At 42.1% G+C, this 72,089-nt stretch overlaps 3 protein-coding genes across 3 annotated transcripts in view; 2 read left to right on the forward strand and 1 right to left on the reverse strand.

Moving 5' to 3' along the window:
- Window positions 1-3,377: 3,377 nt before the first annotated feature.
- On the reverse strand, window positions 3,378-19,779 carry atp6ap1la (ATPase H+ transporting accessory protein 1 like a). Its single transcript, XM_078210157.1, has 10 exons — window positions 19,679-19,779; window positions 17,006-17,141; window positions 16,097-16,159; window positions 14,967-15,160; window positions 13,436-13,476; window positions 11,043-11,125; window positions 9,971-10,212; window positions 8,496-8,546; window positions 6,890-7,133; window positions 3,378-3,602 (listed from the first exon to the last, which is right to left on the reverse strand). The coding sequence occupies exons 1-10, from the start codon at window positions 19,777-19,779 to the stop codon at window positions 3,378-3,380; spliced, it is 1,380 nt and encodes a 459-aa protein (XP_078066283.1).
- Window positions 19,780-19,966: 187 nt separating this feature from the next.
- rps23 (ribosomal protein S23) lies at window positions 19,967-28,033 on the forward strand. The gene is made up of 4 exons (XM_078209593.1): window positions 19,967-20,214; window positions 21,311-21,470; window positions 21,802-21,922; window positions 27,839-28,033. The coding sequence occupies exons 1-4, from the start codon at window positions 20,211-20,213 to the stop codon at window positions 27,983-27,985; spliced, it is 432 nt and encodes a 143-aa protein (XP_078065719.1). The 5' UTR covers window positions 19,967-20,210; the 3' UTR covers window positions 27,986-28,033.
- Window positions 28,034-44,165: 16,132 nt separating this feature from the next.
- The window catches only part of dnah12 (dynein, axonemal, heavy chain 12), a 184,003-nt gene continuing 156,079 nt past the window's right edge, over window positions 44,166-72,089 (forward strand). Inside the window, exons 1-8 of the mRNA XM_078203274.1 lie at window positions 44,166-44,290; window positions 52,176-52,251; window positions 55,417-55,575; window positions 57,216-57,411; window positions 62,213-62,401; window positions 63,070-63,232; window positions 64,289-64,380; window positions 69,960-70,138. Of these exons, the coding sequence (XP_078059400.1) occupies window positions 44,275-44,290; window positions 52,176-52,251; window positions 55,417-55,575; window positions 57,216-57,411; window positions 62,213-62,401; window positions 63,070-63,232; window positions 64,289-64,380; window positions 69,960-70,138 (1,070 nt within the window). The 5' untranslated portion in view covers window positions 44,166-44,274. The remainder of the gene's footprint in view (window positions 44,291-52,175; window positions 52,252-55,416; window positions 55,576-57,215; window positions 57,412-62,212; window positions 62,402-63,069; window positions 63,233-64,288; window positions 64,381-69,959; window positions 70,139-72,089) is intronic.

Raw genomic sequence — 72,089 nt, forward strand, 5'->3', positions numbered from 1 at the left:
CACCCTAGCTATGACTGTGACACTACATTCTGCATTCTCTCGTTTCCTTCTCTATGAATGGTATGTTTTGTCTGTATAGCGTGCAAGAAACAAGACTGTTCACTGTATGCTAATACATGTGACGATAATAAATCAAATCAAAAAGGTAGAAAAGATACTGATCAAGATGCTTGCATTTTTGTTCATAGCAACAAAAGGGACTACAAAGGGTTAAACTGTTTTTGGTTCTGTTAAAAAAAATACAGTGTGAAACAGAAAGAAGGAAACATATTTAGGGAGATGGTACAAGAAAGTTTGATAGTCTGTTCATTCAGCCATGTCTTCCTGCAACCATTTCAATCTCCGATATTTTCTGTGGGCTTTCGATTTATTTATTTTCTGCAAAGCAGTGAACACACTCTCACATAGGCAACGCAGCAGCTATGCAGTAATGTTGCAGTGGTTACTTTCCCATAAGTTATCACAAACGAGGAAACTGCGAACGGCAAACATACTTTATAATGGGTGTGAATTAGATAGTTTCCAGCCATCGCAAAATTACTTGGCTGTTGTACATCCGAGCTTTGCTCTTCAAGATATGAAAATCTCTCCAACTCTTTTCCTATCTCTCCTGAGCAGTGACAACCCTCAAAATCACACCCCAAACAGAAAAGAAGTTCTTGAATGCAGTCATCATAAACAAAAACTCCCATTACCACAGCAGGCAATCAGAGTCTTAACTTTACCCAGCATATAATTGTTCTGCAAGTGCCAGCATGATGCTTAACAGCTTGGCTTTGAGCTTATTCACTCTTCACAAAGAAGCTTGATGCACCTTTAACCTTGCACCCAAACATATATATATTTCTGTTTCAACAAATTAAAACCTGCAAAGCATTAATCTATGAAGAAGCTCACCAGTTGACTGGCAACCCACCTCCCCCAATCTATACTGTGTTTTCAAATTCAATCGGAAGTCAAACATTCACTCTCGTGCTCTTACCTTCATTTGTAATCCCTTGAAGATTATAAGCACATACTTTAAAATGAAACTCAATAGAAATCTTTCCTATTTCGGGACCAATACCTTGAATGGATGAAGATTTGGGCCACGGTGGGCGATTGGGTGTACAAACACTTTTGTATGGGGAAACCAATTTGCGGTTGTCATAGAGGTTTACAGCATGGAAACAGGCTCTTTGGCCCAACTTGTCCATGCTGCCCTTTTTTTTGTAAAACCCCTAAGCTAATCCCAATTGCCCGCATTTGGCCCATATCCCTCTATACCCATCGTACCCATGTAACTATCTAAATGCTTTTTAAAAAATAAAATTGTACCCACCTCTACTACTACCTCTGGCAGCTTGTCCCAGACACTCACCACCTTCTGTGAAAAAATTGCCCCTCTGGACACTTTTGTATCTCTCGCCTCTCACCTTAAACCTATGCCCTCAAGTTTTAGACTCCCCCACCTTTGTAAATGCTGGAAATTTACGATATCATATTTAAAAGCTCTAGCCTGTCAGTTTAACTGATTAATGATTCCCCAACAAGGGTAACCTTGTCGACCCAGGCAAATTCTTGACAGCTCAAGAAGTATTGGCTTTTAAAGTCATAATTCTGGGTTAAGGGTTCAATTAATTGGTTAATTAATTACTTAAATTCCTGACCCAACATCTTTAGAGTGATTTCCTGTTTGCCTTGGAGCATGCCCTGGTACAAAAAGGCCTTGGGAGTTTAAGGTAAAACAAAATATTCTTCCCATCAAAATAATTCTGTTAGATCTGCATTTGCTGTTTTAATTTATTGAAGTTTGTGTGATAAGATGAGGTTCCAACATTTTATTTTTATTATTTCCATTCTGCATTTACTTATGATGTGACCACATTCAAACATTTCTAGAGATGAAGTAGCAAATAGGAACAACATAAAACTGGAAAATTTGGTTTTTAATACTTCCAATATCAAAATGAATGATGTAAAACCACAAACATTGCAAAATTCTTTCTGGACCCTTTAGAGATTTACAATTTGAAGTAGTTCAACAAAGCACACTCCAGAAATGTTACTTTTCTTCTCTAACTTTCTTTTTTTTTATTGAAAAGAGCTATAGGTAATTTTACAAAACAGTTACAGAACAAATCAAGTAACCGTAAAGGTGTATTGCATTTTATTTTTACACAAACTTATTTTTAAGAAAATACATAGTTAAGAAGTTAAGCTTTCTATTAAAAATGTTCCTCATTTGAACAATCATCATGGTTGCAAGGATTCAGACATGGAGTTCTGGGAAAGATGGGTACAAATGTGGAAGGCAACAACACATTCAGTGACTTTGGAAGGGAAAGGGAGGCTGGAGATGGTGTGATAATTTGCAGGATCCGAGAGGGATGGTGGTAACAGATTTGATGGAGGGATGGAACCTGTGGAGAGTCAACTGTTTAAAAAGTCCCAGCTAACATGGGAGCCAGGAAGGGGGTTGTGTGTGTGATTTTGTTCTTGGGTTCTAATTGTACAGTTGGCAGGACCACTAAAGATGATGAGTGATTATTAATAGTACTTGGACTAGGTTTCCTGAAAGTTGATGCCTACTGTGAGAACTGAATATTTCTTTGCAGATGGTGATTGAAAATGTTTTATCAAGCAGGCTCACTTGAAGCTTCTATATTTTGTTTTTTAAAAATGGCTCGTTTCTATGAGTAGTGCAAAGCAATGGGGCTCAATGCAGAGTTTATTCCTCATTTGTGCTAAGTTAGCTTTCTTTGTCTTAGTGCTTGGGTTACAGAGGAAGGAAATACTCAGGTTTTCTGCCTCTGACTACTAAGGAGTGAATTGGTAGAAAAAACATACACAGCCTGTTCTGCTCAGATCCCTCTAGAACTACATCTTCCTCCAGACATAAACAAGGTATTTCCAATTGGGAGACCTTTTGGTGCCTGTGGTGGTGCTCGAGTAAGATGCCACAACTGCTGACACAAGGCTCATCATGAACGTCTTAACAGGAAAAATAATTTAAAATGGCTAAAATATACTGATCTCAACATATGCTGCCTTTCTCATGAGCTTTTGAATACTACCAGCAATCTAGCACCCACTTCAAAAGGATATTCTTTACATTAGGTACCCTACATGCCAGAACTATAGGAAGTGATGTACTGGACCAACCTGCTGCCAGCGTAATATTAAATAAAGTTCCTGCTTGTTTAAGATGGATGCTCCTATTAGCAATGGATTAACCCACTAGAAAATGTGTCATGGCTCAAACCTGGCACATTTTGATGAGCTGGAAAGTGCAGTTATTCTCATCCAGCTGCTGAAACATTGCCCGATTTTTCATGTAATATGGTGGGGAAAATGCAGGCTAAAGAACTTGCGATTTTGGGCAGTCTTGGTGGTAATTACTCTGCATAATGATGCTCTTCCATCTTAGGACTGTAAACAATGCCTTTGGATTCATTGTACTCTTCCATCCTTTTTAAGTGGATCAGCATATGCCCTGCATAAGCAAGAACTAGCACAAGTATGAGAGAAGTTACAAGGCCCATCAAGACAGCTGGTGTGAAGAATGAGACACAGTCTCTGGCAGAGGCAAACTGTCCGGCTTTAATATTAAAGCCTTGAATCTGCAGAGATACCAAAAAGCAAAAATTATCTTTCTGCCACTATATTCACTATAAAACCTTGAATCTATTTTAAGCTATTATTTTATTAATCAAATGTAATTAGTACTAAGAATAAAATAAGCTATTTATATCAAATGTAATTAATACTAGTAGTAAGAATAAAATATAAAACTGTATACAAAGCTTTCTCCTCAATGTAATGTATAGCATAATACTACAGTCCTAGTGTATTGAAGGCCCCAATTCATCTATGTGTCCAGACACACCAAATACATCTATATACAAACATATCCCAGAGCAGTAAGACAAAGTTCTGAAAAAGACCTAGATTTGAAAGCAAATTGTTTATTGGCATTTGTACACAGGCTTGTACACTGCAACGCATGTGCCTTCATGTCATTCATGCATATCTCACTAGGTGGAGTAAAATGGCTGCATTGACAGAACTATAAAGATGTGCATCATTGAATCAACTTTAAGATAAAGGCAAAGTACTGTGGATGCTGGAATCTGAAACAAAAACAGAAAATGCTGGAAAATCTCAGCAGGTCTGACCCTTCATCAGGACTCGAAACATTAGCTCTACTCTCTCTCCACAGATGCTGTCAGACCTGCTGAGACTTTCCAGCATTTTCTGTATTTGTTACTGAACTAACTCTGCTGACTGAGCAGAATACAACTTGAATGGATGGGGAAAATATATTTGTTACCTTTTAGCTATGTTCTTTTGGACCTGGACAGCTCAATCAGTAGCAGTGCTGCCGAGCCACTCTTGATGGGCATTGAAGTCCCCCCCTCACCCAGATCACATTGTGTACCTAGTCACTCTCATTGCTTCTTCCTATTGGTGTTCAACATGTAAGAGTAATGATTCATCAGGTGATGATGGGGGGGGAGGTGGTGGGGGGGGGGGGGGGGGGAGATGGTACATGGTAATCAACAGGAGCTTTCCTTGTCCATGTTTTGACTTGATGCTATGAGACTTCATGGGGTCCAGAGTTGATAACGAAGACTCCCAAGGCAACTCCCTCTCAATTGTATATCACTGTGCTGCTGCTGCTGCCTCTGATGGTTCTGTCCTGCTGGTGGGACAGGACAGAACCCATGGATGATGATGCTGATGTCTGGGACAGTGTGTTAGGCTATTGCTTGACTAGTCGGTTGGTTAGCTCTCCCGAATTTGACACAAGCCACCAGATGTTAGTAAGGACATCCTGGGGATTACCATTGACCAGATACTGAACTGGACTAGCCATATAAATACTGTGGCTACAACAGCAGGTCAGAGGCTAGAAATCTTGTGGTGAGCGACTCGCCACCTAACTCCCCAAAACCTGTCCACCATCTACAAGGCGCAAGTTAGGAGTGTGATGGAAAACTCTCCCCTTGTCTGGGTGAGTGCAGCTCCAACAACACTCAAGAAGTTCAACACCATCCAAGACAAACAAGTCCACTTGATTGGCATCCTCTCCACTATCACTTCCTCCATCACTGATGCAGTGGCAACAGTGTACACCATCTACAAGATGCAATACAGGAACTCACCAAGGCTCCTCAAGCACCTTCCAAACCCACGAGCACTACCATTTAGAACACTGCCACCTGGAAGTTCCCCTCTAAGCCACACGTCATCCTGACTTGGAAATATATCGCCGTTCCTTCACAGTTGCTGAGTCAAAACCCTGGAACTCCCTCCCTAACGGCACTGAGTGTACCCACACTACACGGACTGCTGCAATTCTAGAATGTAGCTCACACCACCTTCAAGTACAATTAAGAATGACAATGAACGCTGATCTAGGCAGCAATGTCCACATCCCATGAATGAATTTTTAAAAATGGACTCCACAAGATCTACCATTTGCTGTGCCAAGATCAATGCTAGGTGGTCAATCCAGTTTCATTACTTTTCGACTTCATGGTGGTTTTATACATCTGAGTGGCTTCCTAGGCCATTCAGAGGACATTTAAGGGTCAACACTTTTTGTTGCGAATCTGCAGTCACATGTAGGCCAGACCTTAGTGAACCAGATGGGTTTTTAATGACAACAATGGTTTTATAGTCACCATTACTGAGACTACCATTAATTCCACATTTATTAATTGAATTTGAATTCCACTAGCTACCATGAGGGGATTTGAAACTGCATTCCCAGAGTAATAGCCCAAGGCTCTGGATTACTACTCCAGTGACTTACCACTACACTATCCGCAAAGGCATTCTAAGGCCATTCACGAGTCTTTCTGCCTTGGGCTTAATTGGGTGGAAGCAGTAAGGTGATGGGTTCCTCACCCTACCACCCAAATAAATTCTTCCCCACCTAAAAAATGGTGCCAGAGGATGAGGTGGGGGGGCATTAAAGTCCAACTGTTACAGGCATTGAATTGGACTTAAGCAGTGGACTGACTGATAGTGTTTTGGAACAAATATAACGATGCATTTCCATGGAATAGCCCAAGTTTGAACTTCTCTTTTATAGCCATATGCCCCACAGCTAAGGCCCTAATTCAGAGTATGATGGGAATAATGGTCAAAATGATATGCTCGCTTCAAGACATGCCTCACAGGAATATAGAAGTAAGCAGTTCTGACCACAGTTGTCAGCCGGAATTCTACCGCCCTGCCCGCCACGGAATCGGAACAGGCAAGGGGCAGACAATGGAAATATCTGTTGACCTTGGGCAGAGATTTCCGGTCTCGCTGAAGCGAGGCCATAAAATTCCACCGTGAAGTCAGGCCAATGATAGAATAAGCAACTAACAAAAGAGATCATCGCAAGATGAGGTCACGTTTTAACAAATGGCGGATAGTGATTGCCACATCTACGACCAACAGTCAGCAGCTTGCGGTGGACTCGAGCTATTTTTCAGGCCTAAGAAGTGTATAAAAGGACTGGTGCTTCAATGGATCATCAGCAATAGTGGCAGATTAACCTTCGCAAAGACCACCCCCAAGCTACAAGCAAGAGGACAAGCCTTACATCAAAGTGGCCTTGCCAGCTACCTCAGAAAGGGTAATACCCGTTTCTCTGGGGTGATTGAGTTATATATTAGCGTGAGCACATACAGAGTATGATTATATTAGTTGTCCATGTTTTTGAGATTCTGTTTAAACTGTATCCACAAATCAAATAATAAAGTTGAAATTGGGACAGAATTTCACGTGTGTCTCTGGCTCTTTGTCCAGTTACCTTTACTGGCCATGAAAAAGGGTTTCAATGGTCAACAGTTGGTGGAATGATCATCAATATTTCAAGCTAGTTTTGCTTAATTGACATGAACTATACCTGAAACTCCACAAAGGTGATATGCCAGAATCTTGTAGTGTCCTCTTTGGATCTGGGCACCAGTAACGCTTCGTGTTTCTGCAGGCTGCTGATGTACTGACAGTGGTACGAATTTGTAACTGGAGCATAGATTTTGGATGCATTGAACGTGGCTTGTAAAGAATCGTTGTGGAAGACCTGCACAAAATCCAGGCTAAACCAGTTCTGAGTAGAGGTTCTGTGGTAATTATTTGACATTTCAAGCCTACAATTAGGCAACAAAAGAATTAACATTTAAGGCAGGCCTGCAAAACATTTCAAATATTAAAATTTTTATATACAATTCAAAATCATCATTAATAGCATTAAGTAGCCATAGTGGGACAAATAAGAGCTATGTTGATTTATACCAATGTTGCTTTGATGCAAGTTGTCAATCATGATTAGATAATCAATACTTTGGAATAATAAAAAAGAACACCTATATAAGGCAGTAAACTGATCAAGGAATTCAGTTGAGGTCAAAAATGATACAAACCCTAATAACAACTGAAGGGTAAGTGCTGTTAACTTAATTAGGTGTTTTATTTAGTGTTTCTTTTTGACAGTGTACATTGTGCTGATGCATGATATGAATGGATATCTATATGGCAATATTAAAATTATACTGTGGTTCTGAGGGCTCAGAAGCCAGGCTCACTGGCGTGTTTAGACACATAAATGCACCACTGAAATATGGGAGGTGCTCTCTCACTTGCATTCTGACAAAAATGCACATAGATCCAAGATTCAAATGCATCCCCACCTCACATTCAAGCTAAAAGGCTGACTAGCATTATTAGTAAACATAGATATAGATCATGAAATGTCCAGGATGATGTATTGCATTGAAACACTAAGAGTTACCTTCCCAAAAATTAATAATCTGAAGTGGCACATTGGTTAGCACTGCTACCTCACAGCGCCAGGGACTCGGGTTCGATTCCCGGCTTGGGTCACTGTCTGTGTGGAGTCTGCACGTTCTCCCAGTGTCTGCGTGGGCTTCCTTCGGGTGCTCCGGTTTCCTCCCACAGTCCAAAAAATGTGCTAGTCAGGTGAATTGCTAAATTCTCCCTCAGTGTACCCAAACAGACGGCGGAGTGTGACGATGAGGGGATTTTCACAGTAACTTCATTGCAGTGTTAATGTAAGCCTACTAGTGACTAACAAATAAACTTTACTTAAAGTTTAAAATTAAAAACATTTCTTCCATCTCACTTAGCATATTCTAACCAGTTAATCAGCCTGTCATCCTAGTCTCTTTGCTTTAATTAAGACATTGTTGAGATGTAATCTGGATTAAAGGTTGTTCAAGAGCATGATTAGATGTTCTTCGAAACTGATTGTTTATACCTTTGATCTCACACAAATGCATCTTTCCTTTATTCCCTCTAAATTTGTGTGTGTCTGCAATGGATCTTTACGATATATGTCAAAAAAATCTATCGTTTAATATGTTATTTGAAACAGATGGAATGCAAGAGAAGAGCAATATACTAGATTATGGAACAGATTGCAAATCAGCAGAAGCTTGTTTGGACTCAGGAGGAATGTTAAGAATACTAAGCTCCTAAGTAATAATCCTTACCTAATGACAAGTTGCTTTAGATTTCCAACATCACCATAGTTCAAGGAAAGCCTGAATGTGATAAAATAGAAGTATAATTTTAAAAAGTCCTGTATTCCATATTGTATGGATGGAAACAAGGCTTACATTTTAAAAGGGCAAATTCAGACAATATTCATTACTGTACAGTTTGTATATTCTTAAAATGCATTTAAATGCATATCAGAGTAGGGAATGATACTGGTAGACAAAGCAACATTTTCCATGATTTGTATTTGTTATCAAGATCAATCAATCTTCAGGTAAAGGCAAATTACTGTGGATGCTGGAATCTGAAACAAAACAGAAAATGCTGGAAAATCTCAGCGGGTCTGACAGCATCTGTAGAGAGAGAATAGAGCCAACTTCAGGTATGCCTTTTGTTTTCTGTCTCCCCACTCTCGGCCCTTTTCCACATCCCATGTATTCCATACATTCCAATCTCTACAGGTGTGCAATGGATCAGTTCCTGATGTTGCATCTTCCTATACCATCACATCATCTTGTCTGACTGCCTCAAACTGTTCATCAACCTTTCAAGACAACGGCTTTCTAATTTTGTTCAATCTCCCACATAAAGCACTCAAAATACACCCTCATCAGCTTCATCATATTTCTGTGTTCAAAGAACTTGCCCTTTTTGTAACTTTTTCCGCAATCACTAGCTTTTGTAGCAAAAGTTATTTGCTGCTCCAAAGCTACAGCACCAAGTATCAAAGCCAACATTTAGCTCGCATTCATTAGTTATTTTCCCATTTCAAAATCAAATGTCTTGCTGAACTTTATTTTTGATTTGCTGTTGTGATATCTTGCATTATTCTGTGATAAATACAATCAGATATATACAAATGTTATGATATTAAAAAACAGAATTCCATCTGCTAAAATGTAAAAAGACTATTTGCACAGGAATCAATCTTTTACTGCAGAACATAGATGCCATTGGAAACCCAGGCTTCTTAAATGTGAGGCCACCTCAAATTTAAATACAAATACCAATCTATGATCAAATGACACTGTTTGAACCTTAAAGTCAAAGAAACAAATAATACAGACTTGTTTAAAATTACTTTTCCATTCTCCCCATTCACATTCTCCAAATCACATCTTAGTGGTCTCACTGACTAATTAAAATTTAACGCTGAACTATAACCCATTTTGTGCTGTGGATTTGTAACCCACTGAGAACAGAATTAAAACTAGCAAAACTAATTTCAAAGTCAATGAAAAGGAAATCATTTTATTTCCTTTGCCTTATTATCACTTGTATGATTCTCAGATATCATAGGTAGATAGTGTTCATCACACTACTTACTCCCTTCATAAAAATGAACTAATCAAATGTCTTTACGGCCAATTATTCCTAATCTATTTCCAACAAATTTCATTTTTAAAAACATTCTAATGATGATGTAAAGTGTCCAAAGGTAAAGGGTCGTGAGTTTATTATGACTTACGTTGCTTTATCCGCTGTACATGTTGAATCCCTGGTATTAACTTTGGCAGTGCTCCCAAAAGTTCTGTTTGTCAAATCTATCTCAAACTGGTCTCCAAATCGGAGTGTCACCCTCTTGGCAATGAAGAGAATGCAGGGTACTTCACCATCTGTAACATTTATGGGAGGATACTGGTTCCAGCTTGGTACTTGCAGAAGCTGTCTACCTGTATTCATGACTTCATGGATAGTATGTCTAACCACCTGTAAAATCAAAGGTATCAGAATTGAATTGCTAGTAATAAATGTTAAGACAATTATTCAGTGAACCTTATTCATTGTTTCAACAGAAGAACTCAGACTAAAGGGTCTGCTGATATTGCAGTGAAAACAGAATACTGATACAAATATATGTACTACATTGAAAGATGAAAAATTGCTTGAATTATATTATTTTAGCTTTACTTTGGTCTCTCACTCTAGCAAAGCAAATGCTATTCAAGATCTGACAATACGGATATTAAATTCTTCATGTTTTTCAAGAGGTAATTGGTCCATCAGTAACATGACAGACATTGCTTGTTGCATAAAATTACAAAACAGACACCAATTGTTCAGCTGATAGACTATCCTCCACTTGAGCATGTACCACCCCTACCCCTTCCCAGATCTTTTTACTCCCTTTCTTTGAACCACTTATCTCACCTGATCATAAACGTTGATGTGGTTCTTGATCAAATCACGAACTCTGCTTATGAAATGCACTGCCTCACAAAACGTGCCGCGTTAAGACATCTGCCCTGCTGTCTGTCACATTTAATCTTGTGGTTATGTCCCTGCATTCTAGATGCCCTCAACCATTGGAGACTGTCTAGGGTGGCACTGGACTTCAGGAATTCCCATGGGTTCCCATGCTCTCATCTTAGTACTTTCCCAAAACTGTATGGCTAAATTAGTAAGTTTAGTACCTGGAGCATAATGGGCATGAACAAACACTATAACTATCCATGGCACAGCACAATGTTTAACACCACACGATTCTAAATAACTAGGATAATGCAAAAAAATGTTGCAGTGGCTTTAATATCTAGTACCTGTGAACTCCCGCTGGCTGTGTAAATAGCTGTGTAAGGAATGTTGTTTGCTTTTAAGGCATTGACAACCAGCTTAATGACATCTGTTGAAAAATAAAGTACTCTTTAGTAAATTCCAAATTCTGTGGCTCAACAGCAAGATACACGTGCTCTTTTTAATACAACATTTCATTCATAATTAGGTAAGCAAATGCTCTTACAATATACACCTCTCTCTACTTTAACGGAGCAACTTGTGATACAAAATGTACGAAAAAGATAAGCTGGTCTCCATCGCACCTGTCCTATACAGCCACAGTATAATTTCTGCATCAACACCTCCCTCGCTGCAGAGAGATCCAAATATCTATTTGCATTATTGTTTAGTTAGCTCAACTAACATTGACTGCAATAGAAACTGGTATTAGGAATCAAATGATTATCATTTTTGTTTGGACAATGATATAATTCCAGATATCATCTAAGGTTATTTATGAAGTTTGTTGCTGCACTTGGACATGTAAATGGGATCTCTTCCCCGATTAATCAACAACTTTATCCAACGAGGAACTCAGTTTTACAAACTGGGAAGGTCAATACTGATGCTCATTTAGGTACCGGTGCCTCAGCCTGTACCTCAGGCACAGTCGGGCGCTACTATTGGACTCTGCTCTTTGGCACAAAAAAAGAGAGGAAAATCAGCATCCTCACCACACCTTAGCTGAAAGTGGGGATGCTGAATAAGGTCAGGTTGAATTCCTCCCATGCCCTGCCACCTCAGTGGAATAGTCCAGCCACACTTACTTCCATGCCACCAAAGCAAACCCATCAATAATGAAACTGAACCCATTAAGGAGTTAATTGGGCCTGAACTTCCTCGGAGTGACAATCAGTGTTAGATTGCTACTCAGTGTCCAATTTCTTACCTGAATTCTCTTGCCTGACGTTTCAATTCAGGCCTGGCGAAATCCAAGCTGGGGCCTAGTGTCAAAGTGCAGATGAGTCGAAGGGAAGGAGGCTGTGCCTTTTTTTTAAAAAAACAGCACTAGCTGCCGTAAACCAAGTAAGTTTAAAGGTCCATTGGGAATTTCTGAATAGGATCCCCAGCTCATGGAATTATACAATCCCTACAATGCAGAAGAGGCCATTCAGCGCATCAGGTCTGCACCATCTCTCTGACAGAATATCTTATTCAGGCCCTATCCCTGTAACTCCACACATTTACCCTGCTAATTCATCTAATGCGAAACTAAGGGGCAATTTAACGTGGCCAATCCACCTAACCTGCACATTTTTTGGACTGTGGGAGAAAACCGGAGCACCCGGAGGAAACCCACGCAGACATGGGGAGAACGTGCAAACTCCACACAGACAGTCACCCAAGGCTGGAATTGAACCCGGGTCCGTGGTGCTGTGAGGCAGCAGCGCTAACCACTGTGCCACCTTTGGGGTATCGCCCCAATATGACACTGGGGAGTTCAGAAGTTACGGCCCAAATACGTTTGGAAAGAAGTGGGGACTAGATTATCGGTGGAAAAACTTAAGCAAAGAAATTAAACCAAGGCTTTTTGAGTAAGCTGTCTATTATTCGATGGTTTAAATATTTTTGAAATATCAGTTCTAAACTTTGGTTTTTGATGTTTGCTGTTGCCTAGGAACACATTGTAGTGTTCACTGTTTCCCCCCCCACAGAATTAAACTGATTCTATTTAAAATAGAAGCATATACTGCCAGTGTAGCAATAATTATATCTTAGTTTTAAACACTTTTTAGATCACTTCAAACCAAGACAGAATTCTGCAATTAGGCTACCTAGGTGCAGTATTCCTCATTAATATAGATACATTTCATTTAAACTTTTGAAAGTCTACAATTGTAATAGCATTAACATAGAGTCATAGAGGTTTACAGCATGGAAACAGGCCCTTCGGCCCAATTTGTCTATGCTGCCCTTTTTTTTAAACCATTAAGCTAGTTCCAATTGCCCGCGTTTGGCCCATATCCCTCTATATCTATCTTACCCATGTAACTGTCTACGCTTTTTAAAGACAAAATTGTACCTGCCACTACTACCACCTCTGGCAGCTTGTTCCAGACACTCATCACCCTCTGTGAAAAAATTGCCCCTCTGGACCCTTTTAGGGGGTATCTCTCCCCTCAAACCTATGCCCTATAGTTTTAGACTCCCTTATCTTTGGGAAAAGATGTTGACTATCTAGCTGATCTTTGCCCCTCATTATTTTATAGACCTCTATAAGGTCACCCCTAAGTCTCCTACGCTCCAGGGAAAAGTCCCAGTCCATCCAGCCTCTCCTTATAACTCAAACCATCAAGTCCCGGTAGCAGCCTAGTAAATATTTTCTTCACTCTTTCTAGTTTAATAATATCCTGTGTAAAACATCCTGAAAGCTTACCATCATCAGCGAGGACTTTGGTATCTAGGGTCACTGCAGGTCTGTGAAAGGAAAATATAGATCTCAGTTGAGTATAAACCAGCTATGCCCCCTTAACCCTTACACTCTTGAATTTGTGTTCTGATTAAATACAGGCAGTCCTTGAGTTACGACGAACAGCAGTGACAACATTTAAAAATGGACAGCCTGTTTCAAATTTACAACATTGGTTTTAATTTTACAATGCCATGCCAGCTAATTCATGTTTTTATAAATATGATTTAGAAATCTGATGTGTTTTGAATGAGCCCGGGGAAGTTGTGAATCCTGCCTAAACATCAGACCCCTGCACCCTTAACTTGCTACAGAGGTCATTACAGAACACAGTCGCTACGGTTTGCTGGCAGTGCATTGCCTGGCTGAGCTAGAACCAGAAACCGGAAAATTGTTTTTGTAAATGGGAAAATGAGGCCACAATTTGCCAATAAAACTCTTGCTGACTGATCTCCCATTGATTAAAGCAAAATACTACGGATGCTGGAGTCTGAAACAAAAACAGAAAATGCTGGAAAATCTCAGCAGGTCTGACAGCATCTGTGGAGAGAGAATAGAGCCCACGTTTCAAGTCTGGATGACTCTTCGTCAGACCCTTTTTTTGGCATCATCAGAACAGATGTGGCGGAGGTGAAGAAAGTGAGAGAATGGGATGGAGTCCTTACAGGATGTGGGGTGTGAAGAGCTGTAGTCAAGGTAGTTGTGGGAGTTGGTGGGCTTGTAATGGATACTGGTGGACAGTTATCACCAAAAATGGAGACCGAGGTCAAGGAAGGGAAGAGAAGTGTCAGAGATAGACCATGTGAAGGTGATAGAGGGGTGGATCTTTACAATGGGAACTTTTGTGCCTGCGGTCGGAAGCCTTTTGCTCAACTAGCTGTAAGGAACGGTCACTGCGGCCTGCTGGCAGAGGCCTCACTGCTGAGTTTGGCTGCTCCAATAATTTCCTCATGGGGGCGAGAACTTGGTTGAATTTAGATCATTACTGAGATTGTGAAGTTCTCACATTTTATTTTTCGATCTGTGTAAAATCAACCTATCTGTACTGGGGTGGTTGAAAGTGTAGACAATTTTCTCTTCATAACCTAGGAATGTGGAGGTCAAATCGGCTTGATCTTGCAACCGCTGCAAAAAAAATACATATATATAAAAACATCAGTATGACCTGTGGCAAGCTTGACTGTGGTTCTCTTGTGGTCAAAGATCTTGTTAAGTCTATATTTATTGTCTCGATTAATCCCTTGATCAAGGTATAAGAGGGCTTCACTCTCCTGCAACTACGCCCCAGCTTTAGTCCTTCATCTTCAAGAACAATGAGAAGAAAACTGCTGGTCGACAAGAATTCAGATTTACTTGGAAACTATACACTCATTATAATTCCACAACATGCTCATGTGACTTCAGTGAAAAGAAATTTGGGCACTAGTTTCCTTTTAGTCCAACTGAAGATGGGCAGTATGTTAACAACTGTTATAGTACATGTGCAAGTTAATTTTACCTTTGTGTTGATGGTAATTTCACTATTAGTAGAGATGATTTTGTACTACTCAGTTCTGAATTCCAAAAAGATAAGTAATCCACATGTTTTGGGTTTTCCCCAAGCTTCTCTTGCAGATATCTAGGCAGCTGATTTGTCCAACGCTGGTTTACAGCCGGTAAGACAATAGAAGATGGGGAAGAATCCAGAGCACTCTACAGGCAAAGAAAGGATAAAAATTGTTTACAAAATAATATCTCCTTTTCATTTACAATCTTTCTTAAAACACTGAGGAAGCAAGGAATTCATAGGGCTATTTTACTCTACTACTAATAATGATTCTGTCATTGTCATTGTCACAGGGTAAAACTGACAGCAACTTATACCACCTGGAAAAGTGCAGTTACAGGCAGAAATCAGTGATCCATCCTGGTACCTTGCCAGTTGTATGGCTTAGCTATTCCAGCAATCGGAGAAGTTACTTCTTACACCCTGCTCCTCCAAAGATTACGCTGTTGCAATCTGCCGCTGGAATTTGGACAAAGATGCAATGGTCTGAACTTAGGGTAATTATCCACTATTATTCCACTAAAGGCAGATGAAAACAAGGTCTTTTGACAAAGCAGGAAGAGTCTTTGGAAACCTATGCAAGCCATTCTTTCACTTTTCACAGCAAAATTATGCCTGTTATGTTTTTGTTTAAATTTCAATCTAACAAAAATATTATAAACGTTACAAAGAAGCCTATAGAAATCATAATCTTTGGAACTTAAACAGTATTTGACTGTGCAACAGTGTAGGTGAGGTAAGGAGGAGAAAACAAACAACTTAAAATACAGGCCTCCTCATCTATGGTGGAACAGTATTCAGTATTGTGAATGCAAAGCCTGAATATAAAAATATGTACTTTCCTGTCTATTATTTTATCATTACTATGAATGAACTCATCATTTTTCTTGATTTGTTTCTTTCTTTGAAGACCACTAATATTTTTATTAATTTTACAAGCTACCAGTTAAGTTCTGAATATTGTTCATAACCCAAACTATTGAAATTCAATTATTAAGTTTTTGTATAAGATTTAATTTGCTTATAATAATTAAAATATATAATTTTGAAATGCACAGTCATGAAGTAAACTTTCATCATACCTGAATATTTGAAAATGTGTGGACCAGCCTGCCATCGAGAGTGACAATATCATGGATGTTCAGCTGAAAGTACAATCAAAACGTTCATCAGTATTAATTTAACTCAATATAGTTTTCCCTAAAATACAATGTGATTAAATCAGTGCTCACAACTGTTTGGTGCAGTACACACGTAAGGGTAAATTAGCTTCAAGTATGGCTAATAAGACTAACAAGAGGTGGGTCTCGTGGACAAGTTGAGCTCACAGAGGCAGGCTGAGAGAAAATAGAGAAAGATGTGAGCTCAGAGCTAGGGCAAGGAGGAACACAAAGTTTGACCAGGTTGGCTACTGGAAGGGAAGGATACAGATCAGATTGTGTCAATCTTAGTGACAAAGAACTCCATGGAGCTTCTCACACTTGATGGAGGTGTAGGTGGAGGGGATTAAGAAGAGGATTTTCAATAGAGAAAGTAAGCCAGGGATTGAATTGAGTTGGATGATCAGCCATGATCATAATGACTGGCAGAGCATGCTTGAAGGGCCGAGTAGCCCACTCCTGCTCCTACTTTTCAATGTCTAGCTTTTGCATTCCAGGATGATCCTGGAACAGGGAGGAGATTTTAGCAGAATCTGTTAGTGAATTTTCTCATTTCAGGTTTGTACTCTTGATAGCTGTTTTAAACCATTTACATTTTAGTAAATGTTGCAGCAATTTTGTAGGAAAATTATGTCAGTATTACCTACAGAAAACATATATAAAGGATTATTGTGGGATACAGTCTTTCCCAGATTCTGGACTGGCCAGATAAATCACAAACTTTACCCATCTTACATATTCCAAGTGTAGCAATGTTGCCTGCCAGCTTTTTAGAAACAGATTTTAAAACCTTTAACTATAGGTTCACTGAAATAATTTTGCCTCAATTACCTTGTCTTGCCAGAAAAGTACTACTTTCTTCGGACCCCTGGTGAGTACAGGACTGAGATACCTGGACAGCTCCAGCATTTCTTTGTGTGATCCAATGTGCTCTTGATGTGGAACATACACCGTCTTCCACAGTGCCCTGTTTTAAATTGATTGAAGTCATATTTGTATTAAAAATTTTAATGAAAAAATTTGAATGGGATGACTATTCAAAATTGTGTTCAATTTAGAAACTTAGCTGTTTGTTTCAGGATGGCACAGTGGTTAGCATTGCTGCCTTACAGTGCTAGGGACTTGGGTTCAATCCCTGGCCTGGGTCACTGTGTGTGGAGTTTGCACCTTCTCCCCGTATCTGCATGGGTTTCCTCCAGTTTCCTCCCACCGTCCGAAAGACGTGCTGGTTAGGTGCATCGGCTATGCTAAATTCTCCCTGGACAGGCGCTGGGGTGTGGCGACTGGGGGATTTTCACAGTGACTTCATTGCAGTGTTAATGTAAGCCTACTTGTGACGCTCAAACTCAAAACTATTTGCACTGGGCGATTGAATACATTTGAGTGGGAGCAAAACTGCTAGGCAAGTAAGAGGTTAAATAGATTGTGATATTTAACTGGAAGGTCTTTGTGACATCAAATGGAGCTTTTTAAAAACTATTTACCGGTTAGCAAAACATTCAGTGCTTAAAATATTGAGCTGCAGGCAGCATTTTATCTGCGTGCAGAATAGAATTAAGTTGGGAAAGATAAAACATTAAAAGCTTGTTAATCATATATTCCGTCCATTGGATGTTTAATTTTTGGAGAATAGGGCAACTGCAAATTCCTTCAAACTTCAGTCAGTGTTACTTTAACTATCGCATGCAAATGGATTGGTTAGGCTAGAAATACCCGAGGAGCAGCAATCCCAGTTTGCACTCTCCTCAACTCTGGAATCGAGAGGCCAATTGTTCCCACAAACAGAAGGCTGGTTTACCTTGTTACAAAACGTATGGAACGATATGATATGATGCGCTTGGGGGGGGCGGGGGAGAGACACTGCGTTTACTACAAGATGTGGGATGTCAAGTATTACACAGCAAAGAAAGCTACGGATTAATTATTTTTGAATAACTATATCTTCAGGTGTAACTGCTGAAGGTGCCCAAACTTTACAAGACGTTTGCTTCTTAAAACAGCGCACTATCCGCAAGATATTTATCAGCATGTTGCCTGATGATAGTTTGAAGGAGAATGCCATCAGGTCATTGGGTCAGGAAAAAATATTTCTGAAACCAAGGAACTGATTAAGCCGCACAAATATAGCATCACAGTTCAAGCATGTTTTTAAAACTTATTCCCAGTATATTTTGAGTTTGAACATTTGTCTTTAAACAAATTGCACTGCATCCAACTATTGTAAAGTTACATAACTTGATTGGAGCTGGAGCATTTTACTCCGTAATTTTAAAAAAAAGAACCTGGTTTAAGACATTGTATTTATAAACTGGTGTATAATAATTAGAGACTGCAAATGCTAGTTTTGTGGGATTGTCTGAGATTAATTCTTCCTCCCAGTATTCAATTGGGTTCTCTTATCAAGCAGGACCGTTACCTGACCTTAACTGTACTGGCAACAAATAGCAAAAACTGGGAACATCGAGCTGTCTAACATTGTCCGGCCACTGATTGATTGGAGGATCTAGATTGTCTAATACAAGATTAAAAGGAATCACATGGCCACATTGGCCTACATGATCGGTAAAGTCCCATCTGTGCAGTGCAGCTAGGTATCCAGATTAACCTCACAGTTAGGAAACGCAGTGTACCGCCTGATTTAATATACAATCGGACACCTACTTCGCCTTTCACCAGCAAAAAAAATCAATTAAATCATACATCGAGTTAAAATCTGGCACAACCAAGAAAAAACTGCAGATGTTAGAAATCTGAAATTAGAACATAAAACGCTGGAGGTACAAAGAGGTTCCAACATCTGAAAAAAATGCAAATCCGCATTTATGGATAGATTAAATTACTGGGGCATTTCAATCGTTTTCGGTTTTATTTAAAAACTGCTTCAACTGGAACTGAAGAGATGCAAAAGCAAGTTAGCGACTTAAAATGAGTATGTCACAAAACGAGGTTGATATAAAACGGAAAACAAAATAAATCATTTGAACTTCATTCTGCTAATGGAGTTGAGGTGATGTATGTAACTCATTTATAGCCGCCTTTCGGAAAGACTTCCAGTGCAACAATAACTTGATAATCTGAACAGTTAGTTCTGAAGGAACTCCGTGTTGAACAATCCAATCAACGAAAGGTCCCTGATCAAACTATTACTAGAATAGCATAAACATAAAAGCAAATGCTGCGGATGCTGGAATCTGAAACAAAAACGGAAAAAGGCTGGAAAATCTCAGCAGTCTGACAGCATCTGTGGAGAGAGAATAGAGCAACGTTTCGAGCCTGGATGACCCTGGTCAGGGCAGAATAGCTCGCCCGTTTTATGTTTATTGTCAGTTAAATTTAGAGTAAATAAGTACCGTGTTCAATACTCTTTCCTTGTGCAGTGCAGCTCAGAGGTAAACTACTTATTCTTTATTCACAAAGTAGAGGTATAAACATGGTGATAAAATAGTTGCAATGCATTTTATTAAAACGTTCTATTTAAGTTAAACAATTTAAACCTTCACTCACTTTGCCGAGGACCACATTATAACAGGCACGGTCTGATCAGCCGTATGGGAGAGTCTAATGAGGATGGAAATTGTTAAGCACTGTATCAGATAGGCTTCCATTGAATGGATGGGAGCGGCGGCTGGAATAGAACCTTCGCACTCGCCGCGTTCCAAATCAGAACATCCACTTCCAGCCCGCGGGTGACAGCTGGAGAGGGATCAGCGTGTGATTGACAGCCGGCCTCGCCAATCGATGTCGGACTTTCTCCAAAGCAGCCAATCACAACCGGCGGAAGGCGGGCTCTGCAGGAAGGCACGTTTTAAAGGGTGAAAGAGGCCGAATTTCGGCGATTAGTATTTATTTTCCGAGTGAGGGGATTATTCTCTGTCGGGGCTGGGGGCGGGGGAGGGGTTCGATTTTTATTTTCGGTTGGTGTTTTACGGCAGGCGGTGAGGGAGTCGCCTGTTGGGGAGGGGGTCCTTTGGCACGGTAAGAGGAGCGGCGCAGGCGGGTGGGCGGTCTTTTTGCTGCCGAGGCCGAGTGTGTGACCATGGGTGAGTGAGGCCCGGGAGAGGAGAGGAGCAGCCCGGCTGTGCTCGCACCTAACACCTTCCAAACCGCCACACGCACTCTGCACAGTTCGCCCCCTCCACCCGTGCGTCGGCCGTTCAATCGCCTTTATGTTTCATTAATCCCGCAGCCAGCCGCGCGCGAGCTGCCACGCCACGGCGCCCCCAACTCGAGGCTTTAGGCCCAGGGCCTGGTTCGGGCGCTCACTTTTGCTTCCGACGTGTTCAAAGCCAGACCCATTTAAAAAAATCTCTCCAGCTGAGAATATCTCTTTTCTCAATTGTAGACCCCAAAAATAAGCCACTGAGAATTTAAAAAACCTTAACTGGGTGGGATCCTTTCTTGGAAAAAAAACATCTGAGGAGCCACTGATTTTTTTTTGCAATGTGGATGTTTCTAAATTTGAGTTTCAGTTCGGAGCTGGTGATTTTCTTTCCTCACTCTGGACGAAAGGACCCTATCGTCTTGTCCTTTTCGGCTGTGTTTCGAACTAAGACGAAGAACAGCCATTTCGTTCGGAGTCCCAACACCATTTTCCTTTTGCCGAATTATCATTTTTGTCATTAGGCAAAAATGGTTGCATATTGGGAGCTGCATAATTTCTATTGGCACGAATATTGTCAAATTTGCGCTTCAAATGAATTTCGATACTGGCACTTGTATGCGCAGTGCTAATTTTGGCACTTTTACATAGAATACATAGAAACCCTACAGTGCAGAAGGAGGCCATTCGGCCCATCGAGTCTGCACCGACCACAATCCCACCCAGGCTCTACCCCCACATATTTACCCGCTAATCCCTCTAACCTACGCATCTCAGGACACTAAGGGGCAATTTTAGCATAGCCAATCAACCTAACCCGCACATCTTTGGATATGTGGGTTATGGGAATAGGGCCCAGGTGAGACTGTTGTCAGTGTGGATTTGATGGGCTGAATGGCCTTGTGCACTGTAGGGTTTCTATTATGCTGGATGATATCTTGGTCATCAGCAAAACCCTTGGGCTGAGTTTCCTCAGTTTTTTGTCGAGTAATTCTCCATGCTGTAAGAAATTAAGATATTTTGCCATTTGCTTTTAGGTAAATGCCGTGGTCTTCGTACAGCCAGAAAGTTGCGAAACCTTCGGCGTGATCAGAAATGGCACGATAAGCAATACAAGAAGGCCCACTTGGGGACTGCCCTAAAGGCCAACCCATTTGGTGGTGCCTCCCATGCCAAAGGAATAGTCTTGGAAAAAGTGTAAGTAACTGAGGAGCTTGCTGACTTCAATTTTTAACAGAGACTGTTGGAATGGCCTCAGGTGTCTGGCTGTGTTATTCACTCTCAGGCAAGTTTTTAGCCACTGTTTGGTATGTTCTTTCGATGGCATGGTTGATAACTGGATACATGAGCAATTGTGACTGGAATTAACTGCTGTGGCATTTCTACTCCTTGGACAACATCAATGTTGTCTTTAAGTTTGTAAAAGAGATTCCAGGGTGTATCATCAGTTTGCGAGGGGAGAAATTAAGTGCACCAGTTAGAAGAGTTCAGGAATATATGTTGATCTACTCAATCTTTTTTGATACAGTGGTGTTGAGGCTAAGCAGCCCAATTCTGCCATCAGAAAGTGTGTTCGAGTCCAGCTTATTAAGAATGGCAAGAAAATCACAGCTTTTGTTCCAAATGATGGTTGCTTGAATTTCATTGAGGTAAGCAATCACATTTTTAGCAGTCCTTTGCTGCATTGTTCCTGAAGATGTGAATGTAAATTATGCTGTTGTATACTACTCGTATTGATAGTAGAATTAGATCAACCTTTTTTAATTCACTGTGGTTAGCACTGCTGTCGCAGCGCCAGGGACCTGAGTTCAATTCCCAGCTTGGGTCGCTGTCTGCATGTTCTCCTTGTGTCTGTTGTGGGTTTCCTCCAGGTGCTCTGGTTTCCTCCGACAGTCTGAAAGATGTGCTGGTTAGGTGCATTGGCTATGCTAAATTCTCCCTTAGTGTGTCCGAACAGGTGTCGGAGTGCGGCAACTAGGGGATTTTCACAACTTCATGGCAGTGTTAATGTAAGTCTACTGTGATACCAACAAATAAACATTTTAGCTGAGAATGCAATGGCATAAAATGGGCCTTTCGTTTGTTCTGTCTAATTGATCCATTTTTAAACTGATAAGGACAAGGAACTGAAACATCTAGGAGTACAAGCTAAATAATGGTATCTTCATTGGACGTTTGAAAGTTCGCCATGTTTTCCTTTTGTATATTTAAACATACTTTTAGGTTTTCCCTTGTATATTATTTCACAGATTTTCCCCACATTATTTATTAATTACCAAAAGGGCAACCTTTGTAGAACCTGAAACTGGGGATAAGGGAGAGATCCTGAGTGGCTAGCATTATACCCAGCATCAAGGAAGATTGTTGCCAGTGATGAATTGCTGCGATTGGGGCAGCATCTTGGGCTCCACCATCTTCAATTGCTTCAGTTTCTTTCAATCATAGGACGCAGTGGGGTTGTTTGCTGGCAATTGCAGTATTCAATTCCCCGTTTGCAATTCATAATGAAGCAATCCATGCTTGTATGCAACATGACCTAGACAACATCCAAACTTGCACTGATTACTGGCAAGTAACATTTGCAATTCCAAATGTGCTACGCAACTATTTCCAACCAATCAACACCCTTTGACATTGGATGATAATATCACCTTTGAAGGGTCATCATTATCCAGAACCTGACTAAAATGGCCATAAGTGCTGTGGCTACCAGAGTGTAATAGAGGCTAGGTGTTTTGTGGCCGGTAGCTCATCTAGCCTGAGAGACTTGGGCCTTGAGAGATCTTCAACGCACAGGTGCGAAGGGATACCTTTGCACCTACATTGTGAATCTCAACACTCAGAACAAAGTAGTGCACTTAATTAACAGATCATCATGTGTGTTATATGTGCAACATGTACCATCTACAGGATTTATTGCAGCACGTGTGACAGCAGCTCCCAGACCTCTAACCTCCACTGCCTTAAAGCACAAGAGCAGCAGTTGCACGTGAACACCATCACCTCCAAGTTCCCCTGCCAAGTCATGTACCATCCTGAATTGGACATTCCTTCTATTCTTTCAAAATGTTTGGATCAATATCCTGGAATGTCCTATTCAAAAGCATTGTGGGAGCATCTGGATTGCTTTGGCTCCAGAAGGCTTTACCACCAGCTTCTCGGTGACAAATTGACAAATAAATAGCATTAATTCCAATGATGCTGCATCCCGTAGAATGATTTTAAAAAGGGTGTATTGCCTTCTGATAGTCAAGAGAATGGTATTCTCCCCTCAGCCTCTTCCCAAAATCCAGATCAGATAAATGACCAGAGGAGTGGTGTACAGAGAAATGCTGAAATAAAAACAAGTTTGGAAAAGCTCTGCAGGACAGGCAGCATCTGTGGAGAGAGAAACTATGTCTCTGGAACTAAGGAAACTTAACTCTTTCTGCAGATGCTGCTAGACCTGAGTTTTTCCAGAATTCTCTATTTTTATTTCAGATTTCCAGCATTCACAGTACTTTGTTTAATAAAAATGCTTTTCGTAACAACATTTTCATTTGTAATTTGACTGGATGATGGTGCTTCAAGGGCTGGATTTCACCTTCGGTGGTGAAGCAATGGCTTTCACCACTGACTTTGCAGAAATGACTGCAAAGATGTAGCACTCTGAGATGGATTTCCTCTTTCCCATTTGTGGGTTTGAATTTGGCACCAAGTCAAGAGGCTCTCCTCCAGGAATTAAACAGGATAAGCACTCTATCACATTGAAGTATCTTCACAACAAACCAGGATGTGAAGAAGCACTGAATTCCTTTAATTAAAAAAATTTATGGGTAGCAAAATAAATGTTTGACTTATTGGAATTGGGTTGAAACTAAAAGATGAAACTTAATCATTTTAAATGTGGAATTTTGTATCATGACTTTCAGGGCCAGAGGTGGTTCAGCAATAATTGTGAATGTAAGAGTACCAATTTCAAAATCCAGTTATATGGTACCCTGTTTCAACAAAATGTAACTTTCTCACAGCAAGACTAGTGGTGTTAAGTGGACATTCTTGTCAGCTTGGGTTATTTCTAATGCGTGTTCTGGTGGGATCTCTAAGCACATCCCTTGGAGAAGTGTAGCCTCATTGACAGCAACTTCTGGGTTTTTACATTTAGCTGCACATGTGTAGACTCAAATTATGACAGACCCTTTTGCTGTCATTACTTTACAATCTGGCCATGGAGAAACATAGAAAACTACAGCACAAAACAGGCCCTTCGGCCCCACAAGTTGTGCCGAACATATCCCTACCTTTTAGGCCTACCTATAACCCTCCATCCTATTAAGTCCCATGTACTCATCCAGGAGTCTCTTAAAAGACCCTATTGAGTTTGCCTCCTCCACCACCACTGACGGCAGCCGATTCCACTCGCCCACCACCCTCTGTGAAAAACTTCCCCCTAACATTCCCCTTGTACCTACCTTTAAACCTGTGTCCTCTCGTAGCAGCCATTTCCACCCTGGGAAAAAGCCTCAGAGTCCACCCGATCTATGCCTCTCAACATCTTATATACCTCTATTAGGTCTCCTCTCATCCTACGTCTCCAAGGAGAAAAGACCGAGCTCCCTCAGCCTATCCTCATAAGGCATGCCACTCAATCCAGGCAACATTCTTGTAAATCTCCTCTGCACCCTTTCAATCTTTTCCACATCCTTCCTGTAATGAGGCGACCAGAACTGAGTACAGTACTCCAAATGGGGTCTGACGAGGGTCTTATATAGCTGCATCATTATCCCGGACTCCTAAACTCAATCCCTCGATTGATAAAGGCCAGCACACCATACGCCTTCTTAACCACCTCCTCCACCTGCGGGGCCGATTTTAGAGTCCTGTGGACCTGGACCCCAAGGTCCTTCTGATCCTCTACAGTACTAAGAGTCTTTCCCTTTATATTGTACTCCTTCATCCCATTTGACCTGCCAAAATGGACCACTACGCATTTATCTGGGTTGAAGTCCATCTGCCACTTGTCCGCCCAGTCTTGCATCCTATCTATGTCCCTCTGTAACTTCTGACATCCCTCCAGACTATCCACAACCCCACCAACCTTCGTGTCGTCGGCAAACTTACCAACCCACCCCTCCACTTCCTCATCCAGGTCATTTATGAAAATGACAAACAGCAAGGGTCCCAGAACAGATCCCTGGGGCACACCACTGGTGACTGACCTCCATTTAGAAAAAGACCCATCTATACACACTCTCTGCCTCCTTTGGGCAAGGCAGTTCTGGATCCACAGGGCAGCAGCCCCTTGGATCCCATGCCCTCTCACTTTTTCTAGAAGCCTTGCATGGGGGACCTTATCGAACGCCTTGCCAAAATCCACATAAACCACATCTACCGCTTTCCCTTCGTCAATGTGTTTAGTCACATTTTCGAAGAACTCCACCAGGCTCGTAAGGCACGATCTGCCTTTGACAAAGCCATGCTGAGTATTCTTGAGCATACTAAACCTCTCTAAATGCTCATAAATCTTGTCCTTCAGGATCTTCTCCATCAGCTTACCAACCACTGAGGTTAGACTCACCGGTCAGTAATTTCCTGGGCTATCCCTGTTCCCCTTCTTGAAAATAGGAACCACATCCGCAATCCTCCGGCACTTCTCCCGCCTCCATCGACGACGCAAAGATCATCACCAGAGGCTCTGCAATCTCTTCCCTCGCCTCCCACAGTAACCTGGGGTACATCCCATCCGGACCCGGTGACTTATCTATCTTGATGCCATTCAAAGATTCCAGCACAACCTCTTTGTTAAAGTCCACATACTCAATCTTTTCAGTCCACCGCAAGCCCACAGTACATCCACCCAGGTCCTTCTCCTCTGAAAACCGAGGCAAAATACTCATTAAGCACCTCTGCCATTTCTACTGGTTCCGTACTGATTTTCCCGCCTTCACCTTTTATAGGCCCTATTCCTTCATGTCTCATCCTTTTACTCTTCACATATTTATAGAACGCCTTAGGGTTTTTCTTAATTCTACTTGCCAAGGCCTTCTCGTGACCCCTTCTGGCTCTCCTAATTTCCTTCTTTAGTCCCTCCCTACAAGCCGTATACTCATCTAGATCCCTATCTTCGTCAAGCTCTCTGAACCTTTTGTACGCTTTCCTTTTCTTCTCGACTAGGTCCCGCACAGCTTTCGTGCACCCCGATTCCTTTAACCTACCAACTCCTCCCTGTCTGCTCGGAACATTGTCCTGTAGAACCCTAGACCGACATTCCTTGAAAAATTGCCACCTCTCTTCAGTAGATTTCCTCGAGAATACCTCCTTCCAATTTACTCTAATTTGCTGCCTTATGTCTTCATGTGTCATGTGTCTGAATACCTGATCATTACGCTGCCTTTAAATTAGTGGAACAGGGTAAACTAGGAATGCCATATGTAAATCAGATCAGTAAAGATTTATTTTCTAAGTTACTTTATGCCCACTTCTGTATCCCTTAACAGCACTGTTGTGAGCAGAAGTGCAAATAATAAATTTCGATTGGTAGTGGCATCTTATGACCTGGGCCAGTGCAACACATTTTAAGTAAAGTGCGGCAGCCAATTTGCACACAGAAAATTAATGAATCTGTTTTCATTGGTGTTGGTTCTAAGCAGAATGGGGAACTTGGAACTACTGATGTAGAAACACAAATTTTAGTTGGCAAGCCTGTAATAATGGCAAGGAGGTAACTCATCCCTGTATAATTCCACCATCCTTTTTATCAGTTTCAGTTCAATTGGGGGAGGAGGGGGGGGTAAAGTAACTAATTGTGGAGGGGAGTGTACAGAGCTGTCTGATAACTCTGAACATTTGAGTACACTTGAGGTGTGTGCACAATTTGTCTCATAACCCTGACATACCTATAAAATTTCTGCTTGCTGCCTAATTGGATTTGTGCTCTTGAATGTTACTGATTTTAAAATTTTCTTTTTGGTTTGTCAAGTTGTCTGTCTATGCATTCTTCTATTTCCCATTTCCTTTCTTGCCTCTACTTCCACCTATTCTCTCAATCAATGGCAAAAGATTGGTGCAGTGGAGTAATTCAAAATGTTTAATTGAACTGTGATACTGTCCGTACCCACCCACTTGTTGTCCACCTTGCACATCTGCCAAGTTTGACCAGTCGATTGCTAATGTAATGTCAAGATAGGCATTACATGAAAACTACTTAGAATGAGATTCAATTCCAAAGCCAGGCGTAAATTGTTAGATTTCTTTAAATCTATAGTCCAGTGTTATAAAATTGGGACTGATGGTACTCTTATTCCACATTTGCTTGCATATGTACTTCAAAAACTGTTTTGAATGCCTCTGCAGTCACAAAAAACTCTTCATTACTCTGCACTTCACTGAGCACAATATAAAATTCTTCCCCAATCCATTTGTGAATGACACCTATATGCCAAAGTTAATGCAATAATTAGCACTAATGTCAAGAACTGTAATGTTTGGTAATTCTTCCTCTTGCTAACTGTTATAGATCAGATGATTCCTGGTTCATAAATGCTCTGAGCTATTTCACTAATGATCAAAATTTTCTCTCTTTTTAGGAAAACGATGAAGTTTTAGTCGCTGGTTTTGGTCGTAAGGGTCATGCTGTTGGTGATATTCCTGGCGTCCGTTTCAAGGTGGTGAAAGTAGCCAACGTATCTCTATTGGCCCTGTACAAAGGCAAGAAGGAGAGACCAAGATCTTAACTTTAAAATATATTGACCAAGATGGAAAATAAAACATTTTAAAATTGATATTTGACAAATCTAAAGTGTCCCTGTGTTACGAATTCTTTCTATTTGCAACAGTTTCATCATTAAGACTGAATGAAAAGAATCTTGAGAATGTATGTGTACTCCAGGTTTTGGTATTTGAGGGTTCTGTTATTTTCCTCTGGGCAAACAAATGAGAGATAGGTTTGAAATAGTCCATTAATCATTGCTTCCAGTGGGGGTGCACCTGACCTGCATTGATCCTTGTATTTCTGGTACTGCATGTTGCTGCTGCTTTCAGTTATGGTGATGGGACGAAAATGTATTTTAACAGAATAGAATTGAGTCAGTGGAATTTGGGAAACTACTGGATGGAGTCATGCCAAGCACAAAGGAAGATGAGCAAAATCTGCAGATGCTGAAACCAGAACAGAATACTGGAAAAACTCAGCAAGTCTGGCAGCAGAGGAAACCGAGTTAATGCTTTGGCACCAGAGAGGGAAAATGTGTTAGATGTTATGTAGCTGGAAGCAATTGCAAGAAAATGTTGGGGCGGCACGGTAGCACAGTGGTTGGCACTGCTGCTTCACAGCACCAGGGAACCGAGTTCGATTCCTGGCTTGAGTCATTGTGGAGTTTGCATGTTCTCCCCATGTCTGTGGGTTTCTTCCCACATTCTGAAAGACGTGGTTAAGTGCATTGACCGCAACAGGTGCTGGATTGTGGCGACTAGGGGAATTTCACAGTAACTTCATTGCAGTGTTAATGTAAGCCTTGACTAAAATAAACTTGTGTAGCAGCCTGAAGAACAAGAGACAGGTGGCCTTTGTGTTAGGAGAAGTTAATGGAGTCTCCAATCTGTAGATTCCTGCATGTAGCCAAATCCAGCTAACCACAAAGACTTGAGACACTGTTTAAAGGTGTTTGATCAGTGTGAAAGGGAGTCATTCCATACCTTTTATTACCACAGCCCATATAGAGAGGCCAAAAGTAAGGAAGAATTCATTCTAATTAGCAATTAAATCCTATTTCTGCCACTATCTTAGTGCCTTCCAAAGCCTCTCACTGATAAGGTTCTATGCATCTGGTTCTGCTTTTCCCATTATGCTTTTAGGGCAGGTGCCCTGGGCCAGAAGCTTACAAGACATTCAAAACTACATTTTAAAATTACAATATTTGTTAATTCACTACTATGATATTGTGTTTTAACAGATAATACCTTCATAATATATGTGGGAGGCACATTGTAATACCTTTGGTATAAGGCACATCATGGTTCCTATTTTAAACTAACCTACTTTGGTAAGGCCCCTTAATAAGCAGAGGTTTCAATATCCCCTGCTACTGTGTGTGTTGCATTGAGAAATTAAATATGGGATTTTTTTCAAAGGGTTTAAGGTGAAAGGTCAGTCTTGAGTCCTGAAGGCTGTGACATGCTTAATCAGAAGATGAAATACTGCTCCAACTTGCGTTGGGCTTCACTAGAGCATTGCAGCAGGCCAAGGACAGATGCGACAAAAGAGCAAGCTGCTGAGTCAAAATGGTAGGTAACCGGAAGTTGGAGTCATGCTTACAGACTGAACAAAGTGTTCTGCAAAGTTCTCGCAAAGTCTGTTTAGTCTCACCCCTGTGTAGGAGACTGCATTGGGAACAGTGAATATAGTATACCAAATTAAAGGAGGTGCAGGTGAAATGCTGCTCGATCTGTAAGGTGTATTTGTGGCAAATGCTTGAGGTAAAAGGACAGATGGTACAAATTTTGCAATTGCGAGGGAAGATGGCGTTGCGTGTGATGGAGGAAGGGATCAGGGTGTCAAGATGGGAGTGGTCCCTGCAGAATGCTGGGACTTCGGTTAAGGATAAAGCCGAACGTGTCAAGCACATTTTTGAAGGTGGCATCATCAGAACGGATGCGGCGGAGACAGAGACTGGGAAGATAGGATGGAATCCTTAACTGGAGGTAGGATGTGAAGCTGTAGTTAAGGTAGTCAGAGGTTTACAGCATGGAGCCAGGCCCTTTTGCCCAACTTGTCCATGCTGCCTTTTTACCACTAAGCTAGTCTCAATTGCCTGAGTTTGGCCCATTTCCCTCTATACCCATCTTACCCATGTAACTGTCTACATGCTTTTTAAAAGACTAAATTGTACCTGCCTCTACTACTACCTCTGGCAGCTCATTCCAGACACCACCCTTTGCGTGGAAAAAATGCCCCTCTGGACCCTTTTGTATCTCTCCCCTCTCACCTTAAAACTCATCCTCTAGTTTTAGACCCGCCTACCTTTGAGAAAAGATGTTGGCTATTTTACCTATGCCCCACATTATTTTATAGACTTCTATAAGATCACCCCTAAGCCCCCTACACTCCAGGGAAAAAAGACTCAAGTTTATCCAGCTTCTCCTTATAACTCAAATCAAGTCCCAGTAGCATCCTAGTAAATCTTTTCTAGTTTAATAATATCCTTTCTATAATAGGGTGACCAGAACTGTAAACAGTATTCTAAGTGTGGCCTTGCCAATGTCTTGTACAACTTCAACAAGAGGTTCCTACTCCTGTATTTGATGTTCTGACCAATGAAACCAAGCATGCCAAATGCCACCTTCACCCTGTCCACTTTCAAGGAGCTTTGAACCTGTACCCCATGATCTTTGTTCTGTAACTCTCCCCAACACCCTACCATTAACTGTGTGAGTCCTGCCCTGTTTCGATTGATCTAAATTAACCTCCCATCTGCCATTCATCAGCCTGCTAGCCCAATTGATCAAGATCCCGTTGCAATCTTAGATAACCTTCAATGTCCATTATGCCACCAATCTTGGTGTCATCTGCAAACTTCCTAACCATGCCTCCTAAATTTTCATCCAAATCATTAATATAAATGACAAATAACAGTGGACCCAGCACGGTGTCCCGGAGGACACTGCTAGTCACAGGCCTCCACTTTCAAACACAACCCTCTACAACCACACTCTGTCTTCTGTCATCAAGCCAATTTTGTATCCAATTGGCTACCTCACCCCGGATCCTATGAGATTTAACCTTATGCAACAACTTGCCATGCGTACCTTGTCAAAGGCCTTGCTAATGTCCATGTAGACAACATCGACTGCACTACCCTCATCTACTTTCTTGGTTACCCCTTCAAAAACTCAATCAAATTTGTGAGACATGATTTTCCACTCTCAAAGCTATGCTGACTGTCCCTAATTAGCCCTTGCCTGTCTAAATGCCTGTAGATCTTGTCTCTCAGAATACCTTCTCTACAGATGTTAGGCCCACTGGCCTGTAGTTCCCAGACTTTTCCTTGCCGCCCTTTTTAAACTAAGGCACAACAATTGCCACCCTCCAATTTATGGGAGTTGTTGGGCACTGGAAATGGAGATAGAAGTCAAGGAAAATGGTTGTTGGAGGCCAAACCTCTCCGCCCCATTTTCTTTATTAGTGTCACAAGTAGGCCTACTGCAATGAAGTTATTATGAAAATCCCCGAGTTGCCACACTCTGGTGCCTGTTTGGGTACACTGAGGGAGAATTTAGCATAGCAAATGCACCTAAGTAACACATCTTTCAGACTGTAGGAGGAAACTCATGGACAGAAATTGCAGATTCTGCACCGACAGTGACCCAAGCTGGGAATCAAATCTGGGTTCCTGGTGTTGTGAGGCAGTAGTACTAACCGCTGCCACCCTTTCACTGCAGGAGTTCCTAATGTGATCTTGTGCCAAATCATACTCATCTGCTTCATCAATGACCTTTCCTCCATCATCATAAGGGTATGTTCACTGATGATGACAGTTTTCAGCTTCACTCAATTCGCCAAATAATGAAGCCATCTATGCCCACATGCAGCATGATCTGGCTTTGGTTGAGAAGGGCAAGTAACATCTGCACCACAAAAATGTCAGACAATGACCATATCCACCAAGAGTTTACTTTCTCCTGATTACATTCAATATTGTTACCCTCACTGAATCCTCCACTATCAGTATCCTGGCAGTTACCAACAGTTGGAACTTACTGTGGCTACAAGAACAGGTCAGAGGTTGTGCCCAGTGACCTGTCAAAGCCTTTTCATCATCTGGAAGGCTTAAGTCAGGAGTCTGAGAATGGTTCCACTCACCTGGATGAGTGCAGCTTCAGAAACATTCAAGCTGAACACCATCCCAGACAAATCTGCCCACTTGATCGGTATCACCTTACACATTTGCTCCTTTCATCATCCATTTATTTTGGCTGTAGTGTGTACCATCTACAAGATGCAATGCAGTAAGTACCAAGGCTTCTTTGACAATAGCTACCAATGACATGATCTATACTGTGTAGAAGGGTAGCAAGTGAATGGGAGCACCTGAATACTCATCACAAGCTATCTGACTTGGGAATGTATTGCTATTTCTTCACCACTGCTGGATCAAACTCCTGGAACTCTCAATCCAACTGCACTGGGTGGACAATAAATGCTGGCCTTGCCCATGGCAACAAAATCCATCAATGAGTTTTCTTCTTAAATTGCAGTAAACTAAGATTGTATAATCTGGTGACAAAATATGCACGTGAATTGGTGAGGAAGGAAGAGGTCATTAAAGATGTTGGGAAAGAACTTAGAAATACAAGATAACATCAAGTCTGCCCTTGTCCTTCGGGAGGAGCCGAACTGACGTCAAAATAAGCTTGTTAATAATGGGGGTTGATATTGAGTTCAATAAAGGTGTTGGATCAAGAAATGGTTTGATTGTATTTTCCTGTATGTGTGCATAGAGTTGTGAGTTATTAATAAACAATCATTGTTCAACTCATACAAGCCTGTAAGACCTCTTCATAAGACAACATCTAACCTTACAACAATCATCTTAGCTGTGCCAGCAAGTTGTTGTTTCGCTGACTTATTTCAATTGGATGCGGAAAGACCTGCCAAAAGTTTTCCAAAGCAGGAAATGATGTACAGCTGAGCACAAAAATTGACTATTTGTAAACCACAATGTATGCAATGTGACTGGTATATAACTGTATGGAGGGATCCCAGTCACAGGTTTAGCGGAGCAGTTGGCCAGAATTCACTGACAAATGCACCGCCTTTTTATTTCCTTTCGGTACTTTAATTCTAATCCAAAAAGCTAGTACAAATTAAGTCCAATCATGGTCCCCACATGAGGGACAAACCAGATCCAAGCTGACAAGACATTGCATCCATCTTGGGTTTGATCTTATGGATGCACCATGAAAAGCATCCTTTACAGATGTATCACAGCTTGGTATGGCTCCTGCTCTGACCAAGACCACGAGAAACTACAGAGTTGTGAAAGTAGTGCAGTCCATCACGCAAATCAGCCTCCCATCCATTGATTCCGTCTACACTTCCCGCTGCCTCTGAAAAGCAGCCAGCGTAATCAAGGACCCCATGCATCCTGAACATTCTCTCTTCCACCTTCCTCCATTGGGAAAAAGATACAAAATTCAAAGGTCATGTGCCAACCGACTCAAGAACAGCTTCTTCCCTGCTGCCATCAGACCTTTGAATGGACCTCTCTTATATTATGTTGATCTTTCTCTGTACCCTAGCTCTGACTGCAACACTATATTCTGCACCTTCTCCTTTCCTTCTCCCCTATATACTCTATGAATGGTATGCTTTATCTGTGGAGGGCACAAGAAACAATACTTTTCACTGTATCCCAATACATGTAACAATAATAAATCAAATCAAACAAGATCCAAGCTGACAGGACGAGGCATTGCACCCCCTCCCAGGCTTGATCTAACGCTTCATCTTAGCCAAAAGGCCGAGATGGCTTTGAAAAATTGCATCAGGTAAAGCCTCGGTTTAACCTGAGGTTTAACCTCAGTGACTACCCTGTTCCTTTACTTTACCCTATCGTGGGAAAACCACCATCGCAGGTATCAGCACACCCCTAGTGCAATGGGCCAGTCTGGTGCCTTGCTTGATCATTGACTCTCCCCCCCCCGCCGCCGCCGCCGCCGCCGCCGCCGCCAGCCTGGTCCCCTACCTGACCGCGGACTCTCCCCGCCCCGACCTTCCCACTGCCTGACTGCAGACTCTCCTCCACCCCGCGCCCCCCGGTGAGCATTCACCGCCGGAAGTAGCTAGGCCGGGCCGGAAGCGCCGTCTCCATGGTAACCAGGTTGTTTGGGCCGGCGGAGAGAGCGGGACAGGTCCAGGATCCAGGATCACACACCCAGTCCCTCAGTGTGAGTCTCTGGGCAGCCATCCCGGTGGCGGTGGCGGTGGCGGGGGCGGGCGGGCGGGGGTCTTCAAACCTTTCGGGCAGTTAGCTCAATCCACCATAAATCTCGGTTAAAGAAGAGGCCGATTGTGGAGGAGCATGAATCGGTGCAGAGACCAAGTCAAAGTGTCTCTCTGTCTTCTCCCTCTCTCCAAAAGACAATATCCTGGTGATTTATACAGCCAAGCATTACTGTCGGACATATCTGTAATTCTGATTGCAGGATGGTGAGATAAGTCATTTCTCTGGGGCGTGCATTTGTTTAAAGTTTATGTTACTTTTATCTGCAATATGCATAAACTTTATTTATTAGTGTCACAGTAGGCTTACATTAACATTGCAGTGAAGTTACTGTGAAAATCCCCTAGTCACCACACTCCGGCGCCTGTTCGGGTATCATAGAAATCATAGAAACCCTACAGTGCAGAAGGAGGCCATTCGGCCCATCGAGTCTGCACCGACCACAATCCCACCCAGGCCCTACCCCCACATATTTACCCGCTAATCCCTCTAACCGACGCATCTCAGGGGCAATTTTTAACCTGGCCAATCAACCTAACCCGCACATCTTTGGACTGTGGGAGGAAACCGGAGCACCTGGAGGAAACCCACGCAGACACGAGGAGAATGTGCAAACTCCACACAGACAGTGACCCAAGCCAGGAATTGAGCCCGGGACCCTGGAGCTGTGAAGCAGCAGTGCTAACCACTGTGCTACCGTGCCGCCCTAGTACGCAGAGGGAGAATTTTTTTAGCACGGCCAATGCACCTAACCAGCACGTCTTTTGGACTGCGGGAGGAAACTGGAGCACCCGGAGGAAACCCACGCAGAGAACGTGCAGACTCCACACAAATAGTGACCCATGCCAGGAATCGAACCCGGGTCTCTGGCACTGTGAGGCAGCAGTGCTAACCACTGTGCCACCATGTCACCCATAGCGAAAGTAGGGAGGTGATAAATATTTACAGTGGATTGAGCTACTAACTGACAGGGGAGGGAGGGGGACTTTCAATGGTTATTTCTGAAATTGATAACAACTTGGATAATAGTACGTCAAAATCCTGTTTTGCATCACTCTGAGATTGTAGTTTCTTAATTTATTTTGATGCTCAAGATTCTCAAGCCTCTGGACATCAACAAGGCATGTCATCAGAATTGAGTCTTTAGGACTTAGACTGATGCTTAAATACTGGTTTAAATTCAAAAGAGAGTGCAAGAAGTGTAGGATACTTAGTTTTGTAGTACCAAACCTTAAAAGTGACCCTCTTCCCCCCCACCCCCAACCATCTCCCACACATAGCATCCAATCAGCTCTAAAATGGTGCACCGGGTGGCACAGCGGGGGTGGCACAGTGGTTAGCACTGCTACCTCACAGCACTAGAGAGCTGGGTTCAATTCCAGCTGTGGGTTACTGTCTGTGTGGAGTTTGCACTTGCTCCCCATGTCTGCGTGGGTTTCCTCCTGGTGCTCCAGTTTCCTCCCACAGTCCAAAGATGTGCAGGTTAGGTTGATTGGCCATGCTAAATTGACCCTAGTGTCAAAGGGATTAGCAGGGTAAATGAGGGTTACGGGAATAGGACCTGGATGGGATTGTGGTCAGTACAGACTCGATGGGCCCATTGACCTACTTCTGTACTGTAGGGATTCTAAAATGACTCCAGGGGGTTCACTTAAACCATTTTTTAAGCAGCATTTCCACCAAGAGCATTCTCAAGGCAGTAAGGCAGTTACTGTGAATAGGAACTGCTGCTGCTGACTTTCAGGTAGCTTCATGGTTTTCGGGTGGGGTTTAAAAAAAAATCAGAACTGCAAAGCTGCCTGTAGGTCGGACGCAGCAACTGCCAGTGAAACTGACCTGAAAGATCAACTTTATAAAAAAAATCACAACTGTCAGCCTGACATGTTCAATTTTGTTTTTAAAGTTGTTCCTTTGGTCTGAAGCTCTGATCTCGCAGTCTAAGCAATGACAAGATCCATTTACATCACCAAGCCCAGTTTCCTCCTTGCCCCTGGGCCCCGTGATTGGCATTGGGTGCACCCACCTCTCCCTGGCCCTGGTCCAAGATGCTGTCTTTGATGTCAAATTGAGGTCCCTTCTGTTCTCTCAGTTAGATGTAAAAGATCTTATGGCACTCTTTCAATGAAGGACAGGTCAATCAACATCACTGAAAACAGATTATCTGATCATCATGTTGCTATTTATAGGAGCTTGCTGTATACAAATTGGCTGCCACATTTCCTACATTATACACTTTATTGAACTTTGGGAGGTCCTGAAGCCATGGAAGATGTTAAATGAAGGTCTTTCACACTGTTCATTTTTAAATGCTCTTTGGGGATAATCACATTATTTAGAATTACACTTTCCTATCAATTTAGATGAAAGCCTCGAAGAAAAGTGCCTGTGCACCAGAGTCTGAGAAAATTCGAACTCGATTGCCTCCTATATTTCCAACACCTGACTCAGTGCTGAATAATGAATATTCTACAAGCAAACTCATGCATCACAGCTGGCACAAGTATCAGGAGCAGCTCCTTAGCAAGATTATGTAAGTTGAATGTTCTAATGTTGGATGAGCAATGAATAGCTTCCTCAATTTCAGCATCCACATATTAACCCTATCATGTGATGCAGTTTGGATACATTGAGGGTGAATGTTCATAGGGGAAGCAAACCTTTCTGTGAGGTCGTGACTCCATTAATATACCCCACCTGATTTTCCTTTCCAATGATCTATTACGGTTTTAAGCTCCTACCAAAGTGGAATTTCATCTTCACTGAGTTTAAACTCACAGCATTATTTAAGAAAGGATATATTTGCATTGAAGGCTTGAATGAAATTTCATTAGATTAGTCCCTGTTATGAAAGGGATGTTCTATAATGAGAGGCTGAGTAAATTGGGTCTATATTTTTTATAGTTTAGAAGAATGAAAGGTTGAATGAAATTGAAATATACAAGATTCTGAAGGGATTTGACAGAGTAGACGCTAAGAGTTTGTTTGCTCTGGGCTGGGAAATTTAGAACATGGGCCACAGACTCAGGAGAAGGAAACAATCATGTAGACTAAGATATGGAAAAATTCCTTCACTCAAAGGGTTGTGAATTTTGAAATTCTCTACTGGAGCTGGTTGTGGATGATCCATCATTGAATATATTTAAGGCTGAGATTGACATATTTTTGATCTCTTGGGAAACCAAGGGATGTAGGGGCAGGGCAGAAAAGTGAAGTTGAAGCCTAAAATCAGCCAGGATCATATTAAATGCTGGAGTCATATTGTTTTCTGCCGCTCCTGGTCTTATTTTCTTATGATTCACCAAAAGACCATTTCATCGTGATTACGGGGTTAAACTGATGGATGCACCTACAAGGTGCAAAGAAGATTCATTGTAGGCTTGATATTTAATTGTTTTTATTATTCTCAGGATTGATGATGCACGCCGGGTTTATGAAGAAACAATGCATGAACTTGAGATGCAGGATCCGCTTCCTCCTGAGCCTCAGTGGCCTTCTACAGTGAGTGTTTGTCTTTTGATAAAAGTCTTCAAAAATTGATTTTATGCTGCTGGACTTGCTTTTGAATTGACTTCAGTCGATCAGGTCAATTTCTTAATTAATTTAAACTGAATTAGGTGATGGAGTAATGTGAACAGGGGCGCCAATGGATGCAAATGGCTGGGCACAATGTGATGACCACCCCCAAGGGGTACTATTGATGAAGTCTAACCTCAGAAGCACAGCCAGCTTTGTGGTGGAGAAGGAAATTTTGAAAGAATGTAAACAATTGTAAAAACCCCAGCGTATAGTGTTTCTGGGCACTCAAAGTCATTATGCACACAGACCATTTAGGCTTAAAGTTCCACAATCTTTTGCACTATTTTAATTCTTTTTGCCCAGATTCCATGGTGCTCTGGGGAGAAAATATGCAGAAATTTCATGCCTAAATGTTCCTTTGTATAGCTGACTGAACAGTAGTTTTGCAACCTGAAAAACTGTTCTGCTTATTTTTGATTTAAATGCACAAGTGATTTCTTCACTTGCAAGGCTTGTTTGAAATCTTTTTGTTCAGTTGCACAGGCGCAGTAGTTTAAAGGGGTTTGCAGGCCACACAGTTTATGGGGAACATTGCATCACATTTGTTCAGACTGCACAATGCAAATTCAGTTCAAAGCATCATGACTCTAGGCAAAAATATCACGTCAAAACCTAAGCTTTTGCTTGCAGTTGATGATTTCTTGATAGCACTTTCATCTCTGAGTCAGAAGGTTGCGTGTTTAAATTCCAGTCCAGGCCTTGAATACAAACACTTATCATAGAATCATAGAACTTAGGCTGACATTCCAGTGTAGTACTGAGGGAGTGCTACAGTGTCACTCTCTTTTGGAAAGAGCATGAAACCAAAGCTCTGTCAAATCCCTAAGGTACATGTAAAAGATTTTGTGGCACTATCTCAAAGACGAGCAGGGATGTTTTCACCAGTGACATGGGCAATAATTATGCCTTATTCAATTTCACCAAAAAAGATCATTTGATCATTATCAGATTGCTATTTGTGGGAGCTTGATATGTGTGTAAATTGCTGCATTTCCTACATTACCACAGTGACTCCATATGAAAGTATTAAATTGGTTGTTATGTATTTTGTGGTCACGAAAGGTGCCATATAAATGCAAGACACAAAAATAATTGAATGATTACATTTGATTATGTTATTCTGAAATATGCATTTTTGAATTTAAAATTATGCGCATTAAAGTCTTATTTTGGTTATTAGCAATTTCAGCTACTAATGGGAAATAGGTCATATAAAAAGCATACAAAAACATTTTGAGAGAATTGCAGGGACAAGGTGACCAGGGAACAAAAATACAGCAGACATAAATAAATATAGATGTCTGTTATGTTGTGAAATTGTCAACAATATATATTGTTAATTCTAATTGAAAATTTCTGTTGGTACGGTAAATATTAAAGAATTATTATAGATCCCAAATTTCTCTAACTTGCAGATGAACAGCGAGGCAAAGCAGAAAAGGGTAAGTCCTGACTCTCATTGGAAAATATTGCTTCCAAAATAAAACATGGTGAAAATTAAACTAAATATTTTTCTTCCAAAGCTTATAACACAAATGTCTTGCTTAGCGTTGTTCTGTAGAAATCGCTGATGAGTAACAGGACAGCTACAAGACGCCATTCTAGCCACATAATGCTTAATGTGTGATGTTAGATACCTGTGTTCACGCGCGTATTTACTTAACACGCATTTACCATCTTTCAGTCTGAAACATTGCAGTCTTTTTCTTTCATCAACCATTGGAAATAACATATCATGAATTTATCCATCACAATACACCTCAATGCAACTTCTAAGTTTCTATTCAGCAATTGAGGTTGATACCTGCTGCCTCCAGTGTGTTGGTTCCGGCGAGAAAAATGGAGTGAATCCTGCTGACGGTCCCAATGTAAATCCTGACAGGATTTTGAGCTTCATTGACAAAAGTTCTTACAGCCATGAAAATCATGCTGCCCCCCCCGATGGCCTCCCCCGATTCAACCGCCATGGCTGAACCTAATCGCACCAATCACTGGGGAGCTCCATATAAACGACTCGCCAGCACTTGTTCCACAGCAACTGCAGACGATGGCGGCCAGGAAACCCGCACCGTGATTTTTGGAGGGAGACCTGACCAGGCATCTTGATGCAGTGCAGCAGAAGCAGATATACTCTACCCCCACATCAGGAGAATGTCACCCACCAAGATCACCACCCCCACCTGGGATGCAGTGGCAACCTGCTGTGTGCAAGTTCGCTGCAAAAGAAGATGGGACAACAGTGCCACAAAAAGATGAACAATCTTCTGCGCTCAGCAAGGGTAAGGGAGCCTCAAACAGTATTTTTCTAGAATCCCTCACACATCCCTCGCAGCTCCACCTTCATTTCTCACCCAGTCACTTTGGGCTTTGCCAACACCTGTAAGGAAGCCTTCCTCCTCTTTCCCCCAATCACCATGTTTCCCCCTACTCACTGTCATGCTCCACACTCCAACTCCCTCGCCTGCCACACCTTATCACCATCGCAAAGCCAACAGGTCATTTACACTCTCCTTATCTGTGTCATTGCACAAAATAAACTACGACAAGCGTGAGCAAGCACGCCCGGCTGGAGTAATGCCGGAGATCAGAACCCTCATTCAGTTTGGGTAGAGAGAGCCCTTGACCTGGCTGGGGAGGAGGAAGAGCGTGCCTGCACTGATGATGAAATGGGGCAACAGACAAACGTGAGAATCCTCAGATGCTGTCATTCCTCAAGTGTCAAGTGAGTAATCAATGTTCCCTCCTTTATCCCCTGTAATGCTCTAATGCCATCTCCCTTCTTTTGCAGACAGAGCACCTTGGACCATCCTTGTGCCCCCTGGACTACTGGACTCAAGCAGCTTCGAGGGAAACCTCTCGGACCCCATTGTTGAAGAGGCGACGCAGCTGTTGCCTGCACCCAGCACCAGCGCAGATACTCAGACCTTGGTGGGTTCACTAAGAGGGCAGACTTCTGGGTCACTCACTGGTGAGCACCTCACAGCTGAAGATCCACAACAAGTGGAGGCAGGGATGTCCCAGGGAACCGGCACTCGGAGGGATGTCGGAGATCCTGTTGGACTCCTGGCTGATGGCATGCCCTTGGCCCCAGTTGGCCCAGAGTTGATGGAACTGCAAAGGCATTTGCGAGCATCAGGAAGGGATGGCAGCATTCCTCTTCGACTACAAGGCCAATTGGAGGAGTCCCATCACTTTCTGTCTGAGGAGATGGTGCCGTCACTCCAGCGCACGGAGGCCAACACTATGAGGGTGGCATCCACAGGGGAGACCTTGGCACAGGACATGCACTCCATGGCAGGAGATGTCTGCACCATGGTTCATCTCATGACCTCCATGTCTGAGTGCATGAGCTCCATGGTGCAAGGCTTCAACTGCATAGTGCAGGCACTGGTGGGAATCCATGAGTGTTTGCGCCAGAGGATGGTGGGGCTTCTGGACCTCACTCAAGCTTCCCCGCTATTCCATGCCCATCGGCCACCTGACGATATCAGGATCATCTGGTGCACAACGCTGGGCCCTCCACCCAGGAGACCCTGGAGGTGTCCAGGCTATCTGAGTCCCCACTTCCTGGGGCTGACATTCCTCCAGCCCCACACACCGATGAGGGTAACACTGCAACACCTGTGCTACATGAAAGCAGACCAGAGCCCTCAAAGTCCAGGGCCCCCAGGGGACACCCACCAAGTTCATCTCAGGCAACAGGACATGGAACAGCAGACCTCCTCCACATCAGCTGCGGATCCTGGGAAGCACCAAGACATAGTGGGAGGATGAGAAAGATTAAGAAGTGATAGTCACCTGGTTGACTCAGGTGAAAGTAGGCATAAGTGTAGAGAGGTCACCACTGTATATGGTAATAAATATTAAATCACTCCGTTCACTCAAAGAGCCTCCACTCTATCATTTCATGCCCCCCTTCACCCATTCATCAGGACTAGAGCAGTTCCATTTTGCATCTCTTCATCTGAGCAGTTGAGACCAAGGGGCGCCAAAGTGCTGATTGCCTGCTCAGGCATTGCAGGCCCCGCTATCATTCCAGCTTTGATGAACTCCATGCTGCACCCGTTTATTGGCAGGGCACATGGAGCTCTCTGTTAGGCGGGAGTCAGATATATTGCTGATGATGAGAGAAGCATTGCTTTGTCCTCACTGCAAGTCACCATCATTCTCTTGCAGAGTCAGGCCAATGGCTCCAGCCCCATGCCATTGCTAGCAGTTAGCTAATGGTGGAACAACATCATTAGTTTGACCTTACACCCATTGTGAGAGACCTCACCACCTGCTACTCTCGCTAGTCCCCTAAACGAGAGATGATCAGGGCATCCCTTGTTTGTCCCCCAATTCTGGCCCTGTCCACTGCCCAGTGTTCTTCTTCCTCCTTGTCAGGCCCACCACCCTCCTCAACATCCTTTTCATCTGAAGAGATCTGGCACTTGCCTAGCTTAGCCAGGTCTATGTTGACTCTCCTCTTGTGGAGAGCGCAGCAGACCACAACAATGCAGGAGGCCCTTTGTGGCCTGTATTGTAGGGCACCCCCCCCTACAATACCCGTGTGCCCGAAAGCAGTACAGGGTCCTCAAAACTTCTTACCCTAAAGGTGCCCCTAGTTGCTAAGCAACCACTTATTCCTTCTCCAAGCTTTTGTTTACTTTTCGTGCCATAAACTCTCTCAGCACAATAGAAACACAATTCTAATTGAAACCAAAAACCCCAAATGCAAACAGAGTTAGACAGGGTAGATTCATAAAGAATGTTCCCAATGATAGGGTGTTCAGAACCAGAGCGAGGAGTCATAGTTTGAGGATAAGGGGTAAACCTTTCAGAACTGAGGTGAGGAGAAATTTCTTCACCCAGAGGGTGGTGAATGTGTGGTATTTACTACCACAGAATGTAGTTGAGGCCAAAACGTTGTCTGGTTTCAAGAAGAAATTAGATATAGCTCTTGGGGCTAAAGTGATCAAAGGATATGAGGGAAGGGGAGAGCAGGATATTGAATTCGATGATCAGCCATGATCAAAATAAATGGCAGGGCAGGCTTGAAGGGCTGAATGGCCTACTCCTGCTTCTAGTTTCTATGTTTTTATGTAATTGGATAACACTGGTCCAACTGACTTTTAAAAATATATATATTATGAGGTATTTTGTGGAATTCTGATGTGACCAGCATCCTGCAAAGACATATGCTGGGGTCTCAACTGTTCACTGTATTCATTATTGGCTTAAAAGGAAAATGAAAGGTAGAATGAGGGGTGCAAGCATAGTTAAAAAGATGTTTTGAAGGCTTTTATAGGAAGGGAAGCAATGGAAAATTGGAGATGTTGAAGCAAGAGTTACAGAAGATGAGAACAGAGTGATTTAAAAGATCCTAAGTGACATTGGAGTGAAGAAAATAGTAGGACAGTGTCAGCAGAGAGGTGGAATCTAGGTGTGGGAGGACCAATAAGCAGAGAGTTGGGGAAGCCTATCCTCCAGTTGGTAAAGACATGAATTAGGGATTCAGCAGTGGTGGTGAGGTAATGGCAGAGAGCAGCAACATTTTGAAGACCAAAGAAAGTGGCCTTGGCAACTTACTAGATGTGAGGAAGAAAGTTGAGCTCCAGATAAACCAAGAAACTTTGGTTAAACAACTTTGGATTTAGACTATGGTGGCAATTCAGGAGGTTAAAGCAGCCCAAGCTGAACTCACATAAATATCTACGGGAGCTCAAGAGTTGGTATTTGATTTTGCTGGTATTTATCAAGAGGAATCTTTAGCTTGCTCAAATGTTCATGTAAGGTGGCAAGATGGCAATACTTCTAGGGGTCTGTGGAGAGGTGGAATTGAATATCATTGTGAGTGTAAAAGCTGACATTCATATTCTGTATAAATGATGAAGCAAATGCAACACAGGAAAGCTATGGTTCACCAAACGTACTGCCTGGGCACAGGAGAGTGACAATATAGTGCTTCCATTGAGACAGATAGACTAGAATCATGAAGCAATGCATATATGATTCCTCATCCAGGCTTGTTAATACTTGTGACCTTGTCAATAATTTACTGATTTGATCTTGCTTTATTCGCTCTCCTGCCTTCTATTAATATGAATTTTGTATATCAAGCAGAAATACAAAATTTAAAAAAATGAAATTACAGCTTTGGGATTACTGTAATGAAATATGAGGGGGAATTATTTTGTAGTGTGTGACAGAAGTGTGATGAAATACTAACTACTTCAAATGATTGGTGTTTATCTGAAGTATATCTCCTAATGAGTTCTATGTAATTTCAGTTAAATTACCTGTTCATGAAGCGATGTGTGGAGAGTAGCCCTGTGGTACCAATCCAGAAGGAGTGGCTGGACTCTATTCTGACTCTGGTACCACGCTCACTGAGAGAAGGAAAGGTGAGAGAGATCATTGTTAACGAACTATTTGCTGAAGTCGTCGAGGACTTTGAAAAGAGCATGAAGAGATTTCTAGGTACGTCATTGTTAACATAAACTGAACATGAATATTCTGGAGACTATTTAATTATTAAATGGACTAGATAATAGAAAATACAACCAACTGATCACTTAAACTGTGCTGAATATCTGATCATGTGAAGAATGCCACTTGAAGGAGGAGGATCATTAGTCCTTATATAACACAACTAATATTAGTCACCATCTTCTGAAAAAAAGTATGGGGAGAAAATCTGATGATATTATTTGTTGCTGTAACCAAATTTACTGCCTTGGAAAGAGTTATCAGATAGGTGTGTTTCTTAACAAAACAATTAAGTTGAAATGGGTACACCAATTTACAAATGTTTAACTGGTTAATTTTCAATTTTAACAACTACTGAGAAAGGTTTTATTAAACAATAATGTCATATTATCTAAGTATAGAGGGAGTGGAAAACACTTGCAAAGATGAAACGATAACTGCCAGGTTATACTTATCAGGGAAGGATGTATCTTTATTCTCTTGAAAAAAGATTAAGAGGTGACCTAATCGAAGGCTTTAAAGATACATGAATGTTTTTGACAGAGTAGTCACAGAAAAAATTGTTTTCTCTTGAGGGGAGGAGAAAAATTAGAGACTGTTAGCATAAGCTGGTTGCCAAGCAATCAAATCGAGAACTCAGAAGAAGTCTTTTTATCCAAGTGCTGAGAATGTTAAATTCCCCACCAGGTGGAGTAATTGAGGCAAATGGTACAGGTTCATTTAAAGGGAAACAGGATAAGTATATTTAAGTAAGTCTTCTGAACAATGTATGCCATTATTACTGTGCAAGTCGGTCACAACTTGTAGCCAGGAAGATGTACCCTGTTTTTTGCAAATTACCAAATCACCGATTTGCATTTCTCCACCACTGGCTTTGTGAAAATAGTATCTCTGTAGAATCTTCACAAAGTTCCCACATTTACTCATGAATTGCCCAATAAACTCTCTACGGACAGTTAATTCTCGTGCTTATCAGCATATGTATCCTTTTGATTACATGTTTTTTAATGACTGCCAAAAATCCTCCCTTCTTCTCTTGCCCAGAAGGTGATCAATAATAAGTGTTGAACATTATACCTTCATGTGGTGAGTTGATTTAGGAGATTAAATAAATGTAAAATTTTAAGAAGTTTATATTTTCTTTACATTTGTCTCTTTTTCTCTTTCACTCAATTCAACCTTTCTTTCTGTGCCTGATTTGATATTGAATTCGCCTGCTCCAATTTATCCTCCTCCTCAATGATTCATCTGTTCATTTCCCAATCCTAAAATCTTTTTGGTTAATGCGATGCACTATTTGTGCTATTGTTCACCAGTGTCCCAGGTGCCCTGTTGTCTCACAGCTCTTGTATCAACTCGCACTTCTAGAAATTTTGCAACCAACAGTACACAAACAATTTTAATAATGCATGCTGCAAAATACCCTATTTTAGTAAAATCTACCTCATGGGTCCAAACTTTGCAATCAGCAATGAACAAAAGGTAACCAGCTATCCATTACACTTACACCTGCGCACAGATTTGCTATGGGATTTTGCATCAGAACTTGCAGCTAAAATGAGTCTAAAGTAACAGGGCACCCTCTACAAGGCACCTGAGACTTTTGTGAACAAGAAGAACAACTGTACATCATTAACTGCTCAGATTGGGGAATCCATACTGAGCTCCGCAGGATCTATATCAGGAAGTATAAGCTGGAATAGTTAATTCAATACCAAATCAATTGCAAAAAACAAAATAAAATCAAGGAATGGATTTGAGATTAGGCGATAAAATCTTTTATTTAACTTTTTTCAAACTTCCAACAATAATTAAAATCTGAAGGAATGAGACTTTACAATTGTAAAGCAAATTTTCAATGTCAAAGAGCTGTTTGTTAGTAATTAAGACTAACCATGTTATTAAATAATATTTAGACTTCAATCAACAAGCCTTAACTTTTTCTGGCATGTTTAGTAGGTATCTGTCTGGTAGTTACAACAATATTACTGTCGAATCACTCAGCAAGAAACTATTCTAGTGAAACTTTTGTCGGAGCAAGGCAACCTGGACAACAGTTTCCTAATTTCTACATTTAACTGTGTATGCGAGTTTGCCAAATGTTGCTGCTTGATTTACTCCTTAATAACTTTGAACACTGATAGCCCACGGAGATGCGACATAGTTTTTGTGGCCCCTTTCTCAGGCTTTTACTGACCTACTTCATTCCCAAAGTGCATACACATTTCCATATCAAGTGCTCCATTTGCCACATTTGTTAAGGAATGTTGCCATCACTCTGGACCGAGAGAAGGCAGTCAAGGTTTTCCTTTTTGACAGGCGTCTCAAGAATGCAAGGTTCCATAGACTATACACCCGCTTGGCCTTGAATGCTGTATATAAATAGCTGGTATCTTTATCAAGTGAAAAAGACGATATTCCCTGAACAACCTGCTGGCCTGCAATCATAGGCAGTATGTTTGCAATCCTGATTTTTTTCTCCAATGCCAGTCTTCTGTTCAACCTTTACTTCACTTGACCAGCAAATCACAGTCTGCTATTCGACAATAAGGGCTGTCCCTGATAATTCTCTTCAGGAACCATGCGTACCTGCAAAGCACACCTGCAATGAATGTCATGCTGTCTCAAAGAACATCATCAAGCAAACAATCAGCAAAGTAAGACAATGCTTCTGCTGTGTGGACCATCCTGGGGGAGCTTTGCAGTATACCCTTGAGCGATATTGAAATTTGTCGTTGTATTCTGCATACTCCACTATTATGCTATTAGGAGAGCCTTTACCACCACATGGGCAGCAACACGTGCAGGAGCAGAAAGAGGAGTCTGAATAATAAAAGATATGTTAAAATGATAAATTTATCCCCACAACCATAAATCTTTTAACTTGTAACTTTGATGGTATGAGACATGCAATGGCTAGGATAAGCTGGCAAAGGATACTTAAGGGATTGACAGTGCATAGGCAATGGCAAACATTTAAAGAACACATGTATGAACTTCGGCAACTGTACATCCCTGTCTGGTGTAAGAGTAAAACAGGGAAGGTGGCTCAACCCTGGCTAACAAGGGAAATCAGGGATAGTGTTAAAGTCAACGAGGACGTGTTGTGGGAAATGTACCACTGAGTCAGGCTTGAAGGTTTCAAGAATACAGTTTTATTTTAACGAAGCTTCGTGGAGACAAGGCACTAACAAGCAGCAAACCTTCTCTCAATGAGACAATAGGAGAGGTCCATCTTTATACCCTTTACACAATAGATGGACCGGACATCTAGCCATTATCACATCATTGTAATCAAGTAGGTGATCGATCGTTAACACATCGTTATAGACAGATACAGACATAAGCATGTTAACATCACATTGTTTCATAGGATGGGTACATTTTCCCTATCAATGACTTTAGTTTCGGTCTATTCATACAGTAATTTACAGTAATTGGTTTTCCTGCATTTATGTATTCCCGATCCCATCTGTAGCTAATCTCTTTACCCAACCCTATTGTCCTTATCCTAAAGAGTGCCTCAAGCCCTGGCTGGCTTCCTGCAGGATCTGATTCCTGCATATTTAACTTTAAATAGCTGTCTGTCCTTTATGTTTTCATCTCAAGTGGCTGTCTGTACTAAAAGTCAGTGCCTGTTTAATGTCTCTTTCCCAGGCGACTGTTTATGTGCCAGGCAGTCATTTTTTAAAGTGTACTCATCTGTATATTTTTCCCCACTTCAGGAGGCATATAAATTGGCCAGAAAAAGCACCAAACCTGAGGACTGGGAGAAATTTAAAATTCAGCAGAAGGGACAACGGGGTTTAATTTGGAAGGGGCAAATAGAATACAAAAATAAGCTTGCAGAAAACATAAAAACTGACTATAAAAGCTTCTATAGGTATGTGAAGAGAAAAAGACTGGTGAAGACAAATGTAGGTCCCTTACAGTTAGAATCAGGTGAATTCATAATGGGCAACAAAGAGATGGCAGACCAGCTGAACAAATACTCTGGATCTGTCTTAACTAAGGAGGACACAAATAATCTTCCAGAAATAATAGGGGACAGAGGGTCTAGCATGAAGGAGGAACTGAAGAAAATCCTTAAGAGTCAGGAAATTGTATTGGGGAAATTGCTGGGATTAAAACCCGGTAAGTCCCCAGGGCTTGATGCTCTGTATCCCAGAGTACTTAAGGAAGCGGTCCTAGAAATAGTGGACGCATTGGTGATCAGTTTCCAGCATTCTCTAGACTCTGGAAGAGTTCCAGTGGGTTGGAGGGTAGCTAATGTAACCCCACTTTTCAAAAAAGGACGGAGAGAGAAAACGGGGAATTATAGACCAGTTAGCCTGACATCAATGGTGGGGAAAATGCTGAAGTCAATTATTAAGAATGTAATGACTGAGCATTTGGAAAGCAGCGACAGAATCGGTCCAAGTCAGCTTGGATTCACTAAAGGGAAATTGTGCTTGACGAATCTTCTGCAATTTTTTGAGGATGTGACCAGTAGAGTGCAAGGCTGAACCAGTCTGGACTTTCAAAAGACCTTTGACAAGGTCCCACACAGGAGATTAATGAGCAAAATTAAAACTCATGGTATTGGGGGTAATGTATTGATGTGGATAGAGAACTGGTTGGCAGACAGGAAGCAGAGAGTGGGAATCAATGGATCCTTTTCAGAGTGGCAGGCAGTGACTAGTGGGGTACCGCAGGGTTCAGTGCTGGGACTCCAGCTGTTCACAATATACGTTAATGACTTGGACGAAAGAATTTAATGCAATATCTCCAAATTTGCAGATGACACTAAGCTGGGTGGCAGTGTGTGCTGTGAGGAGGATGCTAAAAGGCTGCAGGGTGACTTGGACAGGCTGACTGAGTGGGCAAATGCTTGGCAAATGCAATATAATGTGGATAAATGTGAGGTTATCCACTTTGGTGGCAAAAACATGAAGGAAGATTATTATCTGAATGGTGGTAGTTTAGGAAAAGGGGAAGTGCAACATGACCTGGGTGTCATGGTGGAATAGTGGCTGAAGGTTGGAATGAAGCAGGCACTGAGGAAAGCTAATGGCATGCTGGCCTTCATAGCATGAGGATTTGAGTATAGGAGTAAGAATGTCTTGGTGCAGTTATACAGGGCCTTGGGTGAGGCCACATCTTGAGTATTGTGTGTACTTTTGGTCTCCTAGTCTGAGGAAGGACATTCTTGCTATTGAGGGAGTCCAGCGAAGATTCACCAGCCTGATTCCTGGAATAGCAGGACTGACATGAAGAGAGACTGGATCGACTGGATCACTGGAAGATAGAAGAATGAGAGGGGATCTCATAGAAACATGTAAAATCCTGGTGAGACTGGATAGGCTAGATGTGGGAAGAATGTTCCTGATGTTGGTAGGTCCTGAACTAGGGATCACAGTCTAAGAATAAGGGATAAGCCATTCAGGACTGAGGTGAGGAAGAACTTCTCCATTCAGAGAGTTGCGAACCTGTGGAATTTTCTACCACAGAAAGCTGTTGGGGCCAGTTCGTTAGATGTGTTCAAGAAAGAGCTTGATGTGGCTCTTGCGACTAAAGGGATCAAGGGGTATGGAAAGAAAGCAGGAGAGGGATACTGAAAGTGCATGATCAGCCATGATCATATTGAATGGTGGTGCAGGCTCAAAGGGCCAAATGGCCTACTCCTGCACCTATTTTCTATGTTTCTATGTTTTACCCATGCCAAAAACTCATCATCGTCACTGACCATTTTATTGGTCTGAACCAGACTGTTCGCTAGCTCAGCAATCTATTTGATCCGAAACTGGGTTTCTGATCCCATAGCCTCTCTATCACCAAACTGCCCTGAATTCTCAGTCTTCTTATTCATCCTTCAACCCGTTTAGCAGCTGCGCCTTTAGCCTTGTGATGCAAACAAGTTTATGAATTAAGAGCAGGAGTAGGCCATTCGACCCATCAAGCCAGCTCAGCCACTTGATAAGATCATGGCTGATCTGATGTTGGCCTCAACTCCAGTTCCTGTCTACCTCCTATACCCTTTGACTACCTTGTCATCAAGAATTTATGCAAAATTTGGACTATCTATAGATGATCTGCACTTTTCTCAGGAAACCCGTCCACCTTTAAGATCTTCCTAAAAAGCCACCTCATTGACTGACCCAAGTCAAAGATTCAAATATCTCTCCCTTTGCCTTAGTGCTCCTTTCTTCAAAAACAAAATACAGGTTCTGGCTCTTGTTCTCTGGCTATCTCCAAGTGAGCGACAGAATTGAACTGACAACACTCATTATTTTGAGTGGCATGTTTGAACCCTTGAGTGAAACTACAGCCTTAAAACCACTTCTGACTAGGCAGCGTGGCTCCAGATGTCATGGTGTCAGTGGTTTCGGATTACAGATATTGTTCCGAAGTTGCCTATAGGTTAAAAATGTGGTGTTTGACAAATGTAAATATTGAAAAGAAATGCTGAAACCAAAAGAAGAGTTCATATAGCATTGTCTCTTTAAAAAGCATGTGTTTTTTGCTTGGATTTTTAAATTGAAGAAAATAGGCTGCAGAAGCCAATTTTGCAACCTTGTGTCAAAAGCCTAGCAGCCAGAGTTCCAGCATAGCAAAACAGGCTTTTGAATTGGACCAACGAGTTTGAAGCAAGCACCCAGAGATACAGAAACAATTGAATTCAAATTTGAGCGTTGTTGACAGCCTCAAGCCACTCAAATTGCAGGGATACTGAGAGGTAATTCTAGGTATTTAAACTTGGACAAGGGGAAATAACGGTTAGAGTAATCTTGCCACCTGTTTAGTCAGAAGGATGAAGAGGCGAGCCTCTCATATAGAATCCTGCAATTTAATGTATGTCTTCATAAAACTTACCATCTACAGTCGGAAAATAGATCAGCTCAAAAGATGTGTCAGACCTGAAAAACAAAGACCTTCAGACTTCTAACAAGTGCCTGGTTGTTTCTTTATCCTTTTGAGAATGACTGGAATTTATAAGCCTCTATTTCATTCATGAATCTTGAATTAGACAGCATTCTATTGGGGAGTTTATTCAGTTTGTTAATTGTTTTTGTAAGGTTGTCACCAGTTTAAAATCAATACCTGTTAATTGTTCATGATAGAGAGTGTCCGATTCTTCTTTAATTTATCTAAACTAATAACTTCCTACCCCCTCACACACACTTACTTACGATTACGAGGCGAGGTATATCCCTTTGGGTGGTTCCAAAATCACGCAGATGGAAACATTACCTCCGTGTTGTAACAAAATCCACACTATACAATTTTTAAAATTACTAAACGTTTGTTGAGTGACAAGCCTACTTGATTCCCAGGCAAGATCTTCGGACCATGTCCCAATCATGACCTAAATTTTTAACTTTCTTTCTCCACAGATGCTGCCAGACCTACTGAGTATTGTCAGCATTTTCTGTTTTTATTTCATTAGACTTTGTATTCACTTTGTTTTTTTAAACTAATTAGAGAATGAAGGAAACTATATTCCATAGCTAGTATACTTTAGGTAATTTTAAATAGACTATTAATGGTTGAATTGTACTATTAAAAATATAACATATGTAGCCTACCTTTCTTTTATTTCATGGTTAGTATAATTCTATGCTTTGAAATTTTAGCATTTGCAGTATTTTGCCTTATTTTAGATTTGCGTGAAGTGCTGCATGATTACCATACTCAGGCATTCAATACATATTCATATAACCTTTAGATAACTAAATGCTTAGCCTAATAAGATAATAACATCTATCTGTTTGAATCCAGCTCTGCACAGATCAATTGATCATCAATAATTCTGATCAGGCTCATTTTAAAGTTAGTAAATTAGCTTGGAATATACAGCCAAGCTTATCAACTTGTTGTCAACATTTTTATGTTTTAGTGAAAAGTGTTCTTGTAAAGCCAGATGTGACAGGGCTTGAGTATGAAGACTCTGAACCTCTTCCACAGGATCCAGTGTGAGTATAATGCCAGTATAGTCTGATACTAAAGCAGATGAGTACTCTTGGATTTTCAATGTTCTTCAGTTATTTGCCTCCATTTATGATAATGTGAATATTTTCTTCAGTCATACATCCAGAGTTTGACAATCCAAAGACTGGAAGCTTTGGCTTGGCATGGGCATATACATGCATGGCTTCTTTTTAGTGTTAGGTTCAAGAATTTATCGACACTGCGTGGTCTGGTACAAGCATACAGGTTTACTAGGAGTTCCTTCTCTGTCTTACATGATGTTCAGTAAGAAGTCTCACAACACCAGGTTAAAGTCCAACAGGTTTATTTGGTAGCAAATACCATAAGCTTTCGGAGCAATGCTCCTTCGTCAGATGGAGTGGTCTCTGTTCTCAAACAGGGCACAGACACAGAAATCAAATTACAGAATACTGATTAGAATGCAAATCTCTACAGCCAGCCAGGTCTTAAATGTACAGACAATGTGGGGGGAGGGAGCATTCAACACAGGTTAAAGAGATGTGTATTGTCTCCAGACAGTACAGCTTGTGAAATTGTGCAAGTCCAGGAGGCAAGCTGTGGGGGTTACTGATAATGTGACATAAATCCAACATCCCGGTTTAGACCGTCCTCACGTGTGCGGAACTTGGCTATCAGTTTCTGCTCAGTGACTCTGCGCTGTCGTGTGTCGTGAAGGCCGCCTTGGAGAACGCTTACCTGAAGATCCAAGGCTGAATGCCCGTGACTGCTGAAGTGCTCCCCCACAGGAAGAGAACAGTCTTGCCTGGTGATTGTCGAGCGGTGTTCATTCATCCGTTGTCGTAGCGTCTGCATGGTTTCCCCAATGTACCATGCCTCGGGACATCCTTTCTTGCAGCGTATCAGGGAGACAACGTTGGCCGAGTTGCAAGAGTAGGTACCGTGTACCTGGTAGATGGTGTTCTCACGTGAGATGATGGCATCCGTGTTGATGATCCGGCACGTCTTGCAGAGGTTGCTGTGGCAGGGTTGTGTGATGTCGTGGTCACTGTTCTCCTGAAGGCTGGGTAGTTTGCTGCGGACAATGGTCTGTTTGAGGTTCCGTGGTTGTTTGAAGGCAAGAAGTGGGGGTGTGGGGATGGCCTTGGCGAGATGTTCGTCTTCATCAATGACATGTTGAAGGCTCCGGAGGAGATGCCGTAGCTTCTCCGCTCCGGGGAAGTACTGGACGACGAAGGGTACTCTGTCCACCGTGTCCCGTGTTTGTCTTCTGAGGAGGTCGGTGCGGTTTTTCACTGTGGCGCGTCGGAACTGTTGATCGATGAGTCGAGCGCCATATCCTGTTCTTATGAGGGCATCTTTCAGCGTCTGGAGGTGTCTGTTGCGATCCTCCTCATCCGAGCAGATCCTGTGTATTCGGAGGGCTTGTCCGTAGGGGATGGCTTCTTTTACGTGTTTAGGGTGGAAGCTGGAGAAGTGGAGCATCATGAGGTTATCCGTGGGCTTGCGGTACAGTGAGGTGCTGAGGTGACCGTCCTTAATGGAGATGCGTGTGTCCAAGAATGCAACCGATTCCGGAGAGTAGTCCATGGTGAGTCTGATGGTTCCAAGAATGCAACCGATTCCGGAGAGTAGTCCATGGTGAGCCTGATGGTTCCAAGAATGCAACCGATTCCGGAGAGTAGTCCTCATAAGAACAGGATATGGCGCTCGACTCATCGATCAACAGTTCCGATGCGCCACAGCGAAAAACCGCACCGACCTCCTCAGAAGACAAACACGGGGCACGGTGGACAGAGTACCCTTCGTCGTCCAGTACTTCCCCGGAGCGGAGAAGCTACGGCATCTCCTCCGGAGCCTTCAACATGTCATTGATGAAGACGAACATCTCGCCAAGGCCATCCCCACACCCCCACTTCTTGCCTTCAAACAACCACGGAACCTCAAACAGACCATTGTCCGCAGCAAACTACCCAGCCTTCAGGAGAACAGTGACCACGACACCACACAACCCTGCCACAGCAACCTCTGCAAGACGTGCCGGATCATCAACACGGATGCCATCATCTCACGTGAGAACACCATCTACCAGGTACACGGTACCTACTCTTGCAACTCGGCCAACGTTGTCTACCTGATACGCTGCAAGAAAGGATGTCCCGAGGCATGGTACATTGGGGAAACCATGCAGACGCTACGACAACGGATGAATGAACACCGCTCGACAATCACCAGGCAAGACTGTTCTCTTCCTGTGGGGGAGCACTTCAGCAGTCACGGGCATTCAGCCTTGGATCTTCAGGTAAGCATTCTCCAAGGCGGCCTTCACGACACACGACAGCGCAGAGTCACTGAGCAGAAACTGATAGCCAAGTTCCGCACATGTGAGGACGGTCTAAACCAGGATGTTGGATTTATGTCACATTATCAGTAACCCCCACAGCTTGCCTCCTGGACTTGCACAATTTCACAAGCTGTACTGTCTGGAGACAATACACATCTCTTTAACCTGTGTTGAATGCTCCCTCCCCCCACATTGTCTGTACATTTAAGACCTGGCTGGCTGTAGAGATTTGCATTCTAATCAGTATTCTGTAATTTGATTTCTGTGTCTGTGCCCTGTTTGAGAACAGAGACCACTCCATCTGACGAAGGAGCATTGCTCCGAAAGCTTATGGTATTTGCTACCAAATAAACCTGTTGGACTTTAACCTGGTGTTGTGAGACTTCTTACTGTGCTTACCCCAGTCCAACGCCGGCATCTCCACATCATTACATGATGTTACCAGTCTCCTATTTTCTCTTACACAGTCATTATTATATATTACTCCAGAGAACACCCATTTATATTTACATTCATTGGTTAATTAAACACATTTACAGAGGTGGCCGACACTAATTGGTTCTGACCTCTGATCATGCACTGTCCATGAGTCTCTGCCAAGGTTAGCTGATCACAGCGCTGTGAATATAAGCAGCACATCCCAGCATGTTGTAACATTGTAACATGCCCCAGGACAAGTAAAACCTGAAACGTCAGCATGATTTATCTCATGAGAAAATGTTAGTATAAATACATTGTGGAAATTGTTATAATTGTTTTGTATCTATGTTTTTTTCCATTAGGTGTATTTTACTTTTAGCACGCTGAATCTTTGATTTATGTGGATGTTAACATTTTTTATTTTTAGTGGTTTGGACTACTCTCAACCTTGGCATGAGAGCTTTGTGAAAGCTCGAGAGGAGATTAAAAAGAATCTCTACATCCTTCATCCAGTCATGCAGGCAGTTCTCGATTTGGGTTATGTTACTTTTTCCAACTTGATTCTTGTGAATGTGTCTGATTGCAGGTATGAAGAACTATTTTTTAATGTCAAGAATCAATCTATTTTGTAACAGGACATTTTCAAATCTAATTTCGCGGACATTTAAAACGCTGACATTATAAAAATTTACAAACAGCAGTGATTTTTAAACATTCATTGGCCGGAATCTTACCACTGTTCACGCTGGTAGGATTTTCCCATCCTGCCGCAGTGAACAGAGATTGGCTGACTGCCAAATTCTCCGACCTTGCTATAGCGGGAGCGTGGCGTGAACGGCAGGTAAGATCGCGCCCATTATGTTTTGCAAAAAATAATGTTGTTGTCTTGTTACTTTGCATTTGTATACTATGAATTGAATTACTAATTAGACGGTGGTTGGCACTGCTGCCTCACAGCGCCAGGGACCCAGGCTCGATTCTGACCTTGGGTGTCAATCTGTGTGGAGTATGCATGTTCTCCCCATGTCTGTGTGGGTTTTCTCCAGGTGCTCAGGTTCCCTCCCACTGTCCAAAGTTAAGTGGATTGGCCATGCTAAACCTCCCCTTAGTGTCCAAAGATGTGTAGGTTAGGGGGATTAGTGGGGTAAATGTGGGATTACATGGATAGTCATGATGTGGAGATGCCGGCGTTGGACTGGGGTAAACACAGTAAGAAGTTTAACAACACCAGGTTAAAGTCCAACAGGTTTATTTGGTAGCAAAAGCCACAACAATACTCACAATATTGAGATGAATGGCAAGTTACTTTTTTAAAGGAAGCATTGTGGTGCAGCATGTGAAAATAATTCATCTCCTCTCTTCAATTATTACCTGACACCAACAGGCAAACCCATTCTGATGTTTTTAATAATATAATCTCCCCCTATGTGACTGGATAGTTTAAGAGCTTAAACAATGGTATAAGGTTCAAAACTACAACTTGAGATCCAGAGGTAGCAATGCTATCAATATTTTCCTTGCTATTTCTTGATTTTTCGAGTCCCAATTATTTTCCATTTAGTCACAATTTCTTTCCTTCCTGAAAAAGTTACATAATTCCATTACAGTAGTATTCTAAAATTTCTGTACTTATATTAACTTACTCAAGCTCTGTTTGATAAAATACCTCAATAGTTTTTTTTTGTTAAATTTTCCCATTCATTTGGCTGGAATTTTCCGACCAGCGGGATCTTTTGGTCCCACCAATGGCGAGGGCTGTATTCAACGGAGAACCCTGTTTTCAAGACCAGAAGATCCTGCCACCGGCCAATGGCAGGCCACTTTGCCACGATGACACACAGCAGATTGTGTGGAAAATCACACCCATTTATTTTCCCTTTCCTCACTCTACCATTCTGCAGATTGAGATGTGAAGGTTATTTTTCTCTATCGTTCTGTAAAGAGCTGATTGTTAGGAGGTGTGTGATAACAACATGAGTCAGCCTTCTGCCAATTTTCAGCTCCCTGCACCCACTCCCAATCATGAAGCACTGATCCTCTATTTTGCATCTACCCCAATAGTGTGGCGGAGAGCAGAGGCCTCTGTAAAGGGTATCTTGAGCAGGAATTCTACTGTTCAATGGCATAGCATATTGGAGCATCAGTGCACTTGAGTATCTGATCTCTTAAACAAAATTGAGATTGGTTTCTTAACTAACTAAACTTTCTTTTTAATAATTGATTTAGATCTAAAGGACCAATTGAATGTGAATCATTCAAGAATAATGTGGTGATAGAGCATGGAAAAATGGAAAAAAAGATAATGGGTACATGGTACCCCAAAGTTCTCAGTCTTCTTACTGACAAAGAGAAGACAAAGGACATTAAACCCGAGAAAATTGATTGTTTCTACTCGAGTGCTAATGTTCTGATAGGCAATCAGGTAAGACAATGTTGTGACTTGTTTTAGGGTCTCATGGATGTTTATCACAGAATGGTTACAGCACAGAAGGTTGTGCAGTACAGCCGGGCCACCATTGTGGTGAGCTTGTGGGTGGGAAAAATCGTCCACAGCTGCAACACCCAGACAGGCAGAAAGAGCCACTGGCCTCCCTGGAGTGGTGTCCAATTGGTCTGCTGCCAGGAGGCTGCTTCCAGACATCTAAATTGCCCCAGTGCCTTTGGGAATCTTGGCACCAACTAGGAAATCCCAGTGTACCTCCTGTAATTGGCCTTAAGAGACTCTTAATGAGTCAGGATAGCCACCCGCTGTGTGTGGATGGATTGCCCTGCCACACACCCATCACATTTCTGCAGAAATGGCCTGGGGCACAGATGGAGTTGGGGAACTGAGACACTGGCTAGCCACTATTTTTATCTCTCTTCCAAACAAAGCCTACACGCTTAGAACATAGAACATAGAACATTACAGCGCAGAACAGGCCCTTCGGCCCACGATGTTGCACCGACCAGTTAAAAAAACAAAAAAAAAACTGTGACCCTCCAACCTAAACCAATTTCTTTTCGTCCATGAACCTGTCTACGGATCTCTTAAACGCCCCCAAACTAGGCGCATTTACAACTGATGCTGGCAGGGCATTCCAATCCCTCACCACCCTCTGGGTAAAGAACCTACCCCTGACATCGGTTCTATAACTACCCCCCCTCAATTTAAAGCCATGCCCCCTCGTGCTGGATTTCTCCATCAGAGGAAAAAGGCTATCACTATCCACCCTATCTAAACCTCTAATCATCTTATATGTTTCAATAAGATCCCCTCTTAGCCGCCGCCTTTCCAGCGAAAACAATCCCAAATCCCTCAGCCTCTCCTCATAGGATTTCCCCTCCATACCAGGCAACATCCTGGTAAACCTCCTCTGCACCCTCTCCAAAGCCTCCACATCCTTCCTGTAATGTGGGGACCAGAACTGCACACAGTACTCCAAGTGCGGCCGCACCAGAGTTGTGTACAGTTGCAACATAACGCTACGACTCCTAAATTCAATCCCCCTACCAATAAACGCCAAGACACCATATGCCTTCTTAACAACCTTATCTACTTGATTCCCAACTTTCAGGGATCTATGCACACATACACCTAGATCCCTCTGCTCCTCCACACTATTCAAAGTCCTCCCGTTAGCCCTATACTCAACACATCTGTTATTCCTACCAAAGTGAATTACCTCACACTTCTCCGCATTAAACTCCATCCGCCACCTCTCGGCCCAACTTTGCAACCTGTCTAAGTCTTCCTGCAAACTACGACACCCTTCCTCACTGTCTACCACACCACCGACTTTGGTGTCATCAGCAAATTTGCTAATCCACCCAACTATACCCTCATCCAGATCATTAATAAATATTACAAACAGCAGTGGCCCCAAAACAGATCCCTGAGGTACACCACTTGTAACCGCACTCCATGATGAATATTTACTATCAACCACCACCCTCTGTTTCCTATCCGCTAGCCAATTCCTGATCCAATTTCCTAGATCACCCCCAATCCCATACATCTGCATTTTCTGCAGAAGCCTACCATGGTGAACCTTATCAAACGCCTTACTAAAATCCATATATACCACGTCCACTGCCTTGCCCCCATCCACCTCCTTGGTCACTTTCTCAAAAAACTCAATAAGGTTAGTAAGGCACGACCTACCTGCCACAAAACCATGCTGACTATCACCTATCAATTCATTACTCTCCAAATAACTATAAATCCTATCCCTTATAATTTTTTCCAACATCTTGCCGACAACAGAAGTGAGACTCACCGGTCTATAATTCCCGGGGAAGTCTCTGTTCCCCTTCTTAAACAATGGGACAACATTCGCTAACCTCCAATCTTCTGGTACTATACCAGAGGCCAACGACGACCTGAAGATCAGAGCCAGAGGCTCTGCAATCACTTCTCTTGCCTCCCAGAGAATCCTTGGATAAATCCCATCCGGACCAGGGGATTTATCTATTTTCAGACCCTCCAGAATATCCTGCACATCCTCCTTATCAACTGTAATACTGTCTATTCTACTCCCCTGCAACCCAGTGTCCTCCTCAGCTATATTCATGTCCCCTTGCGTGAACACCGAAGAGAAATATTGGTTCAATGCTTCACCAATCTCCTCCGGTTCCACACATAACTTCCCTCTGCCATCTATAACTGGCCCTAAACTTGCCCTAACCAACCTTCTGTTCTTGACATACCTATAGAACGCCTTAGGATTCTCTTTAACCCTATCCGCCAAAGTCTTCTCATGTCCCCTTTTAGCCCTTCTAAGCTCGCTCTTCAACTCCCTCTTAGCCAATCTAAAGCTTTCTAGTGCACTACCCGAGTGCTCACGTCTCATCCGAACATAAGCCTCCTTTTTCTTTTTAACCAACAAAGAAACTTTTTTGGTGCACCACGGTTCCCTAGCCCTACCAATTCCTCCTTGCCTGACAGGGACATACCTATCACAGACTCGCAGTAGCTGCTCCTTGAAAAAACTCCACATGTCGGACGTTCCCAGTCCCTGTAATCTCCTAGTCCAACCTATGTTTCCTAATTCTCTCCTAATAGCCTCATAATTACCCTTCCCCCAGCTAAAACCACTGGCCCGAGGTTCATGCCTATCCCTTTCCATCACTAAGGTGAACGTAACCGAATTGTGGTCACTATCACCAAAATGCACACCCTATCACTTGGCCCTATCAGGATCTGAAAACCAAACACAAAGGTTCTGTCCCATTTTTTTTCCCTATTCAAACAGAGGAGCTCCACACTTGATTCTAGCCATGTATAATTCTATTCCTTGGCTAAATATTGTTATCAGGAAACGTGGATTAATTTGACCATCTAGTTTTCATTTCACAACCTGAGCTATTACGACTAATTTATTTTACATTTATTTACTTTATTACTGCATGGATGTGGTTTTTAATTTGCTACTCACATTATTAAAATAGCTTCAGGCTTTTGGTGGATAATGGCCTAGAAACTGAACAATGTAGCACCTACTATTCATGCTCATATATGATGAACAGAAAGTAAGTGCCCAATTCCAACTGGAGATAGTGTTTGTAATAGTAACACAGGCCAGCGGCATTTTAAGTGGAAATCAAGAGATTCAGATTAGTCTCCTAGGCCATCATGTTCTTGTGGCAACACCCTTGGCATTGATGTCCTCAGTAATCTCCTCCCACTGCTTCCTCACCGGTCGCTTGGAAAGCTTTCTTCACTCTGAGGGGAGAAAGGATAACCTCCCTCCTACACCAAGGTGTACAGTACAGCAGCTGAGAATCTTGATGCTCATTTTCTCTTTACTTCAGTTATTTATTCTATTCCTTCCAGTTGTTGCAATACAGGCCTCCTTGACTTCATGAAAAGGTGTGCACTATTGAAAATAGTGTAGACTGTGCTGGTTACACACACAAATCATTGTAACATGGGAATTTTCATGGTGCCTGTATGGATACAAATTGGGTAACTGTAAAGTCAGAGGGAGAGAAATTCATTTTTGTAGTATGCTCTTGGCTACTCAAACTTGTTTTCATTTCTGCCAGGGTAGACAGCACATTGGACTGCACCTCTGTGGCTTTCTATATTAAAATCATTGAAGAAAGCCAGATGGGCAACAATGCAAGTTATTGGCCCTCGGTGATGTTTGCTTTGAATTAAGGGCAGCATGGTGGCACAATGGTTAGCACTGCTGCCTCACAGCACTAGGGACCCAGGTTCGATTCTTGGCTTGGGTCACTGTCTTTGCAGAGTCTGCCTGTTCTCCCAGTGTCTGTGTGGGTTTCCTCCGGGTGCTCCGGTTTCCTCCCCAAGTCTAAAAGATATGCTGGTTAGATGCATTGGCCATGCTAAATTCTCCCTCAATGTACCCGAACAGGCGCCGGAGTGTGGCAACTTGGGGATTTTCACAATGACTTCATGTCTAAAGTGGCACTTTGCAAATGCATTTCTCATTCAAAAACATAACTTGACATTGGATTCCTATTTTCAACAGGAGTCCTTGCAGTTTAGGGCGGCACGGTAGCACAGTGGTTAGCACTGCTGCTTCACAGCTCCAGGGTCCCGGGTTCGATTCCCGGCTCGGGTCACTGTCTGTGTGGAGTTTGCACATTCTCCTCGTGTCTGCGTGGGTTTCCTCCGGGTGCTCCGGTCTCCTCCCACAGTCCAAAGATGTGCGGGTTAGGTTGATTGGCCAGGTTAAAAATTGCCCCTTAGAGTCCTGGGATGTGTAGGTTAGAGGGATTAGCAGGTAAATATGTGGGGGTAGGGCCTGGGTGGGATTGTGGTCGGTGCAGACTCGATGGGCTGAATGGCCTTCTTCTGCACTGTAGGGTTTCTATGATTCTATGATGTAAGCCTACTTGTGACACTGATGAATAAACTTAAAACTTATGTTTACATGGTGCTGCTAGAAGTGGCACTTTGCAAATGCATTTCTCATTCAAAAACATAACTTGACATTGGATTCCTATTTTCAACAGGAGTCCTTGCAGTTAAGTATCTACGGCATTTATTTATATCTATATACTAATATTGCTTCAAGTTAAAGCATAAAACCGACCTTTTGTTAATTAAGAACCAGCAATTCTTTATAGAAATCGGCAAATAAAGAACAGCTTTTGTATTTCATCAGTGGCAATTCAAATGCAACTGGAAAATTGAGCCGATTATTCAGTTTTTCTGAAGAGGTATGTGTCTGGATCTCTAAAAGGAGTTTAACTTTTTGTTCTGATGATCTAAGTTGCAAGAGTTTCTTGGAAGAACAATAAAGGCCTACATAAAACTTTTTGATGAAGAGGAAAAGTACCAGATGCCCCTGTTTAAGATGGAATTAGTATTTGATGAAGAGAGAATGGAGTTCTACCCCACATTTTCAGACCTGGAGGAGACCGTGCTGTTTGTGATTACGAAAATAGAAGATGCCATGCAGGTAGTTTCTTTCTGAAATATTAACTCATCTACCTGAAGGCATATAAAAGATCTGACTGTGTATCATAGCAAATGTATTTTTTACAAAAATACACAGGTAGCAGCAGATCCATTACCATCCGTTAGCGGCCTTTCTGAAGTTGAATTTTACCCTACTTATATGTTACTTTATGGTTAGTTTACAAAATGAGTACATTTATTTGAGATACTGTAAATGACTGGAATCATACAATACTGAAGTGCTGCATCAGTGGAAGAGAATTTTTAACACAAGTAATAATGTGAGAAAGAAGCCCTACATATCATGAGACTACTTTTATGTCTAATAGAATTGTGCATATGCAGACATTACTTATATCATTAGATTACATATACCATAAGATATTTATTTTCTTTAAGGCCAACATTTGTTACCATCTATAAATGCCCTTGAACTGAAGGCAGTTAAGAGTCAACCACATACATTGTTGTGTACCTGGAGTCATACGTGGGCCAGATTGGATAAGAATGACATATTTCCTTCTGTAAAATACATTAGAATACAATAGAAGAAGATTTACTATAACCCCAGATAGCTTCAGAGTTTTATTACAAGTAGCACACAAAGATAATCTTAAAATTAATTATATTGCAGTTCAATAATAATATCTCCTATTTTGCATAATTCAGAATGTACAAACAGTGCAGTCCTGGCTAGCTGATAGTAACACTGATGACATTGAGAACATAAAGGCTAAACCATCTGCTGATCTCCTAAAGTGGGCCTATTCCACACTCAAGAATACAGTCAAAACGAACTTTGAAGGAGCAGCTGCACATTTCCAACAGTATGGTAAGTTTATAATGCCAAGATAGGTAGGAACTTAAATTGTGAGGAGGGTGTAAAGAGTCTGCAAAGGGATGTCAATAGGTTAAATGAGTGGGGAAAATTTGGCAGATTGGTGCATAATGTGAGAAAATGCAAGGTTGTCCTCTTTGATGGGAAGAATAGAAAAGGAAAATGTTACTTAAATGGAAAAAATCTGTAGCATGCTGCAGTATACAGAAATACAGATGTCCTCATTCATGAATGTGTTGTTGATTGATGGATAAATAGTAGTCAGGATACTGAGAATACGTGCTTGCTCTTCTTTGAAATAGTACCATGGGATCTCTACATCATTCGTACAGGTAGTTGAGGCCTTGGTTTAATGTCTCATTGGAAAGACAGCACTTCCAACAATGCAGTACTGCTCTGGAGTGCAATAATTAAGATTTAACGGCCAGGATTTTACCACCCCACCCACCACGGGAATCGGAGCAGGCTAGGGGAGTACAATGGAAAGGTCTGTTGACTTTGGGCAGGATTTTACAGTTTGGGACGAGTGAGGCTGTAAAATCTCGCTCATTATGTTGTTAAATATTTATTTATGCTGGAATGGGCAAGTCCTAAATTGGTTTGGCATGTTTAGTGCATATATATCATGTAATCATGGCAACCTCACACTGTTCTATGCATTTAAATGCTGAGTTTCTTGGTGTTATCCAGATTTTGGAGGAGCAGGGCAACTCAGACAGCAACCTCTTGATTTCCATCTCTGATGCTGGATGCTGCTGTCTGATTTACAGTTTAATAACAGTGAGTGCTGTTCACTTTTATTTCTACAGCAAAATCTGGCTAAATGTTCATTCATTCACAGTATTTATCAGCCTAGGTTCAGTTGGAATAAATCTCTTGGATTGTAAATTGAAGAAATCAATTTTTTTCTGGATCAAGTAGGAGGTCCACGTCAAAACACAGTTTGAGATAATAGTGATTTTTTACAAAAATCATGATACAACGACAGTATTACTGAAACGGTTTATTTCATGTGTTTTTCTCATGATTATTCTATGTCTCCTTCCATAGTTGAAAATTATGACTGGTTAATAAATGGAACTGCCAATGAACGTATACAGAAATTCATGGAAGAAGACCATTCATTTGATGAATACACAGAGGTAAATTTATAGCAAGAATATTAAAGCTTCTACTTTTATTACTACCTTGAACACTAGGAGGATACCACCAAACAAAATACCTACTTTCGTGTTATTATTTATAGTAAAAGGTAATTGTAAGGAATTTCTCCCCTCTTAAATGTTACATTGAAAACCTTTGAGTCCTTGAAGTCTTCCTTTTTAATCTTGCTCCTAATTTTGAAATTATCTTTGCAGGTCTTCAAATGGTATTCCTTCTGATGCCATTTGTACTATGATGAACCATGATTTCTGGATGTTTTGATTCTCTGTCACAGCTTTTGTATCTGATATTTATCCCCTATCTGTCAGCCAGATCTTTTTATTGTGGCTACTGACCATTGCATCTCCTGTTAACCTTTTGTACTTGTCTCCCTCTTTGGCAATCATCTGCATCACAGTACTGTGGTGTTGCTTTGGCTTGTCTTCCTCCAAGTTGTACTATCATAGGTTTTAAGTACTAAATAACTCAACTTAACTCTATGTCAGTGGATTCCTGTAAGACCTACTGTTTCTGCTTCCTACCATAACAGTTTGTTACCTTGCTTCTCTTGCTCACTAATGCTCACAGTGTTCAGTCTGGGTTCTGCTGGAAAATACTCCAGGCTTCATTATGTCCAAACATTGACAAAAGAGCTCAATTCCGGAGGTGAGATGAGAGTGATTGCACTTGACATAAAGGCAGCATTTGACTGAGTATGACTTCAAGGAGTTCTGGTAAAATTGAAGTCCATGGGAATTCAGGAGAATATTCTCCACTGGTTGGAGCCCTATCTAGCACAGAGCAAGATCATTGTGATTGTTAGAGACCAATTATCCCAGCCATAGGACTTTACTATAGGAGTTCCTCAGGGCAGTGTCCTAAGTCCAACCATCTTCAGTTGCTTCATCGTTGACCTTCTTTCCATCTTAAGGTTAGAAGTAGTGATGTTTCATTATGATTGCATAGTGTTCAGTTCCATTCACACATCTTCAGATAATTAAGATATCTGTGCTCGTATGTATCAAGGCCTAAATATTATTCAGGGCTATTAAGTGACAAGTAGCATGCACGCTGCCCAAGTACCAGACAGTGACCATTTCCAGCAGTATCTACTTCCCCACGACAGCCAAAATCATTGCCATTCCTGAGTCCCAGTCATCAACATCCTGGGATCACCATTGACCAGAAATTTAGCTGGGCCAGCCACCTAAATACTGTGGCTTCAACAGCATGCCAGAGGTTCTGTGTTCTGAGGTTAGTCTGATAGAATCCATGGGTTCAAAGCTTGTATTCCTTTTGAGTCAAAACCTAACTGAAAGGAAAACTGAACCTTTAGGTTTCCAGTGAAGTTAAAATTAAAACTAAAACTGAAATGGAAACTTGAGGTTTCTGTCGAAAATGAAGATATTTGAGACAGATAAAAGGCACAAAGTCATTTGAGCTTATATTATCCAGTGTTGCAGGCTTTTGTGGAGAGCGACTTTGTGTCATTTGAGAAAATGGCTAAAAATCTGAATTGGCCTAAACAATCTTCAATGATGCTGCTATATAGTATTTTGTACACTGCCTGGGCGGGTGCACACTTGACTCAGAAGCACATGAAATCACATGAAAAGATGTGGGGTGTGCATCCCAAAGGGAACTCATTTAGAGGATGAAAAGTACTATTGACCAGAATATCATGTCGCCCGTGCGATTTTTAAGTCATCACATGGGCAGGTGGCGAATCCATTTTTGCCATTTTGTCATCCAAGGAAGGGATAAAGGGGACAAGAGCAAACACTTGCTGAGTTCGTAAGAGGTATGGGGAGTTTGGTGGGGTATAGTTTGGAGTCTTATGAGTGTTTTCACTGTTTTCTTTGGAGGTTTTTGCACCCAGCCTGGAGCTTTCAGGACATTTCAGTGCTGTAACATCTGAGAATTGTGATCTTTTGGCAGCTTCCAGCCACAATCTGCCCCATTTGCATCTCGCAGATAGATATAGTTTACTAAACATTTAGAACTTCCTCTGAGGAGAAATACAGGGGTCAAAGAAAGAGGAGGCCAGTGGTTGCAGGCATCACCTCAGAGCAGAGGCGCAGGCACAGCGTACTCAGGGCCAGCTGGGAGTGAATAGAGGACGCCCCTGCAGAAGATGCTACTACCCAGCAGCCATTGTGTACAAGGAGCAATCCAACTACCAGGACATAAGAGGTCCAGTTCCACTGAAGGCTCTGGCTTTCAATGGAAGCTTTCACATCCATTTGCTGGAGGTAGCCTCCAATTGTGTAGGTGGGCACCCAATGCCCATGGCTCTCGAGGTCACTGTTGCACTTAACCTTTATGCCACTAGATCTTTTCAGAGGTCAGTGTGTGATCTTTGTGGAGTCTCCTAGTCAGCTGCACACAGCTGTGTCAAGCTGGTAACTGATGCTCTGTTCAGGTGGGTGAGAACATTCATCCATTTCAGGTCAGATCATGTCAGCCAGGCTGAGCAGGCCAGAGCTTCACGGCAATTGCAGGGCTCCCCCGCATCTAGGGTGCCATTGGTTGCACTTGGGCACCTTTGAAGTAGGAAGGGGTTTCATTCCACGAATGTTCAGACAGTTTGTTACCACAGGACCCAGATTCTACAGATCTGTGCAAGGTACCCTGGCAGCTCCCATGATGCCTACATACTTGCCACTTACAAGTGCCAAGGCTGTTTGCGGCTCCAGGTCGCCTTGATGGATGGTTGCTTGGTCACAAGGGGTATCTCTTGAAAAGGTGACTGATGCCTTTCAAGCACCTGAGAACGCAGGCAAAGGACAGATACACTCACTGCCATCTCTCCACAAGGGCAGTGGTGGAGAGAACACTAGGTTTTCTGGGGCGCCTTCTGGAGCCACAAAGACGTCAGGCAGCTTGTCCGCAATTGTGAGGTGTGCCTAGACCTCCTCATTCACCACTGAGAGACTGGGTGCCACATGCTTCTCCCACACTGGCAGTGACTTCCTGAGGCACTGTGTGCCAGTGACCTCCTGAGGCACTGTATGCCAGTGACCCCCTGAGGCACTGTGTGCCAGGGGCAGTGCCAAGAGGGTGGGGCCTGCATGGGGGCTATGCACAGGAGGCTATGACGGGGGCCTATGTATGGCAAAGCTAATCATGGGACGCTGGGATGGGTGCCTATGTCTGGTTATAATAGACTCTTCAGTGTGAACACAAGGCCAAGGTGTTAGGAGAGTCTAAATTGTAAGTGGTAAGTTCCCTTTCGTTGTATCACATTTGTTAATTGTCTATAGTTTTATCATACATAATGTTGTCAATGTCTTGTAATTTCTTGGACTTTTCCAACTGAGGGAGGGAAATCCTGTAAATTCACTTCTACTGAATGTTTTGAAGGCTCGGATTTTAGATTTTTTTCTGGATATTCTCTTGTTTACATTAGTGGTGAGACTGTCGGCATTCACCGTCATTATTCCAATAAAACTGATAGCAACTTCTGGAGTCCATACCTGCACAGAAGAGTGTGAAAATCTAGAAGTTGCTGTCAGTGATTCTGTGCTACTCCAGAGAGTACACAGTGGAAGCAGTTCCAGATTACAATCAACGGTAATGAACTTAATTTCTTATGTTGGTCTGTTAGAGTTGTTAATCTCAATGTAAAAACCTCTGGAAAAGTTGCTTCTTGTTGATTAAGTTGTAACTGGGGTTTTAATGGCACACTAATGTTATAATGACTGCTAAATGCCATCATCCGTCTGAGGAAAATAATTTTATTGTTGTAAAATGTTAAATTTCACTGTGAGGATACAAAAACTCCACATTTTTAAAATAAGAAATGTATTTTTTTAAACTTTGTTTTTTGAGTTCTAATTTAATCCAGTCATCATATTTCATTCCACTGACTCTGGTCACTCCTGGAAGCTAATCAGCAGTTTTCCCTCACTGCACATATCTAATGAGACAATAGATTGACCTGAGGACATGACAACAAAATCCTCTTTAGATATGAATGGGATATTGTACTCGTGTGATCTTGGAATAGAATCATAGAATCCCTACAGTGCAAAAAGAGGCCATTCAGCTCTTCGAGCCTGCACCGACCACAATCCCACCCAGTCCCTATCCCCGTAACTCCACATATTTACCCTCTAATCCCCCTGACACAAAGGAGCAATTTAGCATGGCCAATCAACCTAACCCACACATCTTTGGACTGTGGGAGGTAACCGCAGCACCCGGAGGAATCCCACGCAGACACGGGGAGAACACGCAAACTCCACACAGTCACCCGAGGCCAGAATTGAACCCGGGTCCCTGGCACTGTGAGGCAGCAGTGCTAACCACTGCCACCATGCCACCCTGCCATTGTGCCACCATGCCGTCCTGGTCTGAATTCTGGTCTGAATTCTGGTCTGAATTGTGAGCTGATTGGCATCTTAGTCAAACAAGGCCAGTTGTGAATTTTCAAGTTGTTTTATTTTGCTGGAAGCAAGTGATCTTGTTGAATTACAGTTCCAATAAATCTCACATCCTTTACTAGATCATGCACAAAAGCTGAGTCCAGATGATTGATCCTTGCCCTATCTTCCTCAATGGACAGGAAACTAATTGTGATTTCTGACCCATCTGTGGGACAGCAAGCCTATCTGTTAAAGTAGCTGCTCTGCCTCTCGGTGTATTCTAGAAACTGTTTGTTTCTGTTTTTCAAATGGATAACACCATCTTGGCATAATGGTTCTGGGATGAATCAGCTGACGCTTGCTGTCTTAGTTTGAAGTGCTAAGTGAGGAGGAACATCCCACTCAGATTTGTCTATCTAACCTGAATACACATTCCTTTCTCCCCATCCTCTGGCATTCGAGGAATTTTAACCCCTTTGAGTTCCACTTAAAAGTAATAGTTTAATAGAAATTAAACCCATCTCTTTCATGGTCAAATGGCAAAAAATTCTGAAATGTGGCACACCAATCCATTCCAAAAGTACTTCTGATCCAAGGAAGAATATGCTATCATAGATGGAGATTTACAGCAAAATAATCCACTTGGTAGATTTAAAACAGCAATGAACTGAAGCTTGAGCTTGAGCTCTCACATGGTTCAATGAATAACAAGTGTGGTACTGAGTTATATCGATCGGAAATGTAACAGATTTGATCCCTAGTCTGTGCTGCTAGCTTTCAGCTAAAGGTAAGGTGGGGCTGCCAAAGTAGCCCTCTGTCTACTTTGAAAAAAGTAACTTCTGGTTCTTGCACTTACTCAATATTCATGCTTTTTGTCTGAAATTATACATGGTCCTTGGGCGAGGACGGGATTGAGTTCTGCTATGGTGCTCTTTACAGTCAAATAACCAGATTTTACGACCTGGGCTCACACATGAAAAACAGCTACTTGGAAGAGGTGCCAAAGTATCCCTGCAGGACTGTCTGATTCACTTCAGGAGAAGAGGAAAGTAAAAAAAAAGGAGAGGAAAACTGAGAGCGGGAAATTAGTAGAGGAGGAAAGCAATAGTAAACTGTACAATATAATATTACCATGTAAACATGTATGCGGCATATTCTTATCCAGTCAAACCCAATTTCTACATCTCAATAATTCAGTAATTTCCGTTAAGTTTATAGAACAATTTCGTCACTTGTCACTGGAGATCATGAGTTTAATAAAAGTTGCCCACTTTCATATGGTACGGTTAGATTGTGAAGACATTAAACATGGGCTGTCAGAAAAAGCAAAGAGTTTTGCGGAAATGCTGCTGGATGGACTTGTTGCAAAACACAGAGAAGAAAATGAAGTGTAAGTCAGTGTTATAAATGGATATTGATGGCTGAAATTACAAATCATTATTAATTTATCTTGTTTATTAATCCCAAAATTCATTTTTAAGTGCTATAAGTCTTTCCTATACCCTAACTCATATTTGCTAATAATGGGTGGGATTTACCATGCAAATTGCCATGTGTTTTACAGTGGTGGGAAGTGGCTCACCAATGCCTGGTGGTGGGACCTCCTGGTTCCGCTGTTGTCAATGGGGTGTCCCATTAAATGCACCCTTCCTTGAAGTTCATCAACCAAGATGGCGCCAGAGTGAGGCAACTTCTTACAAGCTGTGCCCAGTATACCTTCTAATTCTATCTTTTACTCTGGTTCTATGCTTCTAAAGCTTCATTCTAACTCTTTTATGACTGTAACACTACACTCTGCACTCTCTCGTTTCCTTCTCTATGAGTGGTATGCTTTGTCTGTATAATGCGCAAGAAACAATACTTTTCACTGTATACTAATACATGTGACAATAATAAATCAAATTAAATCAAACCCTTGCCGCTGTGAAACCCACAGCAGGGGTGCACCATCGGTGCGACCAGAAGATGAACGGCCAGAAAGTTCTGGCCAATATAATGTGCAGCACATTTGACAAAGAACATGCACATATATAGTACCTTTAGCATAGAAAATATCCTCATGTGTTTCACAGAAGCATAGGGAAAAATGAATCAAGAGCAGGTATTACAAGTGGTGACTAAAAGCTTGATCAAAGAATGAGATACAGGATAACACCTTCTTGGTCAATGCCCACTGCGGCACCAGAATCAAACTGATCCAGCAGCTGACGAGCTGTTGCAGTCTGCAACTATATCACCTCAGGCTTAAGCATCGAGATCCCACTGACCATTGAGCAAAAGCCCTTTTCTCAGCCACAGCAGTTTTTCACCTCCAAAGTGCCAGACAAGTGAGGAATACATTAGCATTAGGATAGATAAGGGGTAACTTAAGAGTGTGTGAAGACATTTGTGCAAGCTCAAAATGATAAATCTTTTTGAAATCTTCGTGCAGAATGCTTTCATAGTAACTAGTGATCTTAAAATGTCAAAAGACAGATATCAATTTTTATGCTTTGGGCTGATGTAATTTGTTGGAGTTTGGAAGAAGTGTGACAGTTGTTGAACGTGATTATTAATGCAGGAGAGCAGGAATTATTTCACTGAGGCACTCTTTAATGTACTTCTAAAGAAACGACTTCAGTAAACATTGTAGCCCTCCCACTCACACACCATCCTGAATGCCATTCATGCTGTCTCCTTCATTATGCTGATTTAAAATCGGCTCCATGGGTTGTTCCGGGTAAGACCAAAGTTATGCAGCAAATCAAGCTCGTACGAGATACTATTTCTGGTGTGTTTTGGAGGAAGCCACCAGATTTGTTGAGGCAGGGGAGTATTCACTTGACGACTTCAGGTTTCTGCTCAGTGATGATTCTAATTAACCCATGGATCTCATGGATCGAGGAGGGATTCATGAATGCGCTCTTGGCCTCACAGGAGAAGAGGAAGAACAATGCCAGAGAGTGAAGTTGTACTGGTGGGGGGTGTCAAATCTTGCAGTGTTCTTGGAGGAGAAAATTCTGGACCTTACGTAGGAGTGCTGGTAAATGGGATTAAGTGTGAGGTCAGGCATTTCTCACGTGTTGATGCAGACTCGATGGGCCAAAGGGCCTCTTCTGCACTGTATGATTCTATGATGCGATGTCCAGTTTGGTTGCCAAGCATGGAATCCTGAGAAGTTTCTTGAGACATATTAAGCCAAAGGAGCCTGCCTCTCACTGTGCAGGGATAAATGGAGGATTTCTGCAATAATAACTGCATCAAGCCAACTTCTAGATAAGTGGCCACATAGCTACATGAAGTACTGCTGATGGTCAAAAACTAGTTGTACAGTAGATCCTTTGTGATTCCTGAAAGCAGTG

The sequence above is a fragment of the Mustelus asterias genome, chromosome 3 (genome assembly GCF_964213995.1).
Source record: "Mustelus asterias chromosome 3, sMusAst1.hap1.1, whole genome shotgun sequence".
NCBI classification, from domain to species: Eukaryota; Metazoa; Chordata; class Chondrichthyes; order Carcharhiniformes; family Triakidae; genus Mustelus; species Mustelus asterias.

Bases quoted from the DNA above. Each gene is read 5' to 3' on its own strand.
- atp6ap1la (XM_078210157.1), bottom strand. From the start codon at position 19,779: ATGGAAGCCTATCTGATACAGTGCTTAACAATTTCCATCCTCATTAGA. The intron at 11,126-13,435 runs GTAAGCTTTCAG...ATTTTTCAACAG, and splicing joins CAAAGTCCTCGCTGATGATG to ATGTCATTAAGCTGGTTGTC. The intron at 7,134-8,495 runs GTAAGGATTATT...GCCTAATTGTAG, and splicing joins CTAAAGCAACTTGTCATTAG to GCTTGAAATGTCAAATAATT.
- rps23 (XM_078209593.1), top strand. The intron at 21,471-21,801 runs GTAAGTAACTGA...TTTTTGATACAG, and splicing joins GGAATAGTCTTGGAAAAAGT to TGGTGTTGAGGCTAAGCAGC. The intron at 21,923-27,838 runs GTAAGCAATCAC...CTCTCTTTTTAG, and splicing joins GTTGCTTGAATTTCATTGAG to GAAAACGATGAAGTTTTAGT.